Raw genomic sequence first — 60,948 nt, forward strand, 5'->3', positions numbered from 1 at the left:
GCCCAAATGCCCGTCCCTGCTGAGCGCACACCAACCCTGCATTCTCCCAACAGGGCTTTGCTGGATGAATCATCATGCTTTAACATGTAATAATATGATTTTTAAATTTTTTTCTCCCTCTCTTCTATTTTTAAACCCTTAAGGGTGCCCTTTGATTACGCTTTCTCAGCTTCTCGCTCAGCCCTCAAGGCTGAGGCCCTGTGAATTTTAAACAAAAGCTGAGACTTTCGCATCACCAGGTTTGGGTGCCAGGGCAGTGGGGTGGGCAGGAGCATCAGGCAGGGCTTATTCTGTTCCCCCACACTCTTTTCTCACATGTCACCCTGGTTTCTCTCAGCCTGGCAGGCAGCCACATAACAGCCCAGTCACTGCCTCCTGCTCCTGGCACGTGGAGTCCCCCACGGCCACGATGTGACCAAATCCTGGCCCAAACCGTCAGCCCCCGTGCTGCGGTGGAGGACAGGCAATGCCAAGCTGGTTTCCTCACTCTGTGCCTCAAGTGTTGGAGGGAGCACCTGACACCCCCAAAACGCGGCAGGACCCGATGCCAGCGGCTCACAGAGGTGCTCGTGCTGCCACGTGTGGTGGTGGCTGAGCAGCTGAGGCATTTTGGCTGCCCTGTAATCCTCCCTGCCTGCAACCAGAGCTGGCCCGAGGGGAAGCAGGCAGATGGGATGCAGAGTCTGCCTGAAGCAGACCTGCACCCTGCTCCCCTCCCCAGCAATATGTGCTGGTGCAATTAAACATTGATGTGGCCTGGGGACCAAAGGGATCCTCAGAGCTCGAGATTAAAGCCCCCCAGGTCCATGCTGCCTGCAGCCATGGGTCCTGCTGCTGTGCTGACCCAGGACAAGCTGCCAGGTCCAGGAAGGAATGGTGGGAGCCAGGGTCTGGCAGCAAACCCCATGGATGGTTTAGATACTGGCCAGAGGCTAAACCCTCCGTGATTTGATCCCTGTCCCACACAGCAAGGAGGAAAGCAGCACTCTGGATCTCTGCTGAGAAGCTGAGGGTAAAGCATCCTTGAACAGCATCTTTCTAAACCCTGCCCATGGAAACACACTGCTTGTAGCATTAAATATGGCTGTGACAGCAAAACACCTTGTTTAAATATCGGGTGCAGTGGGACTCTGCCTGTTGCCTCATGAACACACCCCATCTCCTCGTCCCCTGCCATCATCCATGGGTTTTAAGTGGCTCCTGACCCACATCCAGCTGAGGTGGGTCTGGGCAGGGGCTGCTCCCTGGCTGTGTCCCTCCCCCCACAGGGGTCTGTAACAGCCTAGGTCTTAGAGGGGATGTAAAAGGGGATTTTAAGTGGTTGAAGGGGATGCTTTCCCACAAGTGCCATGGGACATCGGCCTCATCCATCACCACTTCACACCACCACAGACTGGCAGGGACAATTTTGCACCACTCACCTCACCGCCCTCCCTGAGGCTTTCCTGGTGTAAATCAGAAGGGCATGGGAGTATCCTTCCTTTGATTCAAAGCACAGAGGGGATTTTTTGGGGGTGGGACACACCAGGCAGAGCACTGTCTTTTTCCATCAAACCTTCCTAGATGTTAACTGCTTCCCACCAGCACTAACCAGCCCTTTGCTATCACCACCCTGGGGGGGCACCTCTGTGTGCCCTTGCCAAGAGGGGCTCCCCATGCTGTCCTTCCCCTCCTAATCCCCTCTCCCACCACAGCACCACAGCTAAGGCAGCAAATATCTGGCTCACCATCATGGGGATGGATATTATGGATAGACCCACTTTGGGCCACCTTTTCCCTTAGGCTGTGGTCCCTAGACCAGCGAGAAACCATTTCAGCCTGCTCTGATGCCTTCCCTGGGGAGCTTGTTCTGAGAATCAAGGCTGAGCACGGGATGTGTCCCTGTGGCTACTTCATGTTTTACTACAGAGCATTAAAAATAGGATTTGATATTTCCAGCGCTTGGCTGGGGCAAACGGGTGCAAAACCAATGAAGATTCCCTCCTGAAACGAAGCAAAGTTTCCAGCCTTGCTAAGTGAGCTTTTATTCACACGTCCCTCTTATTTACACCGTGTATCCCAGCAGCTCCGAGGGAGCCTCCTGCTTGGGGACAGGCGCTGACGCACGCCTGCATCCTTGCCAACAGGAACTGGAAGTCCCAAGTCAGGCAGGAACGGGCAAGGAGAGCCTGTGTGGGGGCTGCGCTGAGCTATGCAGCACTGTGTCCCCACGGAGCAGCTTTCCTGCACCACTGTCAGCTGGGATAATTTATTTCCTCCTATTGATCAGGAGTTACATAAAATAAATATGTGCAGATATTGCCATAGCTCCGTACAGTCCCCAGTCCCTACAGCTGGGGGGGAACTGGCTCTGATCTGGGGGGAATGGGGGCTCCACTGCTGCTCTGTGGGGTTGGGGCAAGGCTTTTCGGGGTGCACCTCCACATGCTCACACCAGCATTCTCCTGGGATGCTGGGGAGAGTAAAGCTCTTTAGAAACAAGTAACCCCCTTGACCTTACTACTAGAGCTGGAAATAACTTTCTACTCACTTTTCCTTGATCCAAAAAAACGAAGGTTTGATGAGAAGCATCTGACAACTCTTTTTTTCTTCTTCCTTTTGATTTAGGGTTTTGCATCACAAAAGTTGGAAAACTTCCAGCTTGCTAATTTTTTTCTCCTCTTCCCCCTTCCATAAAAACCCCAAAGCAGTGGAAGAAGAGTTCCAAAGCAAATATTCTTGGCAAATTTTCCTAGGACCACAACCTCCTTCACGGCCAAGTCCTCCCGAGCCCTTTGCAGCCCGGTGTGTCCCTGCTGTCTGCAGCAGAACACCCCGGTGTTCCCCCAGTGATGGCTGATGCATGGCCCACACTGTCACTTGTCACGAGCTACATCTTAAAAAGAGCTTGTGGCAATTTCTAGAGGCACCCCCCACCCTGGGGATGGCAGCGGGGTCACTTCTGCGGTGGCGTCCTCATCCAAAATGGCTCGAGAGGCCAAAGGAGGGAGCGAGATGGGGATGCTCAGGTGAGCTGCAAAAGCTTCTCTCTACTGCCCTTGGAGCTCACAGTGACAGCAACAACATCCTCAGGCTAACATCGGAGCTTTGCCGAGGTCCCACTTGCTTCCATGCCGACGGCATCTCCAGAGCCACGTGCTCCACCATTAGCTCACCTAATCAGGCTGAGTTCGATAATTAAGACGTTAGCTAATTGTTAGGGACATTAACATTGATTTGTGCCCTTTCATGCTGCAGGAGCAGATCTCGAGATACAGAAACTGGGAAGCACACACTGGGGAGGGGGCAGTGGTATTTGCCAGGTGCCATTGGGAAGCACAGGGAGATTCCAGATGGACTCTGGAACTCCCTCCGTACATGCTGAGCTGAAGCCCAGAGCCAAATAAACCCCACTGCCTGTGGCAGGTACAGGACACCAGTTGGTGGCAGAGCTGTGGGACATGCCCAGCTGCAGGGGCTGGTCCCTGGGGCACAGTGGGAGCAAAGCTGCATCCGTGCAGGAGCGATAGGGAGGGGTCTCGAGCTCCCTGGGGATGCCTTTTAGTGGGAATGAACATCAAACTGGGTGACTGAGTCACCTTCTCATTAAACATGGAAAAGCTTTATCAAATTAAGGCCACTTAAAAGAGCCTGGGCAAAGGCTAAGTGCAGTTTAGCCTCTCAAGTGGATTGACTCGGCCGAGCCATGCCTATGAATTCACGCAGGCGCCCAGGCCACCTCTTGCTCTGCCGCTTGCACACCTCGGGACAGACAATCCCAAAGGACTCCATTTCTGCAGGATGCTCCCACTGCTCCGGAGCCACCCGTCTTGCCTGGGGCTTTGTGGGACCCACCTCCCCTACAGCCAGCCCTGCCTCTCCCTGCCTGCGCCGTCTCCCCTGCCGCGGCTCGACTGTGGTTTGCAAGGAGCTGCCTTGCCGGGCTCACATCCGCACGCTCCCGAGGAAGCGCCAGGGTCTCATTGATCGGCCGGGGTAATTAAGAGAGCGAAGCAGGCACCGCCGGAGCGACAGCAGCGCGGTAATCGCTGGCAAAGCGGGCACGGCGGGGTGCTGGCAGCCACCTGGCAGCCGGCCTCGGAGCCACGGCTCCAGGCAGCCAGCATGGGGACAGCCACCTCGGAGCCGTCCGTCCTGCCGGAGCCGCGGCGATGAAGATCACCACGGTGGCTGCGAACAGATTCTCGCTGGGCTCCCGCATGCCACCCCCGGTAGCCTGTTCAGTCGCTATAGCCGAGGGACTCCAAGTCGCTGCCCTCCTCTCAGCTCATGAGACCAGTTAGAAAACCTGTAGGGCTCAACGACTTGGGTTCCTTTTATTAGCTTTTCTTCACATCCTCAAGAGCAAGACACTTGAAGATGAGAGTAAAGGAAAATAGCAGAAAATCCCAGGACTCAGGGAGCCAAGGATTTGCATAAGACATCAAATGAGTTGAAGCCTGGGCCGCTGTCAGGGGAGATGGCAGCTGCGTGCAGCGAGTCGCACCAGTGCCATGTGTTCTGCCCTCTGGCTCTGCACACCCAAGACTTTCACACCTACAGGCAAAAAGCTTCTTAAATAGAACAATGTGCAAAATACAATTCCCCCCCAGCACAGTGATGGCAACAGCAGCTCCGGCTTCCCCACTATGTGCTGAGAATCCCTGCAGATGGATCTCTGGGACTGGGGAAGAGCATCCCTGCACACGAGGGCATGGGGGAAAAGAGCAGCCCTGCAGCCCCCTCCCCAGGGAGGATGGCTCCTTCCCCCTAACAGACCCTGCGTGCCCAGGACCAGCCTCACGCAGGAGCTGGGGACAGTGCAGGGTGGGGAACGCTGCTTCCCTTCCCTCCCTTGCCTTTACACGGGTGACAAGTGTCATGGATGGGCAGTGATGCGCAAGTGTAGCTCAACGTTAGCGGTGCAGGACAAATAAGGTGGTGGGTGGCTGGTGCTGGGCAGAGAGAGGGAGCCCTCCTGTGAGGCGTCAGAGTGGGGCCACTCCCCTTTCCAGCACCCTGCTGCTCGCCAGGTCTCCAAACTGTCACTGAACGGCCACCAAAGACAGCTCCGCTTCGGAAAAAGTGCAGGGGCCTCCTTGCAACATCTCCGGGGCTGGCAGGGACCCTCCTGGCTGCTGACAGAGAGGGGACACTGACATCTGCCGGCGGGTCCCACCCGGCCCCGCAGCGCCCAGGCTCACCGTGCCCGGCCCCGGGACCACAGCGGGGGCACCCCGGGACCCGCCACTGCCGCTGCGGGGCGGCGACACGCGGGTCCCCTGGGGAGGGACAGGGCAGGGTGAGCATCGCTGCGCCGAGAGCTGATGCTCTCCAGCGCTTTAAAGACCCAGAGTTTTGTTTCTTATTGAAAATGCGAGTGTTTAGGGAAGGGAACGGAGCCTCGCAGCGGGGCCCCCCGGCTCCCGGAGCTGCTGGTGCTGTGCCGGCGAGGCGCCCGAGGCGAGCAAACACCTCCCGACGGGTCACGCACCCACTGCTCGACCCGATGCTCGGGGTGGTGGAGCGGGGCCCTGCGGTGCGGGGAACGGGCGATTCCCCCACAGGCTATTGACGGATCGGTGCCCATCGGAGAAATGTCTGTTTTAACATTTGCGGGGGCATCTCCCCCGGTCCCTGCGGGCGCGGGCTGTCTCACACCGGCACTTCACACCGAGCAGCGCACTCAGCACGCAGCGGCAGGTCCCAGCATCCCGGGCATCCCGGTAGCCCGCCAGCACCCGGTCCCAGCGGGCCGGTCGCAGCCGTCCGTCACCTGTCGGGCCCCGCGCCGGGGTGGCTCCCGCCCGGGGAAGGACGCGGTGCCTTCCCCTACACCCGACCTCGCCGGGGATGCTGCGAAGCGAGCCCCGAGCGGGGACACAACTTGACCAAGGTCACCGAGCGAGCCGGCGCTGGCACCCGGGATCCCGCCCTTGCGGGGCCGCCGCTCCCCCCGCACCGCTCCCTCCCCACCCCACCACCGGCGGGATCCCCACGCCGGCTCACCCCCGTCCCCCAGCTCCTCCCCGCGACCCCGCAGACTCACCCCAGGCTCCAAATCAGCGCCGGCGGGGCACCGGCCGCCTCTCCGTCCCGTCCCGCTGCGATCCGCTCCGGCTCAGCGGCCCCGGGCGCTGCCCCGCCGCTGCCTCCCGGGCGCTGCCCCATGGCCGGGCGGCCCCCGGCGGCGCCCACACCATGCCGCCCTCACGACAGCCTCCGCCGCTGCCGGGTCCGCCGCGCTCCCGGGGCCGCCGCGCCGCGCCATAATATATGCAGCGGCCGCAGCCAATCAGAGGCGCCGCCGCCGGCCCCGCGCGTCCCCATTGGCCGGGCGCGGCGGGGCGGGGCGGGGCGGGCGTTCCCGCTGCCTCCTCCCGCCGATCCAGGGTCGCGAGGCCGGCGTGAGGGAGCCGGGAATGGCGGGGCGGGAAGGGACCCTGGGGATCGCCTCTTCCAGCCTCCCGCCACCGTCAGCCACACCTTCCGCTAGACCAGGCTGCTCCGAGCCCCATCCAACCCGGCGTCGAACATTTCCAGGGATCCACGTGCACAGGTTCTCTGGGCAGCCTCATGGGCTGGTCATTCCCGGCGAGCAGCAGGAGCACGCCGTCAGTGACACCAGATTTACTGCTCTCGGCTGGTTTTTTAACGTGTGTTCTATTTATCCATCTGTATTCTTCACACCTCCCACCGAGCCCCTTCCTCGCTCCTCTCCACGCGTCGTTAGGCATTCCAGGGGCAGCGCTCCTGTGGGTGCATCCCGTGTCCAAACGGGAGGGTAGAAAGAGCCTTGTTGGAGACACCCTCTAAATAATGCAATGGCACCTTTTTTTTTTAATTATTTTTCAGAGTGAAAAAGCTCCTTTTAATGAGTTTGGGTCGCCTGGTGAAAGAAGAGCAGTGAAAGGGCCTTGTGGAAGTCATCCAATGGGATTTCCCTGTGCTCCCCAGAAGGAACACAAGAGGAGAGCCACATCCTACAAAACACCTCTGCTCGTTTTTCCTTATTTTTTCCTGATTTTTCTTCCCAAATTTTTCCCATTTGGTTCTTTATTTTTGGTGGTTTTTTTGTTTGTTTGGGGTTTTTTTTCCTGATTTTTCCTGATTTCTCCTGATCCCGAGCCAGTTGGTGCCAGAGGGAGACAGCACTGCTGAAACACACCCCACTACATCCTCACTGGCTCCGTTCAGTGCTTTACTCTGGTTGTTGGACGTGGGTAATCTCTGGTGGGCACAGTTCTTCCTGCCCGAGTTGTCACGGAAGGTAAAAACACAGGGATGTCACAGATCAGTCTGGGGAAAAGCACCCACTGCTTGGGGTGTGTGGGGCACAGTACTGTCCCCCTCCACGCCGACTCTGGGGCATGTTAAGCTTCACAGCTGGCACACATGAGGGAGGGGGAATTTCGGGAAGCCCTCACGAGAGGAGGTGGAAAGCTCCACAAAAGAAAAATACAAAAAATTGCGAGTATCTGCTGTGTGGGGGTTTTTTTGGAGGTGCCAGGAGGGCTGGAACGATGTCCCCTGAGAGGAGATGGTGTGGAGCTTGGGGTGGGAGCTCTGCTTCCAGGTCAGGGATGCCTCCACACCCTGTCCCAGAGCTGTCTGCCATCAGGAGGCTCCCAGGGGGAAAATCCACACCAGCAGACCATGGCCATGTATTCCTGCTGGGACGAGGACTGGGCATTTCCCCCACAGTGGAAGAAGAGAACATTTTCCATCAGGAGATTTTGGCTGCAGGGGGACCACAGGTGTCTGCAGCAAGGTGTGGCTGTCAGACAAGCTGTCAGGGCTGCTTTGTGCTCACTTAGAGTGAAAATAAAAAGCATCCAGATCCGGCAAAAAAGATCCAAATCCAGCAGGTTTGGGGTTGCCCTTACACTCCATATATATATATATATATATATGTATATACACACACACACATAGGTATATATGTATATTTGTATATGTGTGTTTACACATACAGACAATGATATATATTTAACGCATGGACTTGGGGGATTTGGAGGTCCATGACTTCTTCTGGGGCTTTGGGGTCCATGACTTCTCCTGGGACTCCGGAGGTCTGTGACTTCTTCTGGGATTTTGGAGGTCAGTGACTTCTTCTGGGGCTTTGCCTTCCATGACACCTCGTGGGATTTTTGAGGTCTGGGGACTTCTCCTGGGATTTTTGAAGTCTGGGATTTCGGAGTTCTGTAATTTCTCCCGGGGTGGTACCCGCACGCTATTCCCAGTGCAGGAGGAGGCCGGGCAGTCCCGCGTCCCTCCCGCCACCGCACCGCTCCGCAGCTCTCCCGGTTTCCCAGGGACTGGTGGGGGGGAGTGGGGGGAGAGGAGGCAGCGAGAGGCGGGGGGCCGGAGGAACCGGGCCGTGCCGAGCCGCGCCGCACGGGGAGGCGCCGGGCCGCGGTCCCCGCCCCTCGCCGCCGCCTCCCGCCCGGCGCCGGGAGCGGGCGCGGGGCTCCAAGATGGCTTTGGCCAGGCTGTGCTCGCTGCTGGCCGGGTGCTGCCTGGCCGCGGGCAGCGGCCCCGCCGAGGCGGCGGCGGAGGCGGCGGCCAAGGAGCTGGAGTGCAAGCTGAAGAGCATCACGGTGTCGGCGCTGCCCTTCCTGCGGGAGAACGACCTCAGCATCATGCACGGCCCCTCGGCCGCCGAGCCCAAGCTGCTCTTCTCGGTCCGCAACGATTTTCCCGGCGAGATGGTGGTGGTGGACGACCTGGAGAACACGGAGCTGCCCTACTTCGTGCTGGGTGAGCCTGCGGGAGCGCGGCGGGGCCCCGAGCATCCCCGGCGGCGGGGCTCCTCCCTGCCGCACCGGCGGGCGGGCGCCCTGCGGCTGCTCGGCCCCGGGGCCGGTTCACCCCGCTGCAGCAGCATCTCAGCCCCGGGGCCGGTTCTCCCCGGGGCCGGTTCACCCACTGCAGCATCGCGGCTGGAGATGCTGCAGGCCTGGGGTGCTCGATGCATGCCCAGGTAGTCACCCACGGGGCTCGTCCCCGGCTCGATCGATGGCCACCGGCGGCTTGTGCTGGCAGGAAGCCCACGGCCTGCTCCCAGCGTGCCCGGCTGGAGGCCAGGGTTTCTGCTTTGTCTGCCCCTGAGCAGAGAGTCACCTTTCCTGCAGCCTGATGGAAAATTACTCCGCTGCCCAATATATCCCATCCTGCCTGTGTGTGCTGCCTCCAAGTGCTTCTGCCCCCAGGTTTTAGGCTCTGGCCTGTTCACATGGTCTGGGTGGTTCCCACCTGCTCTTCATCTACTTGGTGAGGCTCATCTGCCCTTATCTCATGGGCTTCTTAAGTTTTATTCCACAAAAAAAAGCCAACAATTTGCTCCTTTGTTTATGCAGAGCGAGGCCTGCACCCCTTGCGCGTACAGGGACCCGCTTCCCTCCTCACCACCTGGAACGAGTCACTGAGATGTTTCATTTTTGGTGACATTGGTGCAGAACATCAGTTACTTGCCCACATGTAATGTCCTGCCCTGGGCAAAAGCCACCGTCTCTTTCCCAGCAGCCCCAAAATTGGCTGTGCCTCCTTCTGCAAGCCTTGTCCATCTGTTGCTTCTCTGGGTGCACCTTGGGTGTCCCATGAAGGTTTTAAAATGCCACCCTTTTTTGGATGTTGGCCCAAAAATGAGGCGCTGGTGTGTTGCTTGATGTGATGCTGCCCCGCTGTACCACCCTTGTGTACAGCAGTGACCCCCAACTGGCTTTTTTTTCCCAGCAATTCATCGCTTCCATGGCCTTTGGACCCCTCCACGTGCTAAACTCCCCCAGTTCTGGTCGCTGGGTGGACATGGGGCAGCACTGGCTGCTGTGTGGGCATCCCCCTTCTCGCCGGGAGAAAGGCAGAGGCAGGCGTGGGGCTGCCGATGCCGTGGGGAGGCTGTGTGGGGACAGCCGGGGGTGTTCTGCGGGAGCCCAGGGGCGGTGTGGGGAGGGGCAGCGGGCTGTGGTGCGCCCCTGGCTCCCGCTCCCAGCCCCGTGCCGCGGGATGCTGCAGCGGAGGCCGGAGAGCGTTGCTGTGGCAACAAGGCGGCAGCGCTGCGGATGCAGGGGGACGCGGGCACGGCCGCCAGCCCCACCACCTTGATGCCCCAAAGGCCACCCGAGCGCTGGTTCCCTGGCCCCCTTGGACCCGATCCCGTGGAGCCAGACCCCGATAGGCCCCGGGGCCTCGGGTGCTGCCAGCAGGGAATACCTGGGTGGGGATCGGGAGGAGGTTCCTGGGCATGAGCCCAGCTCATACTGTAGGGTTTTCCTCAGGGATTTTTCAAATCCGTGAGGTGCCACACGCTGGGCAGTGCAGGGAAGAACCTGCCTGCCCTGGCAGCCCCCACTGCAGCCAGGGCTTGCACTGATGATGCCTGGCAGGGGTTTGCTTTTGCCTCCTTCTGCTCTCTGCTGCCAGACAAATACAAGGATGACGAGCCCTGTGCCAGTGCACCTCAGTGTCCTGGTGCTGGCCAGGCTTTCTGGGGCATTGCTGCTTGGGACACGGATCCCCCAAAAACGTGAGGGTGCATGGTGCTGTGCCCAGCATGCAGTGGTTTGAGCTGTGGAGACACAGAGATGATCCCAGGGCAAGTCTTCCTGCCTGGAATGCTGGGGCTGGGGCTGGGCTGGCAGGTGGGGGCACCTTGTGGGGTTTGCCAGGAGTTCAGCTTGGTGACTTCTGGGGAATGTCATGTTACATCTCCCTCTCTCCTGTGAGGAAAGGGCTTGCTTTGAAGCTGGCATGGTCACTTTGCCATCTGTGGGTGTTACTGTTTTGTCCTGCTTTACCATGTGGGGGTGTTTTTTAAAATTATTATTATTATGATTATCATTTTTATTACTAGTAGTACTTCTACTACTACTACTACCACCACCACTATTAGCCTGGACACTGCTTTTGCATGGCAGAAACTCTGAAATGCACAGAAGTCTTGCAAGACCCACACTTGGCAACTCAGAGGCTGCAACCTCTGGATCTGGGGGTCCCCCAGCCCAAAAAACCCAAGAGCATCAGTGCTGTCACTGCACACTTGCTGGGGGCATGGCTGTGTCAGGTTGGTGCCTGGGACTTCTGTGGGTGGCCGTCTGTGTTCTCACAAGCTCTGGAGGGTGTGTTTGAGCATCCTTCCAGGAATGTGGCTTCACACAGTGCTGCTTGCACCATTCCTGGCAAACACCAGACCCCTTCACTGCACTCACCTCGCTGAGTTTGGATGTATAATGATTGATGTCTTGGAGAGGTGATGATCCCCACATACTCACTGAGCGTGGCCTGGTTCGGTGTCTGAACCAAGGGCAGCTGGACAGCTGCTTCTTCTGCTCTGGTGGCGTTCAGATCCAGGGCTCGTGCCCAGGGCAGGGGTTCCCAAGGGAAGGTGAGCTCCACGCTGGTTGACAGAACCTTGGACCAGACCCAGGTGCTGCCCCTGATCAGAAAGGGCCTGGGTTTGGGCTGGGAGCACCATGAAGTGCTTCACAGAGGCTCATGGCACTGGCGCCTTGGCTCTGCCACGTGGGCTCTTGATCAGCTCCCTTGGGGGTCTCTCCATGCCTCAGTTTCCCCTCAAAGAGGGTGGGAGCATGCAGGTAGGTGGCTACAGCAGGCTGGAGCCGTGGCAGGGGAATGAGTGAGGGGAGCAGCTGGGAAAGGCTCTGGGTCAGGGAGCCCTGCCTCCAGTCCTGGTGTCCCTCTCAAATTCCTCCTAAATAATCTGAGGGCTTTCAAGCTTGTTTTTTGAGCTAGTTTTCATGGATACCGGCATGTGTGGTTCCCCTGCCTTGGTGGCACCTCCCTACCCCAGTGGCCAAACCAGGCATCCCACTGATGGATACGTGGATCCTTCTTCCAACTGAAGGTGTGTTGGGGTGTTTGGAGAATGAGGTCCTTGGAGAGCCACCTGTGGTGCTCATTAAAACTCACGTGCCGGGGGGTTGTTGAAGTGGACGTGCCAAAAACACCAGTGACTCCTGATCCCTGCTAACCCCTGGTGAGAAGCTTTGGTAGCATAAATTAATGATGAGGTTTATATTTATCTTTCCACGAGAGGGTGAGGCAGTGCTTGCTGCCTGCTGTCCATGCACCTTTCCTGGGGCTCACTCTCCCTGCCGTGTCCGCCCCGGTGCCACAGACAGCTGTGCTCAGATCTCCCAGACCCCGTGTCTGCTCCCCTGTTCCTCCAGAAGCAGGTGGGCTGTCTGTGGGGTTACTACCCCTGGTTTAGGAGCAGGCGAGATGCTTGGACAAAGGCTTTGTGGCTCTTTTTGCTAATGAGTGAGGCGAGTTTTAATTGCGCTGGGCCGTGCTTGCGCTCGTGCTGCCTTGCTGCCTGCGACTGCCTGGGAGCAGCTCGGGGCTCTTGCCAACAAACCCCACACTGGTTTCTGCGCTTCTCCCCAGAGGGACTCCAACACCATCTCCCCATTTTGCTGCGGGGTTTTCTCCCACCTCCTGAATTTTCGGGATGTGCCGAGGGTGTGGGAGCCGGGATGGGGCCGCTTGCTGCACACGGGGCTGCCTGCATTTCAAATCACCTGCTTTCATCCTGCTTTAGATCAGGGAAACCTTCATTTGGAGCAGTGGCCTTTCATCTCGTCTCGTGTTTGTTGCGTTGGGTGTATTTTTTCCTGAAGGGAGGAAGTGTTTTGCTGGGTTGTTGGCCATTAAGAAATGCTAATTTGCAGCTCAATATTCCCTGTCCGCTCGCCTTCACACCCCCTTCTCCCTCACTGCTTGGCTCGGCAGCATCCAGCCACATCTGATATGTCATTAACTGGATTCACACTCCTGCAGGCTGCTAATTTTTTTGGGCCCCATCCTTTGCAGGCTGTAAAGCAGCAAGAGGGGTATTTATGAGCATGCTGGCCTCCCTCAGCCCCTTGGGCTCGACGGAGATTTGTGATGCAATTAAAAGCCGCGCCAAAGACGGTGTCTTTGATTCCTTCACCTTCTCTGTAATGCAATAAATGTTTGAAAAGTAAAGTCTTGAGATACCTTTTTGAGTGTAAAATCGACTTGAGGAATGAGAAAGCAGAGCTGGTGGGTTGAACTCGTGCTTTCTGGGTGCCAGATATTTTGAGATCATGAAATATTGGATGGTTTCTTGTGTCCTGTTCGTTTTTTTCCCTTGAGTGTGGAGGAGCTGAAGGAGCTCTTTCTGCCTCTCCAGGTTTCCAGCCTGGCTGGTGTGCTCTGAAATAGGGCAGTGCAGCCCCTCATCTCCCGACTTCCCACTCCCCGCTGCCCTCTCGGGAGCCTCAGCAGCAGAGGATGGGAGACGGTTCTTAACTTCAATGACTTTAATAGATTATCATAAACTCCAGCCTTAATACAAGCTGTCATGATTTCAAATTATCTTACTTTTAAATTAAATAGATTCCTTTTTAAATACAAAATCAATTCTAATTTTTTAGAGGGGTGAGATTTTTCAAAGGCACCGATGAGCTGGGCATATTTAACTGCTCCTGAATATCTCCCCGAAATATCCAATCAATTTTTTTTTTTATTTTTGGTTAAATCCTAGCTAAGCTCTTGGCTCTACCGCTGGAGGCTCTGGCCCTGACTTCCCTGGGTTAATAACAGCATAGCAGGGGGGGTTGCAGGGATGTGGCTGCTGCTAATCGGGGTGATGGCCAGCGGAGTGCCCGGCCGGCCTGGCTCTCCGGCCAGGCTGCGTGGGGCAGCGGCCAGAGGTGACACCCGTGGGCTCTCACCCTCGTCCCACACACCTCCCTGCTGCTCCTGCTCTGCCCTCTACCCTCAGCTCCTAAAAGGCCCCGGAGGAGGGGAGCAGGAACCAAGGGGCTGCAGGGTTGCATTATCCCCGGGTTTTTTTCCAGTTCCACATCAAGTGAGAGGAGCATCCCATTGAGTTTTGTTCCTCTCACCTGGATCTGGACGCTGGCTGTGGGTCCCGAAGCTGTTGGCACACAGGGCAGCCCTTTGGTCCCAGCTCCCCATGGTGGGAAGCAGTTCTTGGGGTGCTGCGGTGCCATTCCCTGGCTTGACTTAATTCCCAGGGGTGTCACCACCAGATCAGCCCCCTTCCCATCACATGTCACCATCCCAAGAGACCAGGGCATGGCAGAGGGCTGCAGCAGGCCTGGCTCCGCCGTGGGGCCCACAGTGTGAACCTTGCACCTGGAAACTGGCGTAATGGTGAAATAATGAACCAAATACCAAGAAATTCTGAAGTACCTAGAGAATAACCAAGTTAAATTGTACCAGGGGAACTCAATTGCCTTGCTTAGATTGATTGAATTACTAAATGAGCCTGACTAATGGAATGGAGTGGATATATCGGACTTTTACTCAAGATCCTGAAATAATTTCTCTAATGAGATTGTGAGCCATTAATTGAACTTGGCTTTGATCCTGGACACTGTCGCGTGCTCTGAAACCCGCCAGTGTGATCTGTGCTCTGGCAGGCCCGGCGTGGGGACAGCTGCTGGCATCTTGCTTGGAGGGCAGTGGGGGAATCTGCCTGGGGAGGTCCCAGGAGCTGTGGTGGGGAAGGGAACCCAAAACACCCCGTCTCAGCCGCCCTCCTGCCCCTCAGCAACACCCATCCTGGCAGTGGGATTCAGTGAGTTCCTTCCTGCTGCCAGCAGCTGATCACCTGGCTGGGGTCCGAACCCCTGTTCCCATGAATTTGAGATGGATGCCTGGGGTGTATGTCTGCTGAAAATCCAGGGGTGCCACCTTCTTCCTCCATCCTCCTGGAGTGGTTGCTGCTGGTGGTGGAACACTGCTGTAGCACCCAGAGTGCTGCTGGGTGTCTGCTCTGCTGTGTGAGATGTTTGTCATCAAGGCCTGGGGGCTTCCAGAGTCCCCAGCAAAGTGGAGAGGGATCTGTCAAGGGGCTGCATCCTACCCTGGCCCTGCCCTGGAGCACCTGGTGGGACAGGACAGGCTCCTCTAACAGCAAGATCTAATAGCTGATTTAATAATGGGGGGAAAACTGCTGGTGGGACCCCATTCCAGCCCCTCTTCTTGGCCACGCAGCGTAACCACATCCCTATTCCAGCTGGGTCCAGAGTGGGTGAGGTGACCTGCTCAGAGCCACTGAAGCACCAGGGACACCCCATGCCTTGTACCATGCCCTCTTCCAGGCAGTGGAGCCCAGCAGCAGCCTCAGCTATCAGGAGCCCTTCAAACCTCGTGGCAGGGTGGAAAATGCTGCAGGAAAGCTGACAGCACGCCGGGGAGGAGCAGGGAGTCCCCTGTGGCCAGGCTGGGGGTGCTGGGGACATGCTGTACACTGTGTCCCCATCCTTTGCCCCCATGCTGTGCCCACTGCCTCTGTCTCGCTGGGCACGGAGGTTTCAGTGGCACGGTGGATATACAGGGCCTCTTGTATATTTTTGTTCCTTAACCAAGGGGAAAAAAAAGTAAGAAATAAGGATTTCGTCTCTGGGAACCCGTTGCCACAGCAACCGCGCATCCAGCTGGCTCCAGCGGCAGCGGGGCTGGGACGGGATCTCGCTGACCCAGAAAGCAGTGGGGGGAGTGGGATGTGGGGCTGCTTGGCCTTTCCATGGGGGTGTTGGGGTCTGGCAGGGCGGGCAGGGAGCCAGCACTCAGCCAAGGGGGCTGCGGGGCCTGGCCCCCTCTTTCACTTCCCTTCCTGAATGTCGCAGCCCATGTCCAGGCAGGGATGCTCAGGCTTGGTCCTGTTCCTGCCCTGAGACCTGTCCCAGTTTGGGGGGCCAGGCTGCCCATGTGGGCACTCCTCAAAGACCCCCAAAGATTTGTGGTAGGTTTTACACCCCTGCAATTGGCTGTGGTTCTGCTGCTGGAGGGAGCCCTTGGGCAGCCGTACGCCTCCCTGATGCCACTGTCTCACCTCTGCCCTCCTCTCCATGTGCCAGTGGCATCAGCTGCATCCCATATTTTATTTTATTTTATTTTATTTTATTTTATTTTATTTTATTTTATTTTATTTTATTTTATTTTATTTTATTTTATTTTATTGTGTGCTAGTCTATTTTGTTTCATTCTGTTTAATTTTATATTCTACCATGTCTTACTTTTTTTTCATGGTTTCATGGCTAGACGGAGACTGAAACCATCTCTCTTGGAGCCTTGCTGCAGAGCAGTCCTTCAAAGGAAGGATTTTTTTTCCTGGTGGGATTAAGGCAGTGCCTGGATGATGACAGCTCTGTCACTTAAGACTGGTTGTCCTTCTCCTTCCAAGCTGCTGGGCTCTGGCATCTCTGCAGCTGTGGCCGGTGGCTCACCCCAAGCAGCAGCTGAGGGATTTGTCTAGATAAGGGAATAAGATTTTTGGTTGCCAGGCTCTGGCTGTCCCACTATGGCTTTTGGCTGAGAAATCACCCAGAGGAGAGCATGCCCTGCTCCTCTGGGCTGCGTTGGGATTTCTGATCCTGTTTTCCTGCCCAGCAGCAGGGGGTCCTTGGGATGGATGCTCACCTGGTGCTGGGCCCTTTGGAGCCTGGTCCGTGGTTAAGCTGACCCCACACTTGCTTTGCTGTGGGAGCCTGGTCCGTGGCTAAGCTGACCCCACACTTGCTTTGCTGTGGGGTCTCGTTTGCTGGTGATGGGCTGAGGAAGGGCTCTGAGCCCCATCCCTCCATGGCTCCTGCCTGCAGAGCCTGAGATCCACTGGGGAGTGGACAGGAGCTTTTTTAGATGTTTATAATCAAAGGGAAGTACGGGATTCTTGAGGAACCCTCTAGCTGGTGGTGGCACACGGGTCACAGAAGTTTGGGGTCCTCAGCCCCGATGCAAGAGGGAGCGCAGCCCCTTTTCTGGCCAGCTCTGAGGCATCTCAGTAATTAGGATGGCTAACAAGCGTAGCAGAGCAAGCAGCTTGGGGGATGCAGAGAGCTGGCTTTGCTCCTGCAGGGAGCTGGTCCAGCTGAAAACTAACCTGGTGGAGGAAGGGAATTGGAGAATCCTAGAACTGTAGAATGGCTTGGGTTGGAAGGGACCTTAAAACTCATCCCATTCCACCCCCTGCCACGGGCAGGGACACCTTCCACTATCCCAGGCTGCTCCAAGCCCTGTCCAGCCTGGCCTTGCAGGGATCCAGGGGCAGCCACAGCTTCTCTGGGCACCCTGTGCCAGGGTCTCCCCACCCTCATGGGGAAGAGTTTCTTCCTAAGGGTTGGAGGAAGGGCAGGAGAAGGTGGCAGAAGGTGCCACGGAGGCTGTGCCCCTGCTCTTACTTGGACAGGTCACGTCTGCTTGGCCCAGTGAGGGCTGCACTGCCTTGTGAGTGCTTCCCAAATCAGGGCAGTGGTCCAAGCAAAACCTGTTTTGCCAGAGCCCTTTGGGATGGAGGCCTGCCTGACAGGCAGGGTAAACCAGGTACAGGCAGGATCTTGACCTTGTTTTTCGGGAGCGGCACCTCCTTTTCCTCTCTCCTGCACCCCTGCCCTCCTGCCCTGCTGAAAGGACCCAGCTGCGATGTCACCGTCACAACACAGTGGCTGCCTGGGAAGGCAGATATTAGCAACCCCGAAATATCCCCGGGACAGGCTCTTGTGTGATGGGAGACAGTTACCATGGAAACCTCCTTCAAATAAGAAAAAAAAAGAAAAAAACCCCGAAATTTAAAGCAGCCCTTGTAGCTCAGAGGAACTGGAGACCTTATTATGGGTTTTGGCAACCCCCCTTTTTCTTTTATTTGCTCCAGCTAAAAGCTCCAGGAGACAAGGCAATTAATTTAGCATCCCAAGGGGAGTGGGAGAGCGAGGGTACGGTGCTGGGAACCGCTTTCCCGGGCTGGCAGGCGCCCGGTGCTTCCCGGTGCCGCTGCCCCGCAGCCACCAAGTGCCCTCCTCCAACGGGGGTTGCTCCAGCACGGGGCAGGAGGCAGGGCAGTTTTTTAGGAGAGGTGGCTTAAGGATTAAAGCTCCCTTTGTGGCTGCATACGTGGAGTGTTTGGGAGGGGATGGTGCGGGTGAAGGGTTCAGGGCGCTGCAGGAGGGGTGAGGATACGGAAGAGCACCGCGGGTTGCAGCTCCAGCGTGGGGATGGGTGGCTCAGCATGGGCCGGGGGGGCTTGTCCTTGTGAGGGTGGCAGGATGAGGTGGTGCCCTTTCTCCTGCAGGAAGGGCAGCATCATGGCAGGGTGGCTGCTGTGTGGATCAGGCGAGCTGGCTGCCTTCGGTAGGGAAGGGGGATGCTTGCGGGGGGAGACATCCCACTCCCAAATTTTCTTGCCAGCCTCTACTGTGCGGCAGTGGCCGCGGGGTCTGTAAATTGCTGCGGTGCTCTCGGCCTGTTTGCTCCCCTAATGATGTCCCCAGTGCCTGCAGCCTCTGGGAAATCTCCTGTTTGGACTTTTGGAGAGGCTGCCCTGCCTCCCACCGCCCTGGGCTGGCCCCGAGCTCCCCTGGTCACTGCTTTCCCAGTGGTGGTTGTGCCAATGCAGGGCTGTTTTCCCATCCCTGTGCTGCATCTCCCACCTTTTCCTGTGTTGCTGAGCCAGAAATAGCTGGGCTCTGTCTTTTGCCTCACTGGGAGAGCTCTGGAGAGGGGCAGTGAGGGGACCCGAGAGCCGTCCTGGTGCCACGGAGTTGCTGGCTTCCCTGCTGGCCCAGGGGGCGAGCCAGGAGTTTGTCTTTGCAGACATGACATGTATGGCCTGTGAATCTGGGAGGAATTATCAATGTCTCTGCTGCTCCATGAGCAAGGAACTCATCCCAGCTCACGCCCAGGTGCAGCTTCTGTGGCCTCAGATGTGAGTCCAAGCACCTGCAAGCGAGTCAGTGCCTGAAATATCCTTCCAGGAAAAGATGAAACCAATCTTGACAGTTTTTCAGCAGGAGCTGCTCTCCTCCGGGGTGTGCCGTGGTCCTGGCGCGCTCAGACCTGGTGGGCAGGAGAAATAGCTCAGCCCCCTCCGTGGATGGTGGGAATGCCTGTGAGCTGGGGAGGGGAGTCAGCCTCGCACTTGGGCTGGCTTCCACAGCTGGTGTTGTCACGTTTCCACCTTTTTGTGCTTGCAGAGCAAGGCACATCTCTGGCTAACATCTCTGGAGGGCTCAGCCTCAGCCTCAGCATGCCCCCACAGCCCGTGGCACAAACTGGGAGGAAGAGAAGGGGGTGTCCTGCAGGAGCCGAGGCTGGTGGCTGCGTGTGGGATGCGGCGGTTCCTGGGAAACGCAGCTCGTCTCCCCATGGGATGGCGGGGGCATGGGCAGCCTGGGATGGATCTGACCTCCTTGTAATTATAGCTCAGGGCTGGGTCTTCCCAGCTTTCACGTGTTGGGGGGTGAAAGGCAGCGTGGATGTGAAACCGCCGTGCCAGCAGTAGGGAAGCACCGGGGAGATGGAGGGAGGGCAGGAAAGGAAGGACCATGAGGAGGGAGGAGAGGCACAGGGCCAGGAGGGAGCAAATAACTGCAGGAGCCACACAGAAGCCAAGGGGCATTAGGAGCAATGATGGCAGAGCCACTGGCTGTGGGTGTGAGCCACAGCACCTTTGGTGGCTTCACAGAGCCCGGTGAAGCGCCCTTTGGAGTGATCACAGCAGGAATTAATGGCTGGCTTCGCACCAGGTGGCAGCATCCAGGTCCTGGGAATAGCACTGCAAGGGACATGGCTGCGCAGTCAGTGGGTTTCTTACCAAGAAAGGGAGGAGGTGCCAGGAGGAGAAGGCAGGAGGAGGTGGCAGGAGGAAGTGGCAGGCTGGCTTGTTGAGCCCTGGGCTCAGCAGCAGCCAGAACTGGCAGGGTTAAGGCAAAGACGTGGCTGTAAATGCAGGAGTTTGCGGTTACTGGTGCTCAGAGTCCAGCAGGGCTCTTTGCTCTTGAGATGCTGAAAATACAGCTGACTCCTCTCCTTGATTTGATTTTGTTTGCTGCTTGTTTACTGAAGTGGGCTGCTGCTTCTCTGGTGCAGGAGTGAGAGACAGCAGCCCCTCGCTTAGAAACTCCCTGGTCATGGTCATGGGAGTGCTGTCCTGGCCAGGGTGACTCTTTTGCACTTGGCTGGGCTGAAGCACCCCGACTCCATCCCTTTTTTTCTGTCCATCTCCAGTTTCAGCGCTGGACCAAGAGAATAAGCAGACTTTCCTTCTCTTTTTTTCCCTCTGCAGGTGCAAGGGAACTTTCTGCCTGTGGTTGTGACATTGAGATTTCCACTTCCCTGCCAAGGGTGCGAGCCCTACCTGGAAAGACAGGTGGATGCAGGCAGGGCCGTGCTGCCGTGTGAGGGCACTAAAGCTGATGGGTGCTGGAACCCAGGAGCGCTGTTACATAATTCGGACTGCAATGCAGAAGCTCTCCCTTAATTTTTAATTATCCAGTTGCTGCACATACGTGGGGCTCAGCTTGGGGTGCGGCGTCGGCCCGCAGGCACATGTGAAGGGCCTTGACTGGTGGAGACGACAGGAAAGCCTTTCCTTGTGTCCCTGTCCCTGGTGGCACGGCAGGAGGAAATGCACCCCCGTGGGCTGGAGGAAATGGACCCCCGTGGGCAGGAGGAAATGCACCCCCGTGGGCAGGAGGAAATGGACCTCCGTGGCCCCGAGCGGGGCTGGGCTGCGGTGGCTGGAGAGGATGCTCTGCACCCACCCCGGGGACGCAGGGACATCCCACTGGGACACTGGGACAGAGGGAGAAGGTGTGTGCGGGTCTGCAAAGGCCTTTGAGGTTTCTCTGCTTCACAGTGCTAGAGAAGTGGAAGGCACCACGGTCATTTTGCGTCCAGGTTTCCCACAGGGCCCCAAGCGCCTCTCGGGGTGGGTTTGTTGGGATGTGGGCGAAGCTGCGAAGGAGCTGTTGCAGACCTCAGCTGTGAAGCACCATTTCTTCCCCTCCCTGTTTCTCTCCCTCTTTCAAATCCCCGCTCTGCGCTTTCTGTCCTTCCTACAAAGGCAGCTGCCTCGGAGCAGCTTAGGCTTCAAAGTTCCCAAAATAACAAAGGTTAAAATAAATTAAAAAAGAAAAAAAAGAAGTGTTGCTAAAAGATCAAGTCAGTGCCCCACTTGCACTTGGGCTCAGAGCTTCAAAGCAGCTGCAAAGAACCCCCCACGATGTCCACGGCCGGGCTTCTCCATGCTTGTGGTCCTGTCTTCACCCTCCTGCAGTCACAGGAGATTCTGTAGTAGCCAGCATGAGGCTGCAGGTGGGTGAAGGGAGTGGAGGGTCCTGCTGCTTTTGCTGCCTGTGGGGGCAATTGGAGGGAGTCTCTTGTGGAGGAGGAGGTTGTGGTGGTGGCCACGGCGATGGGCAGAGCCAGATGGGTGAGGTGGGTGCCCCCGGGCTGTGTCCTGCACCCACCAGCCCTTTCCTCTGGCCAGGCAGGTGGGCAAACAGCTCCTCTGTGCCCAGTGTGTGCTTTGTGCCTCTGCTGGCTCCGCTGATTTATATAGATCATCAATATGACAATTATATACACCTGCAGATTTAATTACCTCCATTTTCATCGGGTGGCAACGGATTTATGCCCCTATTCAGGTCCCGTAAATCTCAAACAGGCTTGACTAGACCCAAAAGTCTTCCCATTGATCACCATGCACTGGCTGGTCTCTGGCCGTCTTGACAAGCTCTTCTTTCAAGAGTGATAAATTCAGGAAGCACAGTTAACTTTTTTCCCTTCTACATCTTTCTTCCTTCTTCTTTTATTTTTTTCCCTTTCATTCTCCTTTTTCTATCTTTCAAAGCCTCCCCACAAACTTGAAAATGGAGCTTGAAATCGTGTAAGAGCTCCTAAACACCAAAGAGTTTATGGTGTTAGGCTGCAGTTGGCAGCAGCCCATGCCTGCCTTATCCATCCCTTCCCCTGAGACCAGCCTTGCTCCCTCCAGGGCAGGTGGGAGGAAGAGGAGGATCACTTCTTGGAAAAGCTCTTGGCCTCACTGTGGATAGGAGAGCAGACAAGGTTATTTTGGTCCTGTTTCACTCCCTGGGAGGGCCACCTCATCCATCCCACACCTCAGAAAATCAACAGGCCATGGCTCTCCCCCCAGGAGATGAGGAGCAAGTGGCTGCGCTTGTTTCCTGTGCTGAGCCAAATGAAATGTCAAAATAACACCTAATTTTCCTGACCTCTTGGCCTCAGCACAGTGAGAACTTACACAGATGAGTGTGCAGGATTGAGCTGGAGTTTACCCTTGAGGTGCAGTCCATGTCATCACTGTCCCCTGCTGGTTCCACCACCACTGCCTGACCTCGCCTGTACGATGTGCTCCGATGTCGTGCCAAGTGCCTGGCAGATGGGCTGGAGTGGCCAGCCATTACCTCCCCTGCCAGTCCGTGATGGATATAAATAGTCCTTTGCCTCCCTGTGAAAATTGCTGGCTGGCTTGAAAGCTGAAGGGAATCTTGGCAAGCGTCTTGGGTCTGTAGGGTCTGACAGCATGGAGGGCTGGGATTTGGAAAGGGGGTGTTGAGAGGCTCTGTCACTAGGAGGGAGCTGCCCTGGGGTACCCCCTCCTCCTGTGAGGCAGTGCCTGGGGGAGCAGAGGGTCTCAACCACTCCCAAAGGGACATGTGGATGCAGGATGCATCCTTGAATGGTGGCCTGGGTAGCACAAGGCTTACTTTGCAGTCACTCTTCAACCCCAAGAGACTGGGCAGTGTGGGGGATAATGGCTTGCTGTCCCTTGGCATCTCCAGCCACCACTGATGATTGAGAAAAAAAATGTTAAAACCGCAGCATTTTTCTATATGGTCCTTTCCCTGCTGCCGAGGTCTGTGCTGCAGGGATTTCTCAGCCTAGGATGTGCCTCTGGGCTCTCTGGCTCAATAGCTGCTGGTGGCTCTGCCTTCCATGAATTCAGTACCTTTCGCAGTGCTTTCATGCTTTATGGTGGATGAAAAAGAACCTTTTGTTGGTTTTTACCCAAGTAAATCCTTGCAAAGTGAGAAATAGTGAATAACCATTCCTTTCCCACTTCTCCACAGGCCCAATGGCTTTATAGGCTTTTATCATGTCCTCACTCTGTCGTTTGTTTCCTTCACTGAGGAGTCCTAACACAGTTGGCTTCTCCTCTTCGCAAAGCCATTTGCAACATCTCATCTTCCTTGTACCCCTCCTCCAAACCTGCCAAGCTTTGCCTCCTCCGTTTCGAGATGGTTGGCCTCAATATCACTTGCAGGATTCCAGATCAGCTTGCTTTCACCAAGGTTGAGTTTCACCTGCCCACTTCCTTGCCTGCGCTTCTCAGCTTTAGCTTTGAGAAGACTAAATTTAGCCTTGGTGACCAACTTTGTCGTTCGCCTCCTCTTCCAGTGTTTCTGAGCAGCTGAGGGCCTGACAAAGATCTCCGTGGGGCTTCTTGGTAACCTCCTTTCATTGTGAAAACTAAACCCTTGCTCCTCCCCCACCTGGTGGGCTTCAAGATGACTTTTCTTCTTATCCCAACACCACTTTGGTGCTTCAGGAAACTTTGATTTTGACAAGTGCTCTTTGAAATGAGTCCGTCAAATTGGATCACCCTTATCTACTGGTTTACAGCATTGGGTGACCCATGTTTACTGGTGCACCTACTGGTTCCTCTGACAAAGTGGTTCCAGGGCACAAGCAGAATTTACTGGCCCTTAATTTCCTTGATGCACAAGAGCTTTTATAAGAAGTTGGGGTCTCCTCTGGTTTCCTCAAGGTTTTCTTCTCGAGTTGCTCACCCTTTGGGAGTGGTAGTGGTTGTGTTGGTGGAGTTCTGCGGTTCGTAGGTGAGCACCATCTGAGCTGAGGGGTTTGTGCCCTCCTTCTCGCTGATTTGCTGGGAGACAATTTAGCCAGGGCAGGAATTTTCCATGGCTGACTGGGAGCCTCTCCATCATTTGGAATCTTACCACGGAGACCTGATTTTCCCTCTGGAAGAGGTGATGTGATAGCATTGCAGGGTGAGAGGTCAACTACAGACGTGGTCCTTTCTGGGGTTTTTATATCAGCATTGCATCTTGGCAGTGGAGTCACACATTCTCTTTGTCTTGCCTTTGCTCCCTGCCGTGGGTGGGTGGGCATTTGGGTTCTTCCCAACACGACCATGTCACCCGCGTGTTGGTCCAGGAGGTGAATCCGCCTCTCTTCCCACATTTCCTCAATAGTTCACAGTTACGGCAGATGGGACCAGAGTAACAAGACAGGAGTGAAACTCAAACACCAGCCAATGTCCCGATCTGCTGTTTCTCCCAGCTTTAGGTCCAACGTGATGGAGAAACAGCCTTGGGGGGGATGTGGCACAGGTGTGGTTGGGCACACCCCTGGGCTCGAGGGGCAGGGCAGAGCAGCGGGGGCTGTCACATTGTAGGGTCAGCATCTGCAGGGCAAACCCGGTCGCCTGAGGCCCGCTAATGATGAATCAGTGTCCTTTGCTCTGAAAAAGGCTGTGCAGCTCCCGGAGTGATGGAGGGTTTGCTGTTAAAGAAAGGGAGGGGTTAGAGCTCTGGTGTTTCCGGGACAAAAACCCCAGTTCAAGGCTAAAGCGTGGCCACAGCTTTGAAATGTAGCTCCTTGGTGACCTTCCCAAAAGCAAAGGCACCCTGCATTCCGAGGAGACACCTGGTTAGCTGTCAGCCCTGCTGTGGTACTTCATGGCTTCACGTGTACCAGCCTCACGCGCAGGCATCGTGGTGGGGTGATCTCTCTGACCTAGCCTGAGAGTGGCTCCAGGGAGATCACCACTGCCTTTTCCTTGAACCTTTATGTTCTCCCATGTCCATGAGTCTTTTGGAGATTTTCCCCCAAGGGGTCCTCTCCTGTGAAGCGGGTTCCTAATATATACAGTGAGGTTTATGTTTGCTGATATGGAAAAGCTGGGTTGTCTTGAAAAGGCAGAGTGACCTGCAGAATGAGCTGGTTTTCCTACCTGAGACTGGAGACAGGAAAAAATGCAAATGAAATATGGATAGTCAGTGATGAATGTGAATTTCTTAAGCAGGCCCATAAAAACATGAATATTATCCCATGAATGATCTGTCACTAAAACCCTGGAAGTATAAATGAGTTAAGTGTCAAGATAAGCGTTTTGACATCTGAATTGGTAGAAATCAAGGCCTGAGGTCCCAACAGAGAGAGCAAGTGACTCATGGTGGGGAGGTCTCCTGAGTCACTTCAAACACTGGAGACCCTCGGAGGAGTGCAAGGCTGGATTTAGCTGAGTTCGAGCCCTTTGAAGGATATGTGTGGTTTAGGCATGGAGCAAAAGCCTTAGCTAATGGGGAACTTAAATAAAAACGCAGTCAGGTTCCAGGTGGAAAATAAGGCAGGTTTAAATGTTAACGAGGAAATACAAGTCCAAGTCAAATCTGTGCTTGGCTGTATGAAATGAGTCTGCGGAGACCAGCATTATGGCAGAGTTCATTTGACTTATTGGAGGCGTCTATTAGTGCAAAACGCTTCCAAATGGAGAGGAAAATTGTTTTGCTGGGTGTTTTTTTCATCAAAATGCTGATGTGAGTTTTTGAGGAGAGCTGTTCTCCTCGTGTGCCACCATGCCAGGTCTCGATGGGGGCATGAGGACCTGGGAATGGGTCCATGTCAGCACCGGGCTCATGGGCCATGGTTTTGATGTTGCACCACGCCAGCTCAGGTGCAGAACTGGGCTGTGACAGGGGTGTTGCCTCCCAAAATCGGGACGTGCAGAGGTGTTGCCTCCAGAAGGACAGGGTTTGCTTTGTGTGGGACAGCTGTCCCAAGGGAAATGAGGCTGTTTGGGATAATCAAGAATGAAGCAGGTATAAATCCCCACACCTCCAGCACCTTCAGTCTGGTCCTTCGTCCTCTCCTCCAACTGCTCCTGCAGAACTTTTCTCTCCCCGCTCCCTCCCCTCGCAGATGGTCTGGGAGGGGAGCAGCCGCGGCCGGGATGTTGAAAGCATCAGCCGGGCCCTTTGGAAGCTGCTGCTCCTGCAGATATGAAGGACCTGGGCCACGTTTGATACCAGGTGAATGCAGCACAGCCTAATTAGTGGCCTCCTACTGTTATTAACCTCTGACTCAGACAGGCTATTTTTTAACAGAGGTGCAAGAAGTTAATACCAGTGCTAATGGCTTCCTATCCAAGGCCTTAATGAAAGCCATGCAGGGACCAGGCTTTTCATCAATATCTTTCAAACTTTGAACTTGAAATTTTCCTCTCCCCCCTGCCCCTTTTTTTATTTTTTTATTTTTGGCTTTCTGCCTACTTTTCTGCCTCCTCTGGGACATCCTGGCCCAGCTGTACAACCTGGTCATCAGGGTTGGCATCTGCCAGCTCCACAGCGGAACTGGCACCCTAGGACATCCAGATAAATCATCCCACTTGCCTACAGGGGTCACCGCAGCATCTCCCACCAGGTGGTGAGTTGTCTGCTTGGAGAGCAAGACAGAGGGAAAAGTAAAATCCATTGGACTGGGAGAAGAGAGAGTAAAGAGACGCTACATTAGGGGGGAAGCTTGGTCTTGGTCTTGTCTTGGTCTTGCTTAAACAGAACTCCAAGAGAGCTTCACGGATGCAGGAAAGCATTTCTATGTGTAATTTTTTCAAGCAGAAATGGAGTAGGATAGAGGCAGCTGACACGTTGCTAACACACTTGAGGAGAGGAGGAGAAGGTGCAAGGAGGAAGCTCTCTCACCCAGGCACTGCCTCAAGAGCCTTTGCCAGGGCAGGAGCAGAGGTGGTGGAGCAGCCTTGTCCTGCAGTGCTGTGGAGGGCTCGTAGCCTGCCAGTCTGGGGTGATGGCAGTTGATTTCTGGGGTGTTTTCCTTTGTCTCTTGCGCTTGTGACTTGTGTGCAATGCTGCAGGGCCCCGTCGTGGTGTCTGGTGAAAGAGGATAATGTGCTCAGGCTCTGTGGCTGGATTGTGCTCGTCTAAAACAGGAATCCATTTTTTATTGAAATATATTTTTCTTTTAAAAAATAAGCCTGTTTAAATAAATTTGAAATTATGACAACCTATTTTAAGGCTGAAATTTACTATAATCTATTAATCATTTAAATAACTCCCATCAAGGATTTCTTCTCAAATATTAATGAGATGAAGGGTGCTGCTTTTACAATGATATGTCAGATCAGGGGGAAAACATCTCTAACTCTAGCTTTCTAAATGTCACAATGTCACATACTTAGTATCTATTATTTTCACTCTTTACAATGGAGCAAATGCTGGTATTTACATTTTTTCCAAATGTCAGAACGTTGAGTTCCTGTTGTGCATAAAAGCTCTTGCCTTAATTACTCCTAATTTCACGTTAGCAGGCAGGTGCAGGGAGAGTGTTTTCTTCCATTTGAGCTGGTTCATTCGACGTTGAGAAGCCCTGGGGAGTTGGGAAAGCGGGCAAGCTTGTTTCCCCCTCTCAGTCCATGAATAAAGACCATGTGGGAGAGGAGGAGATCTGCTGCTCCAAATCCTCCCGGCTCCCAGGACCGGCTTTTCAAAGGGGGGATCTGTGTCCCCAAACACACAGCTCAGCAGTTAGAGGGAATTTCAGAAGTGCTTCTGGCTTCCTGGTGACTTAGCTCTGGGTTTTGCTTCCCGCCGGCGCCGTGGAGCGCTCAGCATCCCTGTGCTCGGGACGCTCCAAGTGCGCTGATCACCGCCAGGAGCACGGCCCGTGCTGAGCACAAACAGTCTGCCAATTCACTTGCTGTGGCTAATGCTTCTTTTGATTAATCAAATCAGTTTGGGAGGATGAACCTGGCTCCTGATGCAGATCTGGCCCCCCTCCCCACCTCCCCCGGCAGCCAGCTCACTTAAGGCAGCCTAATGAAATTAATTAACAGCAAATTTAAAATGTTGTTTTTCAGCACTGTAATTGAATTCCAGTTTTCATTTGAAGGCAGCATGAAACAAGCAAAATAAAGATAATTTGCAAAGCCAGACGGGCTCTTTCCCACTGCCATCAATGGGGCAGAGACAGGAGGGGAAGCTGCGCATCACTGGGAAGCTCATCGTGTTTTTTATGGTCATCCCAACAAAATCTGCTATTTCCACGAAAAACAGCTAACAGGCAAATGGCAGGCTCGAGCTGATGGCTGAGATCAGGGTGGTGTGAGATGGGGATCAAGCTGATCTGGTCTGAGAGGGAGGTAGTGACTGAAAGAGTGTCCATCTCTCCTAGCAATGTGCTGGTGCCACCCTGTCTTTGGCTGAGACCCAGCTGTAGGGTGTCCCTGAAATTTCGGAGGCAGCCACGTGAATTTGGTTCGATTTGGCATTTGGTGTCCTGGAGAACGTGTCGTGTCCCTATCCTCAGCTGCTCTTCCTGCCTGGGTGTCCTCTCCTGCCGTGGCACCTCAGCCCAGCTGTGTCCATCTGTCTCACTGCCCCAAACTCTGAAATGAAGAGTACTTAGGGAGAGCAGGGTTGCTTGGGCAGAAGCTGCAGGTACCTCTGCAGGTCTCTGGGCTGAGTCCTGGGTGGAGAGCTGTAAAAAATGGTTGAAAACCGAAAACCTCTGAAATTGCCTCAAAGTCAGAGATGTAGGTGGGATGGCAGCCACGACCATGTTTCACTGTTCACAAAGCATGGGAAGTATTTAGTCTGCAATAATTTGTGGTGTGGTACCAATGATCCCATCGTGCTGCTGAGAATTTGTCCTGTATCCTGTGCTCCCAATGTCTGAAGCTGTGTTTAACATGAAGTGTGTGGGTGAAACCTGTCCAAATTGGAGCTGGGAGGATGCTGCTGGGTTACTGCTGTCAGTAAGTGCTCTCTCCCTGCACCACAGCTGCATTTTTGGAGAGGCCTACATCTGGATTATACCCAGAAATATGGTTTTACTCTGCTTTAGCCCTTCAGGCTGTGGGGTCATGTAGGGGCAGCCACGGTGCTGGCAGGAGGTGACCGGAGGGTGTGCATCCTTTGGTCCCTCCACCAATTTTTTGGGAAGAGGTGAATGTCTCCCACAAACCCTCTGCTCCACATTTCCCCCTTGACCAGCTTTGCTCTTGCAGAGATCTCAGGCAACACGGATGACATCCCACTGGTGCGCTGGCGGCAGCAGTGGCTGGAGAATGGCACGTTGCTCTTCCACATCCACCACCAGGACGGGGCCCCCAACCTGCCCGGCTTCGACCCCACAGAGGAACCCCAGACTGAGTCGGCAGAGGAGGAGCTGAGGATCCTCCACATCTCTGTCATGGTATGTAATGGGAAGGCAGCCCCCGTTTAGCTGTCCAGAAGCCTGTAGAAAATACAGTGGCTTATGAAAAGCCAATTATTCTCCCATCTGGCTCCAGCTGCCCTAGGATGGGGAACTGTGCCCACCTTTGGGGTGGTTAGGATGCCCTGGGCACCTCTCTGAGTGGTGAATGCTAAGTGCCTGAACAGGCTGCTTTAAACCTCTCCCTTAGCTTGCATCACTTCGAAAATACGTTTGCCCCCGGGGGTTCTGTGCTTTGAGGGTTTCAAGCACATTAACCCAGGGTTAATTCACACTGACTTGTCAGGAGCCCTTTGCCTGGTGCACGGTGCCTGCTGCCCTCTGCCCTGACGCACAGCAGGTGTCACGGTGCCACCAGGCACTGTCACCACCACTTCTATCAGCGTGGCAGCCCCGCGGCCGTCGTTTCACAGCAAGAGCATCTCGTGTGTTGAGGTTGCACAGCAATAGTCCCCCACCCAGATACACAGAGACAAGGTTTTGGTGGCAGAGAAAGGAGAGATCTGTGTGTTGGGGGAAGATCTGCGGTGTGTTGATTGGGGGTTTTTTGTTACATTGGAAAAAATTTGAAGAATTCTACAATTTTTGTGCCACTTGGAAGATAATTAGCCGGAGCCAATGGGTTGCCGAGGCTGCAAACAGGCTGTTCAATGGTGTCTACCCTAATAAGAGCTTCAATTGCTCTTCCAGATTGCAGCCCCAGGCCAGGTTTCTCCTCCATCATTTGTGCTTGATTAGTCTGAGGGAAAAAAAATCGTTTGCAAAGCCACTCCCAAAAACATCTTGCACCACTACCTCTATTTTGCTGTCCATTCCCAGCTGCTCCTAGGAGGGTGCATCACCCCTGGAGAGGCTGGCCCCGCCGTGGTCTTGGTCTTCTTGGGCACTGCTGTATCCCAAGATCAAGGCAGGAGTGCCTGGATCAAGGCTTGTTGTCGAGCTGATGAAAAGGATGTCTGCAGCTCACTGCTGTCACACCAAAACGTGCACACACAGATTGAGTCCTCCTCTGCCTCTTTTTCCCCATCACCCTCGGCTCTGCTCCGACGGCGTCCTTACTCCGTGACAGATAGAGGTTGGCTTTTGTGCCAGGAGTCAGGATCACGTGGAGTTCTCAAGGCTGGTTTTCTTTCTTCGCTGTGTGGTTGCCAAGAGGAGAAGTGTGAGCGAGGGATTGCATCCACCGTGACCAAGGTCTGCTCGGGGACCGGGTGAGGAGCGCTCCCACACCCATCCAGTGCAGGGCTGCTCTCACAGCCATCACACAGACCGGGGGGAATGAGACAGAGTAGGATTTCTGTGCTCCTGTGGAGGGAAAATGGGGCTCTGAGGTGATGCCCTGACCCTCTCCGACAGGCAGTGGGTGGGGAAGACTTCAGCTCTGGCTTTCATCCTCCTCTCAGAGCCTCTTGAAATCTCAGCGGTCCACAGGTTGCTTTTCTCAGGGATAGTCTGAGCTCTCAGACTATTGGGGCAGAAGAAATTCAGTTTCAGTGAAATAATAAGTCTCTTTTGTAAACCCACAGCTGCTGTCTGAAAAAAAAGAGCATCCACCAGATTCCAGCTCTGGCTTGGTGTCTCCTGTTCACCAGCACAGGCGTATGGCAGAGCTCACTGCTGCTTGGGGGACTGAATTTGCATTCGGAGGGTGAAGGAAAGCCAGGAATGCCCTGGTATTCCTCCTACCTGCTCGTCACCCCACCTGCAGGTGGACTTTCCCTAGGGTGACGGAGAGCCATGACAGAGGAGGCCACCTCTGGTGGGGATGGGGACAGTCCCCACTTATTTATGGATCACAGGAACTTGTAGGGACTGGAGCACGATATAGAAACAGGCGCTCACTCACCACCAAAAAATTCTGCGTGACTGTGCCAGGCACTTCATACAAAGGCGTGCAGTGATGGAATTAGACTGACACAGAGGAAATTTAGATTAGATATTGGGAGGAAATTCTTCCCTGTGAGGGCGCTGAGGCCCTGGCAGAGAGTGCCCAGATCAGCTGTGGCTGCCCCATCCCTGGAAGTGTCCAAGATCAGGCTGGACAGGGCTTGGAGTGACCTAGGACAGTGGAAGGGTTCCCTGCCTTTGGCATTGAGGTTGGAATGAGGTGAATTTTAAGGTCCCCTCCAATCAAAACCGTTGTAGGTTTCTCTGATTTCTACGATCCAGGGCCAGTTTTCACCCCCAGAAAGATTTTCCAACTTCCTGGCTGTAGGCTGCTGGCCAGAAGGATGCCAGCCAGTCCCCCCTCTTCCGCAGGACTGCCGGTCTCCTTAATCTCTGGAGTTTGTTTCCTCTTTCTTTCTTTCTTTTTTTTTTTTTTTTGTTTTTAGAGAAAGTTGGGAAGGAGGCTGGGAGGGTCACCCTCACATCACAGCTGCATTATTCTGGAAATGAAAGTGGATTAAACTGTAATGGCCATTAAACTTCCTTTTCCAGCTGCCTCTCCTGCTTCTCATCCAATAATTCCCTTAATGTTTTATCCTAATGGAGCAGATTATTACTATTATTTTATTTTCTCAAGATCACCTGTTGCTTAGGAAAGAGCAGGGAGCTGTGGATGGACTCTGAGCTCTTAGCTGGCTCCGCATGCTTTTTATTGTTATTATTGTTATTATTGTTATAATTCGTGGTGGACTGTGCATAAAGGGCCAGTTTGGGGCTTTCATCTCACCGCCCTCTCTCTGTGTGACATCTTGCAGGAGGGTGATCCTGGGGACAGTGGCAGGATGGCAGGATGCCAGGTGCTCTTTTGGGGCCCGTCCCTGTGGGACAGGAGCTTTTTCAGCCTCTTCCCCCCAAGATGTTCCCCAAACAACACTTCAGTCATCTGCCTGTCCCAAACCTTGATGTCTTTTAATCTGCACTGCAATTTCTGCCGGATACCCTGGGAAAACCTCCCAAGATTGAGAGTGACAGCACTGAAACCGGTTGGAAATGGGTCAGAAAAAGTTGCCCGTAGGAGCATTTGCCTGGAATAAAGCTGATCTCTGTTCTCAAAGGCAGGAGAGTGAAACAAGACGCGCTTTGTTTTAAATGCTGCTTTTTCATGCCTCGGTGGCAACTTCAAAAGTGGTCCAGCCTGAGGCAGGCTCCATCTGGGAGCCCTTGGCCAGCACTGGGTGCTCCCGGTGCCAGCACACTCTTGGTGCGATCAGGCTCCCCTCGCCAATTCCTTTGCTTTGGCCACCCTGGAGCACACTGGGGTGTTTGTGTCCCAGGGGATGGCCGGTGGCGGTCCCCGGCTGATCCCTGCTCTCGTTGGTGCCCCGCAGGGAGGGATGATCGCCCTGCTGCTCTCCATCCTCTGCCTGGTGATGATCCTCTACACGCGCCGGCGGTGGTGCAAGCGGCGCCGCGTGCCACAGCCCCAGAAGAGCGCCAGCGCCGAGGCGGCCAACGAGATCCACTACATCCCATCGGTGCTGATCGGGGGCCACGGGCGGGAGAGCCTGCGCAACGCCCGCGTGCAGGGCCACAACTCCAGCGGGACGCTCAGCATCCGCGAGACGCCCATCCTGGACGGCTACGAGTACGACATCACCGACCTGCGGCACCACCTGCAGCGCGAGTGCATGAACGGCGGCGAGGACTTCGCCAGCCAGGTCACCCGCACCCTGGACTCGCTGCAGGGCTGCAATGAGAAGGCCGGCATGGACCTCACACCAGGTGGGCATGGGCTGAGCCGGGTCCTTTCCAACGCGTCTTCTCTCCACAGTTCCGGGCACGTGTTTTCCCTTGAGCATTTTCCCCGTTTCTCCGCGTTTTCGTCGGGTGTGAGATGTTGGTGGTCGCCTGAAGGCGCTTCCACTGCTGGGAGACCTTGCAGCCAGCTGAGAGCAGTCCCTGCCGAGTGGGACATGGCTGGGACAATGCGGCTTTGTGGGGGAAGGCTGTGGTTCCTGCAGCCTGACAGAGAACCAGAATGGGGTTCCCTCCATGCTACCCCATTGTGACCCCCAAACTTCCCTCTTGTATCCCCAGATTTCTGGTGTCTTCTTCAGCTGAGGTTTTTAGTAGCAAAATTATACTTGCCATCAGTACGATTCAGAGTTAATGCTTCCTTCTGATCGCCAGCAGGGATTCTTTGAGGCTTGTAACAGACCTGTTCTTTGGCCACATCACTGACTGAGCCATCCAGCTAGAGCCTTCTCAGCTGAGACATAGTTTGGGAAGATCATGGTATGATGCCTAATGCTCTCCTGCATATGAAGAAGTGCCCTGAGAGGCTGTTAATTTCTCAGCTTTTGGCTAGTTTGGTGGAGATGCCAGTCCTCTTCAGGATTTGAGGTGTTTGTGAGTGTGCGTTGGGGGCAGCTCAGCTCATTGGCTTCAGCACCTCGATCACCTTGGGATGATCTAGAGATGGATCCAAGGAAATCCTTCTCTCACCTCCCTCCCTTTTAAAACGCTTTATCCCTGAAATATTTTCCCTTCAATTCTTCCTGCTCAGGGAGCGATAATGCCAAGCTGTCCCTGATGAACAAGTACAAGGACAACATCATTGCCACCAGCCCCGTGGACTCGAACCACCAGCAGGCCACGCTGCTGTCCCACACCTCCAGCAGCCAGCGCAAGCGCATCAACAGCAAAGCGCGAGGTAGGGCGGTCCCCGGGGTGGATGGGCTGCCTTGGGCTTCCACCCACCCACATTCCAGCAACCCACCCTCCCCTGGGATGGAGAAACAGGGCCAGAGTTGGGTGAGAGCGTGGGAAAGAGGATTTGGCTGGGGAGAAACAGAAAATGTGCTGCCTGCAAGGATGCAAATGATGTTGGGCTGGTTGGTTACAAAGATGCAGAGGGTGTTTGCCCCAGTGAATATTTCAGGATCATGGCACAGCCATGGGGAAAAGTTGCAAGGTAACCCATGGCAGGGGGGTCAGGCTGTGTGTGGTAGGCAGGGGAACAGATACTGTCCCTGCTGCACCTGGCAGATGGGGCTTCTGGTCTTTAGGGCAAGGCTTTCCCTAAAGGGTGATGCAGGGTGCCAAGGTGTGGGGTGGCACGGTGCCAACCCCTCCATGACTACACTCAGTGTCCCCTGCAGCTGGCTCGGCATTTCTCAACCCCGAGGGGGACTCGGGGACAGAGGCAGACACCGATCCCCAGCTGACCTTCTACACGGACCCCTCGCGGAGCCGGAGGCGCAGCCGAGGTGGGTGACGAGCCGTGACCCCTCTGGCTTTAATTTGCCGTTGCTTCTCTGGGTTTGGAGCCTTTGCATTGGCAGAAAGATGGAAGCCCAAGTGCCATCGCGGCTGCCGCAGGCAGGCACCGGTCCCTGCTCCGCAGCAGGCTGCTGCTGCTCTCCGGTGGAGCTTCTCAGCAGAGGATGAAATGTATTCTGATGTTTTGCTGGAGGCTGCTGCCGGGCACGGGTGTATATTAATGAGGAACACGCTTCAAAGGCTGGCCCCTGCGTTCCCGCGCTGCCGCTCAGCACGGTGCTGCCGGGGTCTGCTCCAGCACCGTGCACACACCAGCTGTACGTGCACCAGGGGATGGGCACGGCCCCGGGCCCCAGGCAGGAGTCTTGCCCCACTGCCCTGCACCATCCCTTTGGGAGCTTTCCTCTTCCCAAGAGGGAAGTTAGTGTCTGTTTTCCCTCGTTGAGCCTTGTTTGCTGGATGATGCCTTGTTTTTCTGGGAGTGGCGAGACTGAGAGCCATCTCCTTTAGCTGGTGCTGGGAGGCTGATTCAGGCTTTGTCTCCAGCCAGTTTTTTTCCCACTCAGCTTCTTCAGCTGAAAGATTAAAAGTCAAAGACCTGCATGCCCTGAGCAGTTAGGGCTCTCTAGTGCTTTCTCAAGAGCATCCATGAGCCTGTTGTCATGACAAAATTAACCTGAGTGAAGTGCCAAGAAGGAGTGGAGAAAACCAGGATACTGCATTTGCTTGTTTTTCCCCTCAATATCTCTGCTCTGCTTTAAAGCTCTGCTGCTGCAAAGTTCTCAGCATGCTGCAGTGCAGGGTGTGGGAGAGCCAGGGCTCTGGGGGATCAGGAGGATCCTGGTCCCAGCAGGGGAGGGGGTTGGAGAATCCCATAGCAAAGGCTGCTTCATGCTCTTCAAAGTCCAAAGAGACTCCATTTGGTTCAATTGATGCTGGATTTCCTGGGGGCTGGGGAGGGTCTCTGCATCCTGAGGTCCCCTGGCTGCACCTGGAGATCTTCCCAGGTCCTGCAGGTGTCAGATCTGACTGTGCTCCCGTGTTTTGCAGTGGGGTCCCCCCGGAGCCCTGTGAACAAGACCACGCTGACCCTCATCAGTGTGACGAGCTGTGTCATCAGCCTGGTGTGCTCCTCCCACATGAACTGCCCCCTGGTCGTCAAGATCACCCTCCACGTCCCTGAGCACCTGATCGCTGACGGTGAGCACCCCGTGGCCTTCCCCATTTCTTCCTGCCCCACTCTGTGAGGTCTAATGGAGGAGAGGGGGGGAATGATGGACGGGATGGCGGCAGGACAGAAGGACAGGCATGGATGGAGGGCACCAGTGTGGGACAGAGGCAGTGGGCATGGAATGGAAGGTGTGGGCACAGCACAGAGGGGATGGGTAGAAGACAGAGGTGGCTGTTATGGGATGGAGGGGGTGGGTCCATGGCAGAGGGGTCTGGTGTGAGATGGAGGGTATACCATGCTGGGAGCAAGGGATGGAGGGGTACAGGATGGGGGAGATAGACACAGGACAGAAGAGACAGACACAGGGTGGAGATGGCTGCTGGGGGACACAGGGCTTGGTGCAGGATGGAGGGGGTGGGCATAGGGCCAAGGAGGCTATTGTGGGTTGGAGGGGAACAGATATGGGATTAAATGGACCATCATGGGATGAAGGACACTGTGGGACAGAGGCATCAGACCTCAGTGTGGGACCAAGGGAAAGGGGTGTGGAATGGAGATGGCTGCTGTGGGACAGAGGGAAAAGGCACAGGGTGGAGGGAGCTGTCATAGGATAGAGAAGACAGGTATGGGATGGAGGGGGCTGTCATAGAGCAGACAGGATGGGCACAGGACAGAGGATTTCTTGTGGAACAGAGGGGACTGTCTCAGGATGGAGTGAATGGGCAGGGGATGGAGGGATCCATCACGGGATGGGGGGAAACAGCACGGGATGGAGGGGTCCCTTATGGGATGCAGGGGACCATTGTGGGGTGGAGGGTACAGCAGCAGGCTGCTGGCACTGACTCCCCTTGTCTTGGTGGCAGGAAGCCGGTTCATCCTGCTGGAGGGGAGCCAGCTGGATGCCAGTGACTGGCTGAACCCAGCACAGGTTGTCCTCTTCTCCCAGCAAAACTCCAGTGGGCCCTGGGCCCTGGACCTCTGCGCCCGGCGCCTCCTCGACCCCTGTGAGCACCAGTGTGACCCCGAGACTGGTAAGTGTCATCGAGGTTGGGGTGGGTTTGTGAGCTCACCTCTGCCTCCTGAACCCTGCCGTGGGTGCTTCCTCACCTTCTCCGTGTGCAATCTGGAGCTGCCGGGTGCCCTGGGGTGGCTGCAGGCTGCACTGGGCAGGGGAGCACATGGAAAGCCTTCCCAGGTGCGTTCTCCCACGTCCCTCCCGTCCCTGTCTCCACAGGGGAATGTCTCTGCTATGAAGGCTACATGAAGGACCCTGTGCACAAGCACCTCTGCATCCGGAACGAGTGGGGGACGAACCAGGGGTGAGTGCCCCGGCTTGGAGGGTCCTGGCACGGAGCTGCTGGGCTTCCAGAGCAGCAGAGCGGGGCTGTGGTAACTTCTTGGGTGGCAGAGTTAGAGACACCTCAGTGAACTGTAAGGTCAGCACACAGCTGGGCTCTGCAGCAGGTCTGTGGGAGGTGAGGATTTCTGTTCTTTGAAATAATCGGGAATGATGTAGAAGAGGCCATTGTCACATTTTAGAGTGAACACCCCCTGGAGGAGATTGAGGTTGTTCCTCCCCTGCTGCCTTGTGCACGCTATCCTGGGCATCCTGTGCTTTGTGGGGCTTTCCTTTCGGGTGTGGGAGGCATCAGAGGAGGGCTGAGGTCGGGCCGAGGTCCCTGTTGAAAATTGGGAAAATGAGATGCTCTGATACTGTGGCTGAGGGAACAGAGGAGTCACGGTCTGCTCCCAGCCTCACACCCCTGCAGGTGCTAAGGGAAATGATTCCGGTGTTTGAGCACCAATTCGGCGGTGCATTCCAAAAGTTCCCATCTCTCTCTGACCCTCAAGGGGGTGCTCCATCTGTCCCCCAACCCTCACGTGTCCGTGAGGTGCAGCTGGAATGGCTGGAGGTGGTGTGCAGAAAGCCAAGACACCCCCAAATTCAGAGGTCCCATGGCACCTCCAAACCCTTCTTTATCCCCTTACCTCCTTATGCCGCAGCTGGATCACTGGTGGCCCTGCACATGTCAGGATGCCCTCTCTGAAGTTATTAGTCTTCACAGTGGGGAGAGAAAAATCATCAAAGGCTGGGCTTGGCGTCTCCCCGCTCCGTGTGGCTGTGCTGGGGGGCTGTCGGTGCCGGCCGGCCCCGCTGTGTCCTTTTGAACTGCAGCCCTGGGGGGAGCACTGCTGCTCCATCTCCACCCCCGTCTCTGGTTTTTATCCTTTTAAAGGCAATTTAGCAACTAAACCCAGCGTGGAGCACCAGCTGTGTTGGACAAGTTGTTGCTCTGGGTGCCCTGAGCCGGGGTGATGCTCATGGCGCGGGTGGCCCCATGCTGGGGATGTGCTACGTGGTGTGGTGATGGTCCCCAAACCTCTGCAAGGTACCTCTGCTGGGCCAGGAAAACACAGGCAGAAATACAGCTCCTTGTCCTGTTTGTCCCCAGGGACCAGTGTCCAGGAGGGGTGACCCCAGCTCCTCTGTGCCATCTCGTAAGAGGCACTGAGCGATGGGCTGGGGTGTGTGGAGGGGTATTCCCCTGCCAGGGATTTGCCTGTGTGGGGATATGTTGTGTTTAGGAGTGTCTCAGAGTGGATGGAAAGAGTCCACAGCCACCCATGACCACACGTGGCTTTGGTGCCAGCCTCTGCCTCCATCAGAGCAGCTTTTTTGCCCACCACCTTGCGAAAAGCAGATTGGCAACTGACTTTGTCCATCGAGGCTAGTAATAAAATGGGATAAGCACTGTGGAGAAACATTGGCTTCCTGACCCTCTGCTTCTCCTTCGCTCCTGGGCGTGGGTCTGCAGCTTCACGCTTTTTCTCCATGCACACTGCCCTTCTCTGGCTTTTTCCTGATTTAGCTGCTTCGCTTTCTTAAGGCAAAGCAGAGAAAAAGATGCTGCTTTCAGGTAAATTGGGAAAAAATAGAGATGGCAACAAGCTGTAGAGAAGCCAAGGGCAAGAAGGACTGATACCTTCCTGAAGCCCCCTGGACCTGTTTGCATCTCCTGACGCAGCTTTGGCCTCAGCAGTGCCCACCTGAAAGGTGCTCAGGACCTCCTCTGTTCCTCTGGGGGATTTGGGGCTGCTTTTTTAGATCCGTCTCCAACCTGATGCTCCCACAGGAGCCTTCCCTCTGCCTTTTCTCCTGCAACAGGATCCATACCTGGCTAGGGTGCATCTTCTCTTGTGTTTCTTCTTATATACCGGAGTTGGCTATGACAAATCATGTGCAGCATTTCCAAAGTATTTTTCTGTTCGGGGCGGAGAAACCTGGCAGTTCTCCTTTTCCCTGAGGTACAACACAGCCCTAGACCATGGTGGGGCTGTCAAAGTCCTTCTGCCCTTGTCTGGGCTCTTGAGAAGGCTCCAATGCTGCAGTGTCACTATCCTTAGAAAACTCTCTGAAGCCACCTGAAACCGGGGTCATTTTGTGTTTCTCCCTTGAACTCATCAGATTTTTGTTTCGCAAAATGGTAGCAGCTGAAACCACACTTCACCATCCCTACCTGCAGCTTCCACTATTTTTAGGGGCTCTTGAAAGCATGTTCACACTAAGCATCGTGATGCTGAGGGCAGCTTGGTGTTTAATGAGAGCTTTTTTCCTGCTCTGCTATCTGTTCCTGATGTCCAGGTGCTGCTTAGTGCAGCTCTGCCTGGAAGGGCTTGTGCTGGAGGTCTCTTCTACATGAACCTTTGGCCTCCACATGGTCATGACTGTGATGAAGTCTCTTTAGCCTAGCAGAACCATCTTGCCAGAGCCTGTTTAGCTGAGTAACTTGTAGCTGTAAGCTGGTATTTTTGGTTTTTGGGGTGGAGGTTGAGCTGCCGTGCTGTCTTTTGTTGGGCTCACCAGCTCACTCCCAGCTCCAGCCCAACCGGGTGGCCTGCAGGCTCACCTGAAAGAGATGTCTGCAAATCTCCTGCTCTCTGCCCCCATGCCAAGGTGAGATCAGCTGTGCCTGAATCGTTTCTGACCACTGTTTGTCTAATATGCTCTGAGCCCTCCAATGCTGGAGTGATGTGCTGCCACCACGGGTCAGTCCCCAGAGAAACCACGTTGGCGCTTGGTCAACAGAGCAGGATTTGCCAAATCCCTTGGCAAACTTGGGAGTGAGGTGTTCTGGATATGACCTCTTCTGTTTTCCCAGGGTGGCCTTTTTATCTGAAAACTCATTTCAACCCTTTGGTTTAGCTAGTTTTGCCGTTGGTTTGTTTTTATTTACAGTGCTGACAAGTTGGCTCGGTGTCTGTTCACTCAGTAGCATCTAATTTTGCTCATGAAGGCGAGCTCATCTTTGTACTTCATCGGTGATGGCAGTGAGAAGCTTTTTGTGCTGTGTGTATTTTGGGTACCAGGCTGAGATCCACGCCTCTGCACTGCATCTTTTACCCAGCGTGTCCGGACCCTAAACCTTCTTCAGTTTTTCAAAAACTCACGTCTTTTTGATCATGGGTAGCAGATACATTTGATCAGCTGCTTTTTCTTTCTTTTTTTTTTTTTTTGTCATTTTTTTGGTGTGTGTGTGCTGCTCTTCAGCTGTTTTAAACAAATCTGTCTGGTGCTGCTTGTGTGTTCACAGTCTGTCTCCCTGCTTTGATATGCATTGTTAATTAGCTGCTTTTCGGCTCTTACTCTAATGTTTCCTGAGTAGGATGCAGTTTCTAGCAGTCCTATCAGCCCTGCTTCATCTCTGCTCATCAAACCAAATTTCTGTGGTTCTTTTTGTGGTATAACTTCGCCAAAAATCAAACCAGCTCATTCTGTCTTTAGTTAATAAACTGTTACCTGCCTGCATTTGTACATTTTCATCCCAGCCCTTAGATCCATCACACACACACGTGGCTTTCCCCTCCGCACAAGCAGTTCCCTGGGTGCTCTTTTCAGCCTCCCCCGCTGAGATTTAAGGTGCTCTGCACTGAAGGAGTCTTTATCAATTTGCTCTTTCAACTTGTAATGGGCTTCACCCTGGCCTGGGGAGGTTTTGAGCCAGTTTAAGGTGACATGGTGAACATGTCAGGCTGGGTGCTCTCATCCTGCTGTAACAGCTGGCAAACTGCCCCACCCCAGTCCTGTTCCCCCGCCCGCAGCCTTGCAGATGTTTTTTCACTCCAGCACAGGACCCGAATTAGTGCATCAGCCTGTGCCCTGCTCACCCAGCTCCCCTCCCGTCCCCTCCCGTCCCCATCCCGCCTCTTCTGCACACGCATATCCCCATCCTGGCAGTGCCCCTGCTCCTCCTGTCCCATCCCCGCTCATCATCCGCTCCCCATCCCACAGAAGAGCGAGGGACACACTGAAGTGACAAGGACAGCACTTTTCCTGCCCAGTCTTTTTTTTTCCTCTTCCTTTTTTTTTCCCCCTCCCCTTTTTCTATCTTGTTTTTTCTTTTCCTTGCCTCTCTCCATCTCCTGCTATGTGCCTCGGCTTTGCAAGCTGAAGGACAGCGTGATAAAAAGCTCCTCGTTCTTTCAGATCCTTTTCACCAAACCACCCATCCGCCTCCTCCTCCCGCCTCATTCTCCTCGCAGATTTACGGGCAGCCCAGGGAGAAAGTGCCGGCATTAGCATTTTTAATAATAAAGAGCTGCTTGCAAGGGATGGCAGGGCGGGAGGGGTGGGGGGTGGGAAGGGGAGCGGCACCAGCAGCTGAAACCCGAGCAAAGCTGTTGCAAAGCGAAGTTGGGGAGGAGCCACAATGGGCCGAGGTGCTCGTGTGACATCTGCTCGCTGCTCTTCCACCGTCGGGGTCTGGGTGCTGGGTCCAGCTAAAAAAATAATAATAGAAAGAAAGATAACTGATGCTATACAATCTATAACAAGACCCAGCTGCTGAGTCTCCATGGGTCCCCGCTTTGGGGTCCTGGGGTGCAGGAGGGGCTGTGGGGATGCTCTGGTCTGTTCACCCTGGGCCTGAGCTCCTTAGCTGCCGGGGAAGGGGTGGGGTAGCAGGTGCAGCTCTGTCCCAGCAGGCACTTGGAGCTGGTGCTTTGTGGCCACGATGGGGTTTGGCGTGGCCATCCTTGTGCTGCACACTGGCTGGAAACCCTGAAGAGCACAGAAGGTCAGGGGACCAGATGTGAAGTCACCTATTGCAGCGTGTACCAGCCGGCTGCTTTCTCCTCCAGTGACATTTCAGTCACACTCCCGTGCAGCAGCTTCTCGTGCCTTCTGCAGACACCCTCTCCTGCGGCCCCTCCAGCCTCTTGCCAGCTCCTCTCAAACCAGCTGCTCCAGGTTAGCTCCTGGTGGTCGCATCCTGCCAGTGCTGGGCTTATTCCTCATCCCACCCATCTTGTCTGGAAGAGTTTTGCAGGCAGTGAAGACAAGCTGGAGCACAGTTCTTGATGCTAGAAGTCAGTCTTGCCTCATCCCCTGGGGGCTGCAATTGAAGCATGGCCGGGGCCCTGTTGAGCTGGTTCAAGGCATCACCAGCAGCTCCAGGTTTGGAGGGCTTAGCAGGTGTTTTGTGAGCTTCCATTCAAGCCCAGATGTGGAGCAAAGCATCCAGATAATGGTCCATCTGGAAAAGCCAAGAGGCTTAAGATCATCCTGGGGATGCACTGGCAGCACTTCAGCCTTGGGAACTTGCTGGCTGAGTGTGGGGAATTTGGTGGTTCTCAGTTGCCCTGGTAATCCCCCAGTTTGTTGTTTCAGATGCCTGCCTGAGTGCTAAGGCTTGCAGGGAGCTGAGAGCTGTCATTTCTGGCCCATTTAATCCAACCTGATCAGCTGCAGAGCTGCTGATTTGTCCCACCTTTCTTTGTGAGCTCCGAAGACCACTCAGCCAAAATGCCCACCGAGAACAACCCAAACCAGAGCAGCGAGGTGCCTCCAGTGATTGCAGAAAGCAGGCGGGGAGACAGCCGTGTGGGGAGTGTGGGGAGGGACACATCCACGTGGGGAGGGAGGCAGCCATGTGGGGACACGTGCAGAGGAAGGAGGAGGTGAAACAGTGGCAGAGGCACCAGGGGCAAAAGGCAACAGTGGGGGAGGTAAGGGGTGCCTGGGGGAGCAGATGCTGCCCTGTCCTCTGCAGCAGAAGGCACAAGTCAGCAAGAGTGCGTGGGTGGAAATATCAGTGCTGAGCTCCTGGAGAGCTTCCTTGGAGATGAGGATGGGTGAGTGTCGCTCGTTGAGCCGGAGTTCGTGTGTGGAGGACGTCTCAGGGCCTTTCTGCAGAAGGTGCATGTCCTCACAGACTCAGTGGTGCCTGGCAACACTGGCTCTCTCTTGCCATGTAGGGATGTAGCTAAAGGCTGAACATTGCATTTAAGGGGCTTTTCTTTTCACCCCAATTAAGGGAAAAGTGCAGCAGGCTGGGGAGATGCCACACAGTCCCTGAAGCACAGAAACCTCTTCCCTGGATCAAAGCCATCATCACTTTTTACAAGGGCATGTAGGGTTAGGACCAGGGGTAATGGGTTCAAACTGACAGAGGACAAGTTTGATTAGATATTAGGATGAAATTCTTCACTGTGAAGGTGCTGAGGCCCTGGCACAGGCTGCCCATAGAAGCTGTGGCTGCCCCATCCCTGAAGTGTCTGAGGCCAGGCTGGATGGAGCTTGGAGCAACCTGGTCTAGTGGAAGGGAGATGGAACGAGGTGATCTTTGAAGTCCCTTTCAACCCTGGCCATTCTGGGACTCTTATGATTACAAGAATTTCAGCCACATTTGGGAATTGCATCCTGGGTGGACACAACATGGCCTTGGGTGCTGATTTCAATCTCCCAGGCGGGTCCAAACACACAACTGGCTCCATGTCCTGGGTGTGTTGGCATCTGTGGGCTCCCAGACGTGCCACCAGGCGGAGGCCTGGCAGCCACCGTGCTTCTGCAGCACGTGCCCCAGCTCTGAGCTCTGCTGCAAGCCAAGAGCAGCTCTCCACAACCACTTTTCCACCCGAGTTGAGGGGGAACAATACCTCGCTTCTGTAGAGCCTCTGCTTTTGTTCCCGGCCCGACGTGCTCCTCAGAAGCAAGAATAAAACCCATCTGCAGGAGCACTGGAAGGTGGAGGCGTGAAGCATTCGAGGTGTTGGCAAGACACAAGGAGCACATCTCTTTCTGGCCTAAGCTGACCTCGTTCAAGGCAATCCGATCTGTGGGCTGAATGTAATCCCCGGCTCCCAGCTGACTGGGCAGGAGAACGGCATTGTATCCCAGCAAAGAAATGAGAAGGCGTGCTGTAATCCTGCAGTCGGGATTTCTTTATCGTTATTATTTTTGTCCTGGCTGAAATAACTTCAGATTACAAATTAAAGTGCTTGTGCAGGAGAGCCTCTAGAGAAAATCCCTGGGCTTGTCACTGGCACCTGACACTCTGACTCTGAATTTTAGCAGCAGTGATGCGATGGGATGGAAAATCTCCTTCTCTCCCCAGCTCTGAGCTCTTGCAAAGGGGATTTGGAGTTTTAGGGTTCAGGAGCGGGGTTCATGTTGCCTGATTCAAAGCCCACCATGGCTGGGTCGCCTGTCAGTCTCGCTCTGCAAGTGACAGTCTGCCAGCAGGGCTGTGCTGCTGGGGGTTCATGTCCCAAAGGTGTCGTGGCCACGGGTGTCCCACTGAAAGCACCGGCCTCCAAATCTTAGTGGCTCATCACTCATCACCCTGTGCTATCTACGACAGCAGGGATGGAGGGCATGGGGCCATCAGCTCTCCAGACTCCTGCTTGGCTCCAAGCTTCCACCTTGCCTCTCAGTCCCCTTTGCAAAGCTCCCCCTCCTGGAACAATGAAGCACGAGGGTAATAAGGCAGGTGGTGAAACTGCGGTCCCAGGCTTGATGTGCTCCCTGGCAAAAGCCTCTCAGAGAGAGGGTCCAGCTGCAGTTTGGTTTTCTTTTTGCAGCTCCATAGCTGTGATGCAAATCCCTAAAACAGGAGCAGGCGGGTGGTACCAAGCATGAAGGGATGTGGGGATGGCTGGAGTACCCTAAAAAAACCAGATGCGATACACCACTGGCCTATTGGCAGCTTGGGGCTGGGATGAGAGTCTGATGTCGCAGGGACCCCAAAATTGAGATCTCAGATCTGAGGCTCTTTTATCCCCTTGTCCCAGCTTGGTTTGAGTCATCCTACCCTAGGACCCTTCTGCAAGTGAGTTGGGGGCTGAGCAGGGGAAGCCTTTTGGGCTGTGAGCGGCAGTGGGGACACGAGGCCGGTGTGATCCTACTGGGTTCCTTTTCCAGGCCGTGGCCGTACACCATCTTCCAGCGTGGCTTTGACTTGGTGCTGGGCGAGCAGCCCTCTGACAAGATTTTTCGGTAAGTGGTGAAGCCAACCTGCTCAGCACATTTTGGGGCTTAAATACGACTCATGCAGGAGGCCCAGATGGCAGGGCTGAGCACGGCTGTCCTGTGCCACCTCCTGGGGACACGTGAGCATGGCTGGGAAGATGCCCCTGCAGCTGCCATGTGGGTGCTGGGTACCCAGCAGTCCGCTCCTTCTCTCTGTTCATGGTGAGGGTTGAGTTTTCGGCTCTGAAGGAGGGTTTCTATGGAAAATGAAAGTGCCTTTTGTTTTTTATTACTTAACTTACACGCTATTTTTGGGAATCATTGGGTGTATTTGGAGGAGCCACCCCACTTTACCCTGCCCACACACCTTAGTTTGGGCTGGCATCCCTGTGGGGCAGCAGGGAGGCTCAAGGGCTTGGTTTTGGGCAGAGACAGCCTTCCAGGCTCAGCATTTCCCCCTGTGCCCTGCTCTCCCTGGCAGGTTCACCTACACCTTGGGGGAGGGCATGTGGCTGCCCCTGAGCAAGAGCTTCGTCATCCCACCGGCCGAGCTGGCCATCAACCCCTCAGCCAAGTGCAAGACTGACATGACGGTGATGGAGGATGCAGTGGAGGTCAGGTACGTGGGACAGCAGGGTGAGGGAGTTCAGGAGGGCCTTCAGCAAACAGAGCTGGGATCCCCATCCCACGTTCTGCAGGTGGAGATGAGTACATCCATTAACCTGCCCCTGTTTAGTGCCTGCGAAGCTGAGCCTTTGGCAGTATTCCTCCTCATCTCAGTAGCTCCTGCATCCTTCTCAAAGCTTGGCTGCCATCCAGCTCACTGTCAGCCTGAGGAAAACCTGAGCTCTGGAAAAACCCACGCAGCAGCCACGGTCATGCATGCGTCCACAACGTCTCGTTGAAGCAGTGACACATCTCCTCCTCCTCCTCTTCCTCACAGGGAAGAGCTGATGACCTCGTCCTCCTTCGACAGCCTGGAGGTCCTTCTCGACTCCTTTGGCCCCGTTCGTGACTGCTCCCGGGACAACGGGGGCTGCAGCAAGAATTTCCGCTGCATCTCGGACCGCAAGCTGGACTCGACGGGCTGTGTGGTGCGTGAGCAAGGAAGGGGGGGCCAGAGAGGGAATCCTTCCTCCCTTAATGCCACTTCAGGGTGGATATTTTGAGGTTGATTTTGTAGCAGGAAGATGTTTTTGGGCTGGCATCTCCTCTGTTGCTGCACACCCACACACAGACGAGGCAATAAGAGTTCATCTGTTTGTTGGCTCTGTGGGAGGCTCCATACCAATCATGTGTGTGCCCTGGCACCACCACAGCTGCTCTGCCCCAAATCTGTGGGGCTGGGGTGCACTGCTGCAATGTCACCAGAGCTGGGCATTGGGGTGACGAGGCTGTGTGGACAGACAGTGGGTTTGGAAAGGGCAGCGCTGCTTTGTTGGTCACCAGAGCTGGGTTGCTGGAGATACCAGCACATTGCCTTGGTGGGGGATGGCTTGGAGGGCTCCCACCTCAGGGGATACGCTCCTGAGGGCTGTGAAGAGGCTTTGGTGCAGGAGGAATATCTGCAGCCATGGATGGTGCTGCTGCTGTCCTCCCTGCAGCCTCTGAGCACTGCTCAGGCTGCAGTTTCCAGTGGAGAGCAGTGCTGGAGCCCTGCCCTCCACCTCAGCCCCAGAGACAGATTTCTTCCCAGGGGTTTTCACCTCTTACTTCCCCCACCCTGCTAGTGCCCGACGGGGCTGAGCCCCATGAAGGATGGCACGGGCTGCTATGACCGTCACGTCGGCGTGGACTGCTCCGATGGCTTCAACGGGGGCTGCGAGCAGCTGTGCCTGCAGCAGATGGTCCCCCTGCCCGAAGACCCCCTGCTCTACAACATCCTCATGTTCTGTGGGTGAGTGACCCACCACCTCCCTGGCCACGGGGACACCCCCAAGGTGCTGCTGTCCACTGCTGCTGCCGCCCCGAGCTTGTAGGGTTGGGATGGAGGGGGTCTCCTCGGTTCCTGTGGCTGTCCCCTCTGTGGGGGGCTGCAGCTGACAGTGGGGCCTGTGCTGGCTTCCCAGGTGCATCGAGGACTACAAGCTGGGCACGGACGGGCGGTCGTGCCAGCTGATCTCGGAGTCGTGCCCGGAGGTGGGGGACTGCGGCGAGCCCCGCGAGCTGCCCATGAACCAGACGCTCTTCGGGGAGATCTTCTATGGCTACAACAACCACTCCAAGGAGGTGGCACCGGGGCAGGTGCTCAAAGGGACGTTCAGGTGAGTTGCAGACGTAGGGAGGGGACCCCAGCAGGGTCAGACTTCACTGAAGAAGGCATGGGAAGGAGCCTGGGGCCGGACCTTAGCAGGCTGCCTGGTCCATCTGTGTCTGGCTTCGCCTTGCAGAAGATGGAGAGGCTGGTGGGGAGGGCGCATCTGACACTTGCCATCAAGAGCAGACATCTTTTTAATCTGTGCCTGAAGGAAAGGAGAAGTGCCAGGTGTTTCTTTGGGATGGGTCACTCGCTGGCAGGGATGATCCCAGTCATTTCTGCTGTCCTCCAACCTTGCTCTTCTCTCTGCAATCCACTTCCAGGCAGAACAACTTTGCCCGGGGCCTGGAGCAGCAGCTGCCGGATGGGCTGGTGGTGGCCACAGTGCCCTTGGAGAACCAGTGCCAAGAGGAGCTCTCTGACCCCATGCCCGACCCTGAGTTCCTCACTGGTGAGTGAGTCCAGCTGGATCCGTGTTTCTCCCAGTGAGGCAGCTGCCAGCTTGTCCAGCTTCAGCACCTGAACCTCCCACAGGATGTATCTACCATGGGATATATCTAGTCTGGCTTCAGCATCCCATGCTCAGCTGCACGTAGAGGAACCAGCAGCCTAAGAGGAAGGCATTAAAAATGAAGGAGAGGCAAGGGCTGTAAATTAATTGTGGGGTATAAAAGCTCAAGCATCCATCAAATATTTGGGGCATTTGCAAAAGCATTTTTCTTGGGGTTTTTTTGAAGGCAAAAAAAGTTTTCCAACTACCTTTGATTTCTTTGCTGATGTAATGAAGCATTCAAAACCCAGTGCCACCAAGCCAAAATGTCTTGGTTTGCTGTGCCAGAGCATCACGGGCCATGAGTGATAAGTTATCGTGGGTTCCCAGAGAGCCTTCAAGGATCTGCCTTTTCTCCAAGTTGCCAGCACCCATAAATAACCTTTGTTTCCTTGGTGTTTGTTGCTGTTGGCTGAAAGGGCCCAGGCATCGAGGAGCTACTAAGCATAGGATGTGGCTAGTAAGGTGTTTTGGTCTCATACGAGACCTTGTGCATTCCCTTTGCCTGGCAGAGCTTCCAGGGGGATTTTGGGGAGCACCCATGGGCTGTATCCAGGGTCTGGTGGGTGCTGCTTGCCCTGACAGGGTGCATGGCGATGAAGGTGTGCGTGCAGGCAGGTTCACCAGGGAGGAGGGTGCTGGTGGGGTCTTGCGGGGCTGAGCTTCCCCAAGAGAGCTGGATGGGTGGGTCACTCCTGCTTCCCTGGGGATGCTCCACCCTGCCTGGGGGGGCTGGAGGACACCTGCCTGCCAGTGGGGCTCTCCTGCCTGTGACATGGACGTAAGGAAGGCACTGCCACCTCAGCCCCAGCATCACAGTGGGACCAGCACTTCACTGGCAGTTATGTTGGGGAGGTAAAAGCCAGTAAATTATCCTATTCATTTCCCACTGCTCTGCTGGCATTTGTGGCTGATTAAGGGGGGAAAAAAAGAAAAAAAAAAACCAGGGGAAAAAAAGGAAAATAAGTAAAATATTCTCTGCTTGTCAGAAGCAGATCTGGATATGGCTGTGAATACATGAGAGGCAGAGCTGCTGAGTAAGGAAGGGCTGTTTTTACATAAACACTTTGCATGGAAGAGCAAGGCTTTGAAGCTGTCGGCAGCAGCCAGCGCTGAAGAGAGAGGCGCTGGAAGGCAAAGGATCTTATCCTGCTTATCCTCTGCCTTCAGTTCTTGTTCAGAGGGGGGGATGCCTGCTGTTATCCTCCTGAACTCCTGCTGGGTGCCTGTTTAGCAGCAGAGTTTGCTGGGTGGAGGCGTGACATGCGGGCTGTGCAGCACCAGAGCTGCGAGGGAGGGGGTGGCCTGTCCCAGCATCCTGCTGTGGCACTCTGGGGATGCTCTGGTCACCAAATTCAGAGCCGTGAGCACCCTTCAGGTCCCGTGCTGGGGCTTTGTCTGAGCCTTGGTGGCCTCTCTGTCCCTCTGCTCGTGGAAGCTGAGCTGCCATGGGCCTTGGGCAGGAGTAAGTGGCCACCCAGCCTGTGGCCTCCATGAATTTCTGGCTTCTCACAGCTAACATGGCTGAAGAACGGGATGTCTTTGAAGGAGAAGGACAAGCCCTGGGTCCTGTTCAGCCCCAGCATTGCCATAATGTCCTGAGGGAGCATTAGCATCAACAGGCGAGCCATTTCCCCGTCCATCTGTTGCTCACTCACCTCAGTCCCAGCCGAAAGGGACCCAGGGTCTCTTGGCCGGTCACACTTGGGCACGCGTGGCGTGACGGTGACCGTTCCCAGGCCTGCAAACAGCTCATTAAAAAGCGCAGCTCTCATTAGTGAAATAATTAGCACACCTGGGCATGCCTTGGGAGTGGGCACTGGGAAAGGAAGCAGGAGGGGATGCAGGAGGAGGCTCATTATCTCCCAGCGCAGAGCCCCAGACGGCTGAATGAAACAAGCCTACGTGTTTTCCTTCAAAGCCATCATTTGAATTTCTGGGGACCACCTGACCCTCAGCTCTCAGTGCCTCCCTGGGGGCATGTGGCGTGTACACAACCCCTTTCCCTGGCTTCTTCCCACCCTGCTGGCTGTGTTGCCCTGGGCACGAAGGGCTGCAGCCATGCCCATGGTGAGGTATGGCTAGCCAGTGTCACTGAGTCCCTGTGTCCTTTCTCTGGCAGGGATGGTGAACTTCAGCGAGGTGTCTGGGTACCCCCTCCTGCAGCACTGGAAGGTGCAGTCTGTCATGTACCATGTCCGGCTCAACCAGATGACCATCTCCCAGTGTAAGTGTGCAGGGACAGGCCGAATAAGGGGAGGAAGGATGGCAAGAGGTGACGTAGCCTTCTGCTGGCAGCTGATGGGCTCAAAGGCTGGTTGCCCATCGTAAGCGTGTAGGGAGGTGGCAAGGGCTTGGTGGGCTCTGGGAACTGGGCGTCTCCTCCATCTGCTTCCCAGCCTTCAGCAATGCTCTCCACTCTCTGGATGGAGCCACCTCCCGTGGAGATTTCGTGGCGCTGCTGGACCAGTTTGGCAACCACTACATCCAGGAGGCAGTGTACGGCTTCGAGGAGTCCTGCTCCATCTGGTATCCCAACAGGCAGGTCCAGCGGCAGCTCTGGCTGGAGTATGAGGACATCAGCAAAGGTAGGAGCCCTGCTTACCCTTGGGAAGGGCACTCACAGCCACCCCAGGGGAGTGGGAAGCGGGGGTTTGCTTTTGGCACAGCAAGGAAAGTGCCCTGCCTGCACCAGGACTGCGTCTCCCACGTCATTGTCTCACTTACACCCTGCTCTCGCACCCTTTGGAGCCAGACAAAGGATTCCCATGGATTGCAGCAGGCACTGGTCCAGGCCAAAAAGAAAGATCAATACCCGCAGCCCTAGGGAGATGAAAAACAAGTGCACCAACCCCGCCAAGCCATCCTGCCTCATTCTGGACTTAACTGTTGTCTTTAATCTTGTTCTTTCCTTCCTTTTGTCTCTGCCATATCTGCTCTCTTCCACTTGCATCCCACAGCCAGACTTTCCTCCCTCCGATGTGTTTCCTTCTCCCGGGCTGTCAGCACTGTGCTTTTAATGCCTAGGAATTAGTTGGGAGCTGGGAAGTTCCTCATGGTGCAGAGGGCATCTGGCACTGCTGCATCCCCTCCAGTGCCCTGGCTGCAGTGAGCTGTGAGGGATCCCCAGTGGAAGAAGAGGTGGTGCCTGCTTGGAATGGCAGCTTTACAAAAGCTGAGGCAGCCTAACTCCTGCCTGCTGCCATCTGTCCTCAGGACCGTGGCAACTTGGTCTGGTGGAAGGTGTCCCTGCTCGTGGCAGGAGACTGGAACGAGATGGTCTTCAATGTCCCTCCCATTCCAAACTATTCTCAGATTCTGTGATTTTGCAGTCTCTTGTGCTGGCCTCAGCAAAGCTGCCTGCAGGCATTTTCCTGCCTGTGCTGGGCATGGTGGGTTGCAGCAGCCAGGCTTGGGCAGCAAGCAGGAGCCAGCTCCCAAGCCTGGACATGGGGAATGCTGAGCAGAGCTGCTGCTTTTTAGATGATCTCGGTTTGCTGCTCCTGCCCAGGAATTCCCAGGTGCAAGCAGTGTGGGCTTGGAGCTCACAGGCACCATGACAGACGCATCATTTCCATCATGAAGCTTCCTAATTCTCAGTATTGGCACCAGCCTGTGGTGCTGCTCTTGCTATGTCTCAGCCACAGAGACATTTGTTATGTCCCCAGGGCTCGTGTGTGGGAAGGGCTTCTTTCAAAGCCTGAGTCTGGACCCTGTGGGCTCAGGCCTCCTGGAGTCTGGACTTCTTCACAAGCCCACCAGGAAGAGTACAGACCCGTTGCTGTTTTGGCTGTAGGCTGTCTCCAGATGTAGCACCTCTTGATTGCAAGTACTTCTTTTATTCTCCTGCAATTTCCTCCTCTTTGATTTTCCTGCTTGGAGGCTTTTCAGGTCTGGCAGCCTTTTCCTACCCACAATATCACATTTCGGTTTCACTCCAGCACCTGCCACTTTCCTTCCTTTGCTTTTTGTTTGCAAATGTCAGGGGCTGGATATTGATTGAGAAATTGCAAGAGACAAATCATTCCCCGGCTCCTCTTCTTTTTCTCAGTGCCTGCTAAGCTGCAATTCTTAGCCAGCCTAAAGTGATCCATCTCCAGCTTCCTGGGGGAGCAGAGCAACACTTTTGTGTCCCAGCTTTTGTTTTAACAGCCTTGTTTTCTTTGCAGGAGCCTCGAGGACAGGCTAGTGCTGGCCCGTTTCTCCACAGATCCTTGCTATCGGGTGACTTTCCTATTGAGCCATGGACGTGCTCCATGGTGGCTCCCCATCCTTCAGCTTCCTCCAACCCCACCAACCACCATCAGTGGTCCCTCTAGGCCTCTCTTTCTTCTGTATAAAGCCAGGGCCATCCTTTGGCAGGGGTTTTGTGTGCAGAGCACTGTTTCCCGTCATGGCAAGGCGCGCCATGGCAGGGTGATGCTACCCAGGGTGCAGCAGCGATGGGCAGATTTTACCTTTTTGACTTCTGTGCAAGGGCTGAAGATACTGGACTCTTGTGCCAAAATATTTGCTGCTGTGGGAATGCTGGAGAAAAGGCCACTGAGTGCAGGGTCTGGCTCGCTGCCCTGTGCCTTGGGGACCCGGTGGCACCCAGTGTCAGGCACCCTTGTGCAGAGCTTGGAAAAGCGTAGACTCTGTTGATGCTTTCCTGCTGCACTGTTGTCTTCTGAGCCTGTTAGGTTGCAGGGTCACCTGAGGGTTGGCAGGGTAGAACCTGCTCCCCATCTCCATTTCCCTGCGTGGGGACTGGTGTAAGAGGGCTGGAGGGGCTGGACGGGGGCTCAGTGGGTTTGCAGCCACCTCGGGAGCTTTCTGGGCATCATGAGGCATCATTGGCAGGTCTTCCCTGCTCACTCTGAGCTCTTCGGTGCTGCTGACTGCAGACCTTTGCGGGGGGGCCGCAGGTCAGCATCACTGCTGTTCCCCCTGGCCTGACACTCTTTGTCTCTGGTCTCCAAAGCACTCTGTGGCATCAGTTTTGGTTGGGATCCGAAGGAGAGGAGTGGAGAATTCAGCTGTAGGGCCAGGAGGGCTTCTGCAGGAGAGCGGCTCGGCAGGGGGCTCTGGTGGGGAGTCAGTGTGATGTGAAAGTGCCCAGGCAGGTCCTTCACGAGTGTCCAGCCACGTGAAGGAGGCTCCCTCTCGTGGGGACCTGCTGCAAGGGTGGTCTGTCCCAGTCCAGGTGTAGGGATGGGACTGGGGAAACTGAGGCACCGGGAGACCAGAGGACCTGCAGTCACAGAGGCCAGGATGGGCTTTTCAGTCCTGATTCCTCCTCTGAACACCAGTGAGCATTCCATCCCCACAGAGCAAACATCTCTTAAGGATACAGGGGGCTCTTCAGAAGCACTGCCTCTCTCCTGGGTGGAAGGCAGAGCTCCAGCCCCCTCGTATTCCATCATCCATGGCTTGGAGCCCACCCTGGTGTCACTTTTTTTCCCCCCTTCTCCAGGCAACTCCCCCTCAGACGAGTCAGAGGAGCGGGAGCGGGACCCCAAGGTGCTGACATTCCCCGAGTACATCGCCAGCCTCTCGGAGTCTGGCACCAAGCGCATGGCAGCCGGCGTGCGGATGGAGTGCCAGAGCCGCGGGCGCTGCCCCTCCTCCTGCCCGCTCTGCCACGCCGCCTCCAGCCCCGACGTGCCAGCCGAGCCCATCCTGCTGGAGGTCACCAAAGCAGCCCCCCTCTACGAGCTGGTCACCAACAACCAGACCCAGCGGGTGAGGAGCCGCATGCTGGGGGTGGCAGAGTGGGCAGGAGGGGTGGCAGGATGGTGTCGTGGTTGTCTTTGGAGGCAGCTTGCCCAGATGGCATCGTGTCAAGCCGTGGCAGCCCTTGCCCATTGGCCAGCCCTGCTCTCCAGGGTGGATGGACTGTGCTGAGCCCTCCAGGGGATGGATGAACACTGGCACAAGCGCTGGCGGGATGGGAGCTCGCCTGCTCGGTGCTCAACCCCTTCTCCTCTCTCCCAGCTCCTGCAGGAGGCCACCATGAGCTTGCTGTGGTGCTCGGGCAGCGGGGATGTCATCGAGGACTGGTGCCGCTGTGACTCGAGTGCCTTCGGGGCTGACGGGCTGCCCACCTGTGCGCCTCTCCCGCACCCCATGTAGGTGTCCACACGTGCCCAGCGTGGCTCTTTGGTGCAATGGGTCTGCAAAGAGGTGGTGATGGCCAACAGTGTGGTGGCAGGATGTGGTGGGGCTTGTGTGCCTTTGTGGGGCTTGTGTGCCTTTATGGGATGGGTTTGCAAACTGATGGGTGACCTGGAAATCAGGCAGAGAGTACAGAGCTGCTGTGTCTTTTCGAAGTTCAGCTGAGGACTGCAGAGCTGGCTGTGGATCCACCCTGGTAAAGCAACCCCAGTGAATGAGTCCTTTGGACCAGCATGCCCAGAGCCAGGAGGGGAAAGGGAGGGGAAGTCACTTCTCTCCTGAGGTTGCTCTCTGCTGTGAGTTAATGGCTTTGAATCCCTTTTGTTGTGAGAGAGTAATGCAAAAATTGTCCCGCAGCCTGCGTCTCTCCACTGTACATGAGCCCAGCAGCACACTGGTGGTACTGGAGTGGGGCCACTCGGAGCCCCCCATTGGGGTGCAGATCGTCGACTACCTCCTCCGCCAGGAGAAGGTCACCGACAGAATGGACCACTCCAAGGTGGAGACAGGTGAGTTGCTGCTTCTCTAGGGAGAGTGGGATGGAGACCTTAGAAGATTGAGATGTTCCTCTTTGCAAGGGGATGCTGCAACAAGTCAAACATCCTGTGGAAGAGAGAGCAGCCCTTCTTCTGCCCACCATGCTGCAGAAGGGGCAGCTCTGTACCATGGGTGTGAACTCTGCTGGAAAAGCAATGGGTCCAGCTTTACCCCAACTTCATGCATTAGCCTTGGTCACCCTTGGCACCAGGCAGCCTGTGTGGTAGCAGGCACAGGCTCTCCACAGCCCTGGGGACACCTGTGTCATCGCCAGTGGCACATCCTCCCCTCTCTCCCTAGAGACGGTGCTGAGCTTCGTGGATGACATCATCTCTGGTGCCAAGTCACCCTGTGCCATGCCAGCCCAAGTGCCTGACAGACTCTCCTCCACCATCTCCCTCATCATCCGCTGCTTGGAGCCCGACACCACCTACATGTGAGTGCCCTGTGCCACGCCTGTGGCAGTGCCGACACCCTGACCATGGTCATCCTGCTTGATGGTACCTTGATGTATTTCTGTGTGGTCTTGGGAGCCCAGAGCTTCGGTTTTTTTCCCTTCTCATCCAGGTTCACACTCTGGGGAGTCGACAACACAGGAAGACGTTCCAGGTCCAGTGATGTGACGGTCAAGACGCCCTGCCCTGTGGTAGATGATGTGAAAGCTCAAGGTGAGATGGAGGGAGCTGCTGGACTGTGGTGTTTGGGACCGACAGCAGGGAGTTCCCCCTTCCAGCACGGTCCCATACACGTCTCGTGTCCTGGCTGTAACATCTCCTGCACCCACAGTGGCCCAGGAGCTGCCACGTGGTGTGGAGGGCTGAGATGGGGGGCCTCAGGAGGCATACGTCCTCTCTGAAAACAAAAGTGAATAAATGGTGTTGCACTAACGCTACCCAATGGCACCAGCCATTTCTTCTCTTAATTAGACCAAATTGTGGGAAGCTAACCTGGACTGAGTCCAGGGAATGCCGTCTAGTCTGTTGCTCCTCCGTTGGGACCTTGTCCTGATACGATATAAATCATAACTCATTGGACAAATCTTGGTTCTGGTCTTGGTTTCCCTAGAACTGAGCTTTAGCCCTGGTGGGCTTTATTCATGCCTTTCCTTGCACCCCCCTGAACACCCCCTGTCCTTCTGCCCAGAAATAGCAGACAAGATCTACAACCTCTTCAACGGCTACACGAGCGGCAAGGAGCAGCAGACAGCCTACAACACTCTGCTGGACCTGGGCTCCCCCAGCCTCCACCGAGTCCTTTACCACTACAACCAGCACTACGAGAGCTTTGGGGAGTTCACCTGGCGCTGTGAAGATGAGCTGGGGCCCAGGTAGGCTTGGGAGCTGAGCTGGCTAGGCAGGCAGGCCTGCCCATCAGCAAGCTTGTCCCTCACGGATATTGGCCACCAGGAAGGCATCTCTTTAGCAAGTCTCATGATACGATGATGGGTGATAGAGTGTCACAGTGGGGTTTCTGTTTTGCTGGATGCTGTGCACATGCAAGGAGCATTAACACAGGACAAGGTGGAAAGTGGCTGATCGTTGTCAACCCAGTATCCTTGTCCATCCCCTCAGCCCCACACTGTCCCTAGAGTGTGGCCAAGTATGCTCGTGCTATGCAGAGTGGCAAAGGGATGGGATTCTCTCTTTCCCTTGGTAGCTGATGCCACAGGCAAAAAGGCAGAAGGTCTTGGAAAAATAATGCCCCTTTGCAGAGTGGAGATCGGATTCTGCCTTCTGCCTTTTCCTGGGCTTTGGCTTGAGTTGAATGCACCTCAGTGTGCTGAGCTCTGTCAACTTGTGGTCCCCAGCAGGCAGAGGACTGACTTTAGGTCTGAACTGTGCATTTCCTTGCTTTTGGTCCACATGTGTGGTTGTGTGGGGGTGACACGAGTGTTTTTGGTGCCCAGGCAGTGCTGAGCTGCCACAGCAGGTTTTGGAGGAGCTTGTCCTGAGCTCTTCCTGTCTGAAATAGTCCCTTTGTGCCTTCATGGACACCATGTCTTCTCCTCAGGCTTGTCTAGGTCACTGAAGCCCCTCCAGCTGCCTGAGAATGTCCCAGGCTTGTGGAGATAGCCAGATGTTCCCTTCTCCCTGTGTCCTTCAGCATCTGCTTTGGTCTGCATGGTTTCCCAGTAACGCAGATGATTCCAGTCAGTTTAGCAAGCTGGGCTGAGAGGTTGCGTGGGCTGCAGTGGTGTTTCATAGCATCTGGCCTCCAAAGAACCAGAGCTGTGACCTCATCTGGAAATCAGGGTTACTTTCAAATGTACGTCAACAGGAGCTCCTACGTGTGAAATTCATGGCCTCCACCTTACACCATGGCCTCCCATACCTCCTCTTGCTGGTCTCACCACCGTCTGTCTTCCAGCCCTGCTTCTCCAGGTGATCACTTGTGTGTTTCTAGCAGAGGACAGGAGATTCTCTGTACATTCTCTGTCCTCCAAACCTCTGCTAGTCAGTCAGAGACACTCAGCAAATAGCTTGTGCCTGTCTTGCACTTAGTGCCTTGGACTTGTCTCCTGGTCATGCCCAGGTCCTTCACGCCCTGGAGCGAAGCTGGGGTCTCTTCTCTTTCTGCTTTTCCCATTTGTGTCCTAAGAAATGTGAGCTCTTCGAGGCACAACCTCCAAGCTCAGTAGCGACATCCCAGCACAGATGTCTGCCGTTTCTAGGGCAGAGGCTCCCAGCAGCTCCTCTGCCCAGGGTTGCCTCATTCCCCTGACACCAAGTGGGATCAGCAGGCTTGGACTTACGTCTCACCTTTGTCTCGGTCCCAGCTGTGGGGATGCCGCTCTGTCTCCACTTCCAGATGTGAAATCCAGCCCCAGTTTGCACAGACCATCTGACATCTGTTGTGGTGATTTGCATGGGGAGTACATAAAATTCCTTACGTGGCAGACTGGAGTCGTCACAGAGCTGCTGCCATCACTGAGGCTGAAAGTTCCCACTGCTGTTCTCTGCCCCAGCGAGGAAGCCGAGGACCAGCCAGAACACGGCCTGGAAGCTGCCTCCTCGAGCCCTGCGAGGCAGAGGTGCATTGGCACGGAGCAGCCAGAAATGCCACTGAATTGCCCAAAAGATACTATTTGCTGCATGGATCTACGAGCCAGAGGGTTAACTGCACCCTCTGGAAATGCTGGAGCGCTTAGGGTAGGATGACGCAAGTTGCTGATGAAGTGTTTGCAGCTCGCACTACTTGGAAAGAGGCATTTAGGCAGCTGCAGCGGGTTCTGGTGATGACAAATCTTGGAAAGCAGACCTCCTGTTTGATCGTCTGCGAGGGCGAAGCACCCAGACTGGTGGTGACAGGACAAATCACTTGCAGATGACATTATTTAGCCAGCAGACAGTGTTTGTTTGACTGTTACTGATGCTCTTTTGAAGTCCTGGATGTGGACCCACGCGACTGACTCTACCATGTCCCTCCTTCTCCACACATCCAGGCCTCCTCCTACTCTGCTCGTTTGGGGTGCACTCAGCTCCCTTCTTGGCAGTGCTGGCTACTGGACTGAAGAAGAATAACTTGTCACGAGTGCACAGATAACTTGTCCGAGGCTACAAAAGCAAATCGCTCCCTCACGGTCCGAGAAGGGATGCAGAGAGTCCTGGTCTTTGCATAAGGAAAGGAAATGGAGAAAAAAGCAAGCAATAAGTGGAAGCTGGATTTGGTGCAAAGCCTAGTGAAGTCTGGTGGTGCCTATGGGCTTTGAGCCAGAATCTGTGGGATGGTATTAGGTAGACATTCCCATGAGGGTACCTGTAATGCTGGAGGAGGAGAGGCACTCGTGGCTCCTTGCTCAGGTGTCAGATGCAGAGACCAAGACAAGTGAGCACTTGGCTATTTTCTCACGGCTGGCCAGCTTGGGTGGCTGTCTCCAGAGCCAGCACCATGCTAAGCACTCTCTGGCATGCCCTGGACATGAGCTCTGGGGTGGCAGGTGTCATGTGGCTGCAGAACTGGACAACCTTTCAGTGGCTCCAGATTGGGCCCTTGGAGCTGCAGCCACATCCAAACCTTGAAAGGTTTGCTCTCCAGGAAAGCCAAGGTTGGCTCTGGCTGGACTTGGGGTAAATTAATTCCTCTCCAAGCAGCTCTGCCATGGTGTACCTGGCCTGGAGGGAGGTTTGGAGAGGCAGTGCATGTTCCTTCATGGTTGGTACACACACCCGTGAGCTGTCAAACCAGCCCTCCCTGCTTATCCTAAGTAAGAATGTCCAGTAAGAATGGGATTTTTTCCTTCAGCATCATGATTTGTGACTGCTGCCTGTTCTGGGCTGAGCAGAGGCTGAGTTAAAGTTACCGAGGGGATGTATCTTCTCTTCCCTGAGTATTCTAACCTACCAACTGACCTTGTAGCTGGGTAGGAAACTTATCCCAGCTCATCACTTAAACTTTTGTCCGGGTTTCCAGGCACGTGAGATACCTTCAAGATGCTTCATTTGAATCCACTGCCTCCACAGTTGCCAGATTCCCTGGAGATCACCCAAAGTGCGAGACAAGTTTAAAATGAACACAATGTGTTTTATCTGTACAAACTGATTCTCTCGATAAAAACATTAGAAGCGTGATTTTAAGAGGAGAAATTTGCAAAGAAGAGAACACTACTTAGGTCATGTTTGGCCATGATCCTCTGTGCTCTTCCAATGTCTCATCCAATACAAGAGACTGGTAATTTAGCACTTTCTCACTACCAGGACAAGCCTGCACTGAGGCTGTGATGCTCTGGGTGTGCTGTATGTCTGTTGCAGAAGATGGATTCATCCTGGACTTCCTCTCCCTATGCCACCTGACCATCTCTCAAGGCTTCCTTGGCTGGGTTGTGGCTCTTTACAGACTGCTGCTGCAGCGACTTGCCTTTCCTCATCTGGTTCTCCACAACTGGAAGCTGCAAAATGCACGTGCAAAGAACCAGGGAGCTCTGCCGCATCCCCCACTCCCTCAGAGCTTTTTGGATGTGTCTGATGTATGCCCCAGTGTATCCCTTCTGGTTTGCACAGTGTCCTGTAGGACAGGTTTCCTAAACTGTTCCTAAGCATTACGAGTCGTGTGGCAGGAGTGTCATTCGCTGTACTGATGTCTTGTGGTATTGCATCCTATGCGGATCTCAATTTTTATCTCACCTTCAGCCTTCCACACAGACCCTCACAAGCCAGGCATGATGTTCAGATCTGGATTTTTTCTTTTCTTCAATCTCCCTCATCCTCTGGGGTGTCCTGGCGTGCTGGTCCCAGCATTTCTGGCGCTGGAGAAGTTGTGGATGCCCCATTCCTGGAAATGTTCAAGGCCAGGTTGGGGCATGGAGCAACCTGGTCAAGAGGAAGGTGTCCCTGCCACGGGACAGGGGAGTGGAACAAAATGATCTTTAAGGTCTCTTCCAACCAAACCATTTTGTGGTTCTGTGTCCTACCAAGCCATGAGTGACCAGCATAGCTCCTGATTATGCAGCACATACAGGAGAGGACACACATGGTGACACTGTTCTGGGCTGGCCATATATGTCACACCTGACACTCTTTAGCATTTATCCCCACTGCCCACAGTGCTATTGGCTCCCAGTTTCCCATCCTGTTACATTTGGGGTCCAGTAGCTGCAACAGTGACAGGTGGTGCCACTTGAATCCTTGGTGATGGCCACCCCAAGGAGGTGCTGGGGGTTTCACAGCTACACCTGTGACTGTCTCCTTAACAAACTCTCACCAAACCTGGCCTTGTGTGGGTGACACGTGGTGGAAGAAGAGGGGACAGGACAGGGAAGTGTGAGTCATAAGACCAGTGCATCAGGCCCAGCACTGCCATGGTGACATGGGTATCTCTGCCCTGGGTAGGGGCTATTCTCACATGGATTTAGCTTGCAGTGCTGCCTTGGGGATGGTGTGTCCCCCCCAGCCCTGCCATCCCTTCTTGTCCTGGTAGCATCAGGCTCTGCTCAGTTGCTCTTGCATTATCTCTTCTCCCTCAAGGAGCTGCCATGGTGTCCTTAACTGTCTTTACTTTTCTCTCCTCATACATACCTCCCGCCCTCCCCGCCATCCTCTCCGTGGTGTCTCCATCACCCCCGCCACCCCTCGCTGTCCATCGCCCCCCTGGCATCTCCCCTTGCCCGCCCTCGCTGCAGGAAGGCTGGCCTCATCCTCTCGCAGCTGGGGGACCTCAGCAGCTGGTGCAATGGCCTCCTGCAGGAGCCCAAGATCAGCCTCCAGCGCTCATCCCTCAAGTACCTCGCCTGTCGCTACAGCGAGATCAAGCCCTATGGGCTCGACTGGTCGGAGCTCAGCCGGGACCTCAGGAAGACGTGCGAGGAGCAGACGCTGAGTGTCCTTTACAATGACTATGGTGACAAGGACTACTGAGGGTTCTGGGCACCTGCTCTCAGGCTGGCCTTCCCATGGGCATTTCTGAGGGTGTTACACACGGACCCATGGAGGGGGAGGGTGTCACTGATGTTTCTGGAGGCAAGAATTTGGACTGGGGAGCAAAACTGGCTGCTCTGTGCAGGACTGATTCAGTATTAGTTTCTTCTTCAACTTGGCCAAAAGCCTTTCTAGTTAGAAGTCTTGTGGGACCCAGTTTTCTTGGTTTTGTTTTATTCCTTTTGCCAAGAGGTTCCTCAGCATTGGTGGAGAAGGCAGGTTGGGAGGGCACAGCCCTCTTCTCCTGCCCCATCCCTGCCCTGGCTGTGGGGACTGTCCCCAAGGGTGGGGGACACCAGTCACGGGAGAAGCACCGTGACACAGCCAGGATGGGAGAGCAGGTGATGCAGGCAAAATGGAGGCAGAGCATGCAGGTCAGGTTGAGATGCTTATGGTTGTGGC

At 55.1% G+C, this 60,948-nt stretch overlaps 1 protein-coding gene across 1 annotated transcript; it reads left to right on the top strand.

Moving 5' to 3' along the window:
• Positions 1–8,456: 8,456 nt before the first annotated feature.
• Positions 8,457–60,486, top strand: ASTN1 (astrotactin 1; the record flags this gene model as incomplete). The annotated part of the gene is made up of 23 exons (XM_082286885.1): positions 8,457–8,739; positions 28,841–29,028; positions 32,325–32,718; positions 33,503–33,649; positions 34,098–34,205; positions 35,269–35,418; positions 36,253–36,420; positions 36,624–36,708; positions 44,589–44,663; positions 45,118–45,255; positions 45,580–45,730; positions 46,367–46,533; positions 46,706–46,900; positions 47,217–47,344; positions 49,566–49,670; positions 49,843–50,031; positions 52,899–53,167; positions 53,420–53,553; positions 53,957–54,108; positions 54,437–54,572; positions 54,704–54,804; positions 55,280–55,463; positions 60,252–60,486. The coding sequence occupies 23 exons, from the start codon at positions 8,457–8,459 to the stop codon at positions 60,484–60,486; spliced, it is 3,882 nt and encodes a 1,293-aa protein (XP_082143011.1).
• Between the last annotated feature and the right edge of the window lie 462 nt (positions 60,487–60,948).

This window comes from Coloeus monedula, assembly GCF_965178545.1.
Source record: "Coloeus monedula genome assembly, chromosome: 9".
Classification (NCBI taxonomy): Eukaryota; Metazoa; Chordata; class Aves; order Passeriformes; family Corvidae; genus Coloeus; species Coloeus monedula.